The sequence below is a fragment of the Tinamus guttatus genome, unplaced genomic scaffold, assembly GCF_059628265.1.
Source record: "Tinamus guttatus ecotype Peru unplaced genomic scaffold, ASM5962826v1 Tinamus_guttatus_pri_ptg000067l, whole genome shotgun sequence".
NCBI classification, from domain to species: domain Eukaryota; kingdom Metazoa; phylum Chordata; class Aves; order Tinamiformes; family Tinamidae; genus Tinamus; species Tinamus guttatus.
In genome coordinates, this window is record NW_028288601.1 from 2,084,333 (window position 1) to 2,155,963 (window position 71,631).

The following is a 71,631-nucleotide window of genomic DNA, read 5'->3' on the forward strand; positions in this document are numbered from 1 at the left end:
AAAAAAAAAAAGTGATCTGCAATGAAAAATTATTTAGGCCATACTCTTGATGAGCACTTTTTATATCTTCTGACTAAGAAGCAGAGACTGTTTTTCATCCTGACACGGCTACGTGCCTGCTTTCCACCATGCTGGATCCCTCCTTTGCTTCCCTTTTATCTGCACTGTGCTCACAGGAGCTGTGTGGATCACTGACCTCCTGTGTTAGGCAGGCAGGAGCGGAAGCTGAAACAAAATTTAAAGCTATGCGATCAACTGAAGTGTAACTCAATCCTGTTGTGCAAGCGGGGACATGAGGCTCTAGTGTTACTGACAAGGATCAGAGCTTGCAGCCTTGCAAAACGTCATCTGATAGATGCACTGAGCAAACGTCTCACCGTCTCTCGTCTGTCTGATTTGCTAATGTGAAATATATATCACTAAAATGCCAGATAAGGAGAAGAAAAATATAGACTGCTGGAGCCAGGTAGCCTCAACTGGGTGACTTCACAGAGCTGAAGCAAAATTGCAGGCATCCAATTAAAGCGATATTCACTGAACATGCTCAGAGCTACCAAATCCCCAGCTGAAGGCAGGCAATTTTTTTTTTTCTGCTTCTGGGTTTCTACTGGTTCTCCTGTCAGGCTGTGATATCTGGCATCTTCCCAGCAGGCTATACCCTGGGCACAGTGTTAAGCTTCACAACTGCCGAGCATGCAATTAGAATATGTAACATTTCACCCTGTAATACTCTTCTTTCATCTCCACTTTATTTCTCCTTCTCTTTGCCTCCTTTGTGTCATCTTGATTTCTACCCTGTGACACTGTTCATTTGTAGAGACCTTCTCTCTTTTCTTGAGAGAGTTTTCTGATGTTAAAGTATCTTGCCGCTCCAGAGCTCTCCCTTTGGATAGCTCTTTTCTGTCTGTGGGAGTTGTTTCTTATGTGCCACTGGCATAGCAGTGCAGAGCGAGATGTCATCTTTCTGAGAAGTCAGAGTGACAGCAAACACACATTGAAGCTAAATTTTAATTTTCTGAGCACGCTGCTCCTGACACAGGCACTGCAAAACCAGTTCAACTTGCAGCATGCAAGCAGACCCAAGAGGGGTATTGTCCGGTTCATGGGAGCTCAAAGCCTTGCAGGTTCAAGTCTTTGAGCACTGCAGAAGATGATGCCATCTCTTATACCATTAAATGGCACTCACATTCAGGACTTATTCCAAGTTGCAGCTGCATGTGGCCTTCTCAAGAGCAGCAAAGGCACCATATTCAGGCAGACGTCAGAGAAGCCACACTGGCAGCCAAAATTACATTGACATTTCATGGGAAACACCATTGGCAAATAGATAGGATAGGATAGGATAGGATAGGATAGGATAGGATAGGATAGGATAGGATAGGATAGGATAGGAACGCTGTCAACCTTTACAAGTGTTCATTTGCCTTGGGTCCCAAAGTGGTCACTGTAAAATGCCCGATTTTAGTAGCATTTGCATTATTGGTTCTCATAAGCCATTTGAATCCATCAAACACTACTCACAAAATAGAATTAAAAGCAGCGTCAAAGTACATTTTTACTAACACCAGTCATCAGATTTTTATCTAAACTGCTGTATAGGCAAACTACATCATAACCCCTGTGTTGGCTCCAGACACAACGCGCCATAACCCGGGTGAGCTCTGCAAGGTGAGCAAAGGCAGAGCGGGCACTAGAGAGCTCCTGGTTAGGCAGAGGTTTTCTTGGCAGTCAGAGAGGAAAATTTTGTTTTCTAATTGAATCTTCTACCATGTGAACTGGGTGAAATTTAATGTATGTTATTTCAAACCCAAGTTAGCCCGATGAAATGTGAAACATGAATTAAGCTGAGAAATCAGAAAATCCTAAGTTTGTTGCAGAGATAACAATGTGCTCTGCTCTTCTAGTCACCTCCAGTGATTTTTGATGAGAACTTTTAGCAAAATTGCTTCTTTGTACAAGTGAACTATTTTTACTGTCTTTCAGTTTGTGGAAGATGTATTCCAAACACCTTCAGTTGCATGCCATGACTTTCTTATACAGCTGTTTTAGTACATTGGCTCCCCCTCCTGTTCATTTGATAAAATGAATACACTGATCAAATATTGCTAGTTAGGAAGTTTCTCAATGTATTTGCTTTTTGGAAGCGTATTTCCAAGCCTCACAAGAAAATATAATAATGTTATATTCCTAGGTATCCCTATTAAGAGCACAGTTGTAACAGATAGTTTAATGCATAAGAATAGATGAGCCCAAAACAGTGGTGCGTATAGAATAATTAAATACAATGTCATTGTGTAAGGGATTGTTAAAAAAAAAAAAGGTCATTTCCCAGGGATTTCGAAAAAAGATTTTAAACAATGAAACAGAAGGCAATGAAAAAGGATTAAAGGATTTAAGTAAAATGCTTAACTGGGAACCCTAGCAGCCAGACCATGACAGAGTTACCAGATTTGTAAATTAATAAGTATGGTTAAGTAGCAAAGTGTAGGAAACTGCATACAGTGCTGTCAGTAGAGAAGAATTATGATTGGTAACAGTAACAGGCAAAATGAAGAAGACCATTGGATAGATAAGCTAAACCATAAGAATTTGTATGTGAGGATCGAAATTAATATTAGTGCCTATGACAAAAAAAAGAGTATAAAATGCTGTAGCTTTCATTCAAAAAATCACACTATGAAAATGTCTAAATTTAATTTCAGTGTCAGGTAAACTGACAGAACATTTGGAAATAAAAAGACGATGCCTTGAGAGAGACTGCATGAGATGGGCAAGCCCAAATACCATTTGTCTCTGTTCTCTAAGCAACAAACCAGTAGGGAAGGAAAAACGATTTAAAAACAAAACAAAACAAAACATGTATTGGGATTGCCAGTAAGTCATTTTCCAGGTCCATGTCATGGAAACATAATGAAAATCTTCAAATCACAGGTAAAGAGCTCTCACAGATTAAAAGCAGTTAAGAGGCACAATACAAAGGCCAAAATAAATGATAACTTCTCAAATACTAAGTATCTTTGGGATACTGCTGCCATTACATTTAGCATTTTTAAAGTGTACATTAGTGATATGGTAAAAAAAGGATGTGTATAGAAGGAATGTATTTTGCAGGTAAGACAAAACTTCTCTGTAAATTAATACTTGGCAAAAGCATCAACAACTTTTTAGAGTGTGTGAAAATTTCATTCATTAAGAAATGTAATAGAAGAAAATATTCAGCATTGACCAATGGTAACTTTATAAGGTTGTATTACATACTGGGACATATAGTACCACTTGACAGGAGGAAATGGGGGTAACCTACTGAGGAGACACAGACAGTCTGCAAAATGAGGGTGAAAGGCAGCAGCAGAAGTGTCAGCAGTGGCAAGGCCGCAGCAGGACGTTCCTGGGAAACAGAGGAGCAATCCATGAGGACAGGCACAAGCAAGCAAGGGGCTCTGGAAAGTGATGAGAGAACTGCGGCTGTAGCCAGAAATGGGGGAAGAGAAGAAAGCAGCCAGGAGATGGGGGTGGGTGCAGATATTGGGAAGAACAAACAAGAAAAGGTGGCAATAAGGAGCTGTCCTCATTTCAAAATGGTGCCAGCTTTCCCAAGTTCCCCCCAGGCCATTTCATGATCCTTCATCTTCTCTTCTCTACATTGACCTGGGGACATGCATACTTCATCCTTTCTCTTCTCATCCTTCCTCTCATCCCATCCTTCCTCTTCCTGCTGAGAGCCTTCCCCTTCAACAACCCGCAGCTCTCACGGATGTTTTTTTTCAGCACAGGGATCTGACCCATTCTTATGCGCCCACACATCCTCCTGCAGCCTCCCTTCTCCTTCATCTTCAGTCTTCAGCCTGTGCTTACTGACACGTCCCCTCTTCACTGCCTTCCCACTCGTGCTGGTTACACTCAGCTTGGTCGCACTCCCATAACAGCATGTGGATAAGAGAACCACAGTCCTGAGGCTACCAGTGATGGGTAGGTGGCACCAACATTTAAAATCCAGTGTGTGGGATGGATACATGTTTCCTATTCGTCTGGAAGCATTACATCAGGGAATGAGCAAAATTGTTGCTCAGCTCCCATGTGGCAGTTCACAGTGGAAAAATCCTGAGATGTAGTGCAGGTATAAATACCATGTAAAACTTTACCCGCTTTAGTTCACTCTATTAAAAACTTAGCAGTGAAAAAAGATCAATAAAAGCTCACAGTGGACAGATAAAAGATGTCAGACAGATCTTAAAAAGAAGCTGTCATCACAAATCACTACCAAATGGAATCCACTACTGAACAAGAAATTCATAATAGTGAATTCCTGCAGGGAACTGAAAGGGCGAGACACTATTCAGTGTCCCTGTTCAACAGTTTCTGAGTGCTTATGACCCCAGAATTTGCACGCTGGTAAGATGGGGACAGCACAGTCATATGCATAGTAATATATTTTAACACATGGGGAATGAGAAGATGTGTCTGCAAAGTGGGTGATTCTGAAGCAAACATTGGCCCACAGTAGGAAGCTGCAGTCAACAGTGTTGGTGAGATGTTAAATCAGTAATGACTTTTGATCCCTCCTGCCAGGTTTATTTTTATCGAAGACTGTCTAAAATAACACACATAAATAACCTTGAAGGAGCAGGGCCTTTCCCTGCTCCAAGGTACACGTTTTGAACACTGCGCTATAGGTAGCTCCACTTTCTTCCTGGCCCTCTTTCTGCATAATGACAGTTCCAAAGAGGTAGAGCATGTCTTGCCCGGCACATATGTTCTGCTTGCTGGTTAAAAGGGTCCCTTGGTAATCTGTGGCTATGAGGCTATGAGCATGCTGAGCCAAACATGCAGCCCAGCTCTCCCGAGGATGCTCCAACCGGATCCCAATTATTCAAAAGGTGACTGTCATCTGAAAAATAACCTGGCAAGTACTTAAACACAAACTCTGAATTATGAGCACATGCAGAAAATTACCTGGAATCATGACTTGGCCACCACAGGGCTGGGAAGGGACAAGATTTCATACCCTTCCTTAGTTAACATTTTCTACTGCTAATTCCAGCCAGTTCCCTACTTGAAACAACCTGGTTTCCAGCACAGTGCCAGTGTGTCCAGCCCATGGAGACCAGGCCCCAAAGATTCTAGTCAAAAGCAAATGACTAGACTTCATACAAAAGTAAAAGTATGCAGAGATGACATTTTCAAGGCCATTGCTCACATTAGAAGAACCTTTTCCCCAAAATGTAGAAAAGGATGCACCTCTAAAGATCAACTTTCTCCAACCTCAATGGTACATACAAGCTGCATTGTTTTTGTAGATAACTCTCTGAGAAACAGACAATATAAATCAATCAAGTATGTTACGCTTTCTCTTGAAGCAAATCTTTTTCTCACACTTGTTTTTAAAGCTGTTGACTCTGCAGAATCGAAGACGAAATTCAACTAAACACCTTCCTGCAAAATACTCTTTTCTAGAGCCTGTTTCTCCCCCACCTCAAACAGACAAAAACAACAACCTGAAGGTCACAAGTCTTGTGTGGTATCTTAAAGGTGCCCCTGCTGACAAAGCAGCAAATGTCACAATTCTCTCCATTCTCTCCATCTTAGGCACCTCAGTCATCACAAAAGGCTACAGAGCTAACAGGTAAAGGCACAGCTTCTATCATCACTGTAGCAGAACAAGTTCTGTGTAGCCACAAGGGTTGTATAATAAACACTACTTTGAAAATTGGAACAATTAACTACCATAGCCTGAGGGTACCTTTTACAAGATTTTAGTAAAGAATATGAGGGTGGTTAATTTCATGTCTGCCCTTCCAGCTGCAAAATGAAACAGCTGCCTGCACATTTAATTTAGAAAAGGCACACAGAACATATAGGACAACCTTAAGTCAACCTGCTAATAATCTTTATTTTTTTCATTCATTAATTCCAAGCGAGTACTTTGCATTTCAAATGTTAAACATGCTTTTCTATTCTGATTAAGATGTCCAACTCAAACTCATTCAATTCTTCAGCTTCCAAGTTACTTTAAGCTGTTCCCTCTGCCCAACCTGGGAAGCACAGCAGAAATAGTATTAAGGACATTGGTGGAAGAACTCACCTTTTCTAGTCCTAGATCAAATTACCTTATAGCATCACAGTGCTGTTAAAATATTTTTCTACGACTGTACCAGCATTTACTTCCTTCACACCAAGCTTTCACTTCTCTTGATGACTGAGGACGTAAAGCCACAAGCCAAACATGCAGCTTTACTCTACATTCCCCTTGTTTTTCATTTAATTTCAGACACACACATCAAATAAGATTTTTAATTCTTTAATTTAGTGTTGGTCATTTTTGGTTTGTGCCTTGCTGACAATACACATTAAATACATTCAGATTAACAATTCATTTAGTTTGAAGAGATGGAGTTAAAACTTTAAAAATACCATTTTACACTATGCGAAACAGAACCTTTGTCATTAATGACATTAGCTATGGACAGGCAGAGAGGAAGACTGTTTCCTTTTAGTTTACGCGTGCATTTACTCCTACACAGCTTCAGGAGAATTTGCTTGTACCAACACATGTTGGGTTAACTGTTCAGCTAAAGGAACAAGATTTAGTAATACTGAGTTTGGTCTTCAGCACTTATCTTTCCAGCAGAATATAGGTTCTTTTCCATCTACTAAGCTATGAGCAGCTATTTTCTGAAGAGTTATTGAACAAAGTTTCAAAAACTTTAGCTATTTCTGAAATAGCCTCATCCTCTTAGTGGTGCACACAGCTGCCAAAGCCTCAATAAATAGGTAACATTCTTCCCCTAGAAAAAAAGGGTGGTTTGGTACCACTGCCACTTCACAAACAATACTTATGAAATCAGATGAACTGGCACCGTTATCCCAAGCTTTAGCTGGATGAATATATACAACCATACATTGCACTCAGCAGAATTAGAAAAAATATGATCTTGTTTGTTATCTTGCAGGCAATGTAAGGAATTATGTGTGTGGAAGCTGACAAAACGCACCCTACTTTTTAAATCTGTAATAGCTGGGCTGTCAAAACTATTACGCAGTTGACAATGATTCGCTTGATACATTTTACAATGAAAAGGCAGAAAATGTGTATTTTTTCCTCCATTTAATTCCATGATTAAGAATGACTTAACATTTTATTCATCAATGTTTACCCAATTACATACAGTTTCCATAAGTTATGGCTGCCAAACAAGTGTGTACTTCAACCACCCACCAAAAGCAACATAATCTGGTGAGTGGGACAGGTTTTAAGGTCAGTCACAGTACATGTAAAAATATAAAGTTTAAAAACCATTAGACATTTCCATTGCAATCTCCTTTGTGAAATAAATAAGGCAGCAGAACTTTTACTTAGCAGTGGCATCTTTGAGATATGCTATTAAGTCTACTCTCTCAGTCTTCTTCTTAATACCCGCAAAAATCATCTTTGTTCCTGGGATGTACTTCTTCGGGTTTTCCAAGTACTCCATCAGAGTATCCTCACCCCAGGTGATACCTGGGCAGAAAAGAAAAAAAACAGTGACCTTCAGGAAGAGCAAACAAAACCCTTCATCCCACTTTTACTTTCTTGTCCTCTATGTCCTCTATTTTACTTTTTGAAGTAAACTCTGGAAATAAAGACTTCTAGAACTACCACTTAAAACTCATGCTTTGTCCCAAGTAATGCAAAAGAGCGCTTTTAAGTTTACCTTTATTCTTATTTGCATCTGTGTAAGAAAAGCCCTCGGCTTGTCCAGTTTTACGTCCGAAAAGGCCATGCAGGTTGGGTCCAGTCTTGTGCTTGCCTCCCTTTTCAACCGTATGGCATTGGGAGCACTTCTGCACAAAGATCTTCTTGCCCTTCTCGATATCTCCCATTTTCAGCACTAAACCAAGAACAACCACAAAGGTTAGTGCCACAGCGGCAAGGTCAACCATTCAACAGCGCCTTTGATGGGCACCTAGCGGTTTGCAGAGAGGTTTTGCACCAGCCCATCAATCTGGACACTCCCCGGAGAGTTTCTACCACCGGTTTCGTTTCCCGGCAGGGCCCCGTCTTTCTCCCCGTCCCCACCCCAGCATCTCGGGACACGAGGCCCCGCGCTGACCTCCCTGCCGCGGCCCAGCCGCCCCTTAGGCCGTCCTGGCCTCTCCCTCCCCGAGCGGCCACGGGGAACCCATGCGGGAGCCCAGGCCGGAGCCCCAGCCCAGGCCGGAGCCCCGGCCCTGCCCGGCGCCCCGGCCCTGCCCGGCGCCCCCGGCCCTGCCGCCCCCGCCGGGCCCTGGCGCGAGGCCAGCGCTCGGTGCCCGAACGCGGGCAGCCCCGCCCGCACCTGCGCACCCGTCCCCGCTGTCCCCCCTCGCCCGCCGGTCACCGCGTCCCAGACGCTCCGCCGCCCTCCCGCCGGGTGAACCCAAGGACACGCCGCGCGCCGCCCTATGTAGGCCCGTGTCGCCGCAACCAAACCGCGCCGGCACCGCCCCGCCCCCCGCAGCGCGAAACCAATCAGCGGCCGCGCTCGAGACCTCTGGTTGGCTCACGGGTCCGCCCGCCAAAATGACGTCACGACACCGGCTGCTAAGAAGGTAGGTTGCGGTCCCCCTCTCCCCCACCTCCTCGCGGAACGACGTCAGACGTGACGCCATGCGTCAGGGGCACGTGCTCGGGGAGGGCGGCGTGCGCGTGCGCACATGGGAATGCGAAGCAAAGGTCGCGCGGAGCCCCGCGGAGGCGGTGCCCGGTCCGTGACGTCACGGGGCCGCCCAGCCCCGGGTGCCTTCACCTCGCGGCACCTCCTGGGGGAAGGGCGCCAGGAGGGCGGCGGGTTTCTGCTCTTGGGGGTCTCTGCCCCCGCTTTAAGGCTGTTGGATCTTGAAGAGGTGTTTAAGAAACTGGAGAATAAAGTGATGGAAACACTGCAGGCAGGTTTTGAAGATTTCCAGAGAAGGAGATTCCTCAACTTCTCTGGGCAGCCTGTTCATTATAATATATACATTATAATATGGAGCCTGCACAATATGTAGCTAAATTCATATACTTTATGGTGAGCTAGGTGATATGTTTGCAGTCGAAGCCACATAGATAGGCATCTAAACTTCTGCTAAACTCAAATCACGTCAGGCTCCCACAACTATGTGGCTGACAGAGAGAGGCACCCGCAGGGTATTCTCACCAGTGGAGAGATGGGATTCCTCCCTGAAGAAACCTCCCTCTGTGTTTGCTACCTGTTGTACTACGATTTTGAGACATTTGTAACCCAGTAGTCACCTAGTAGCTTTAGAAGTATCTTGAGAACCAGGTTTTAACATCCCAGGGGTACTGACTGCTCATTTTGCAATATGCCTCTCGGGATGCAGCAAGTGTTATATCAGAACAGATGAGCGGCCTAGGGCTGTTTCCCACTTTGGACATGCTAGATGCTTCACAGACTCAAAAAAATGTCCATGATCAGCTTATATTTTAAAGCATGGTGCTTCACAGCACCATGAACATTTATCCAAACTACTGGGATTGCAACATTTTTCTTAGGCTGCTGAGATTTGTCTCTACTGCTTTTTAAATGTTACTAAGTTGTCTGCCTTAATCATACCCCAAACAGAATATTAAACAGGTAGATTAAAATGTACTTTCTGAGTTTTTTTTTTTTTTTTTTTTTTTTTTTTTTTTTACTACAGATTGAGCAGAAATCTACACTTATTTTAAAATGAGGATATGCTGGGATACGGTGGGATGTGAGGGTGAGCACCCTCTCCAAAGGGGATACACAATCTCTGACTCCTGTCCTATAGCGCTCTGCTTGGAGCCTGTCTCCCAGCTGGACTTCGGAAGATCTCACATGTAAAATGATCAGTAATTTGTGTTTCTGCCGTGATTCTTTGCTAAAATCTCTTCCAGGAAAGAAAAATACAATAGATAATGACTAGTTAGAGGCATGCTTCTCTTTAAGTCATGTATTCAGTATGATCCTGGCAGCCCGCTGAACTGTGGAAAATTGCTTGGAAGGAGAGGGGAAAATGTGTGATCTCTTAGCTGGACATCTCAGGAGACCTGCCGTGAAGAAAATCTCACAGAAAACTGCAGTGTTATTTTGCTTTCCTCTCAGGTCTTCTCTGGAAACAGCTGAACTGAAGTAACCGTCTAAGAAAGTAAGCTGGTTATTAGCTGAAACTAGCTAATTCAAATAACCAGCTTCATTCAAGTAGCCAGCAAAGAAAGAATAAATGGCCATGTGATGTTTCTGCCTCTAATCTCTATTTAACTTCTAGTTCCTTTAGATCTTAATTAAACCAATATTAGTTCTGTTGATGATTTTTAGGCAGTACTGATATTAATCACTTTGCACACTGAAAATAGCAATTTAAACTTATTCTTTGTATCCTTTGGGCAAAGCCATTGTTAATCCGCTGAAATTTCCTTAGTGGCTTTCTTGTCTTTGAATGGCTTTGCAAACATGGTTTCAGATATTTAGGAGTGCTGTATTTGGTGATTTGTTTTCTGTTCACGCTACTCAGGAATCCAAGCTCAGGAAGCACAACACAGCAGCAGAGCTCTTCTGTGCTTATCTCTTAGTTTTCTTAACTATTTTTGTAACCACCGAGTTAATTCCCACTTCTCATCCTTAGCTACTGTATTGGCACTTGCAGCCCTCTGAAGCTAACTGCTAATAACAAATGGCATGTTTTCTATGGCTTATCTGCTTCATTCTAAAGCTCTTTCAATGCCTTGCAGGGAATACTAAAACCCACCCAGCCTACACCAGGTTTCAGTCTGTAGTGCTCATTCTTGAACCCATTTGGCTCTTACTGAACTAATTCCTTGCCCAGTGTTTGTTCCACTGATGTGTTTCTCAAGAACATCATATTTCCACAGCCTTTAGGCCAACCAAGATAAGATGCTCTTGTCTCCTCTTTTCACACAGGCCGCACATATCCCGGGCTGCTCTTCTTTTTACCTGCTCCAGTTGGAATTTGTCTTTATTCTCCAGGAAAGGACATACAAGTTATATTGAAGTACTTTTTATTTATTAATCTATTGTTCAAGACCAAAGCAATGTGTCAGTTGTAGAAATAAAAAGAATTGAAACCATAGAATTTGTGTCTCCTTCCCTCAGCAATGTTATCTCTGAGATCTTTTGTGTCTCCTTTAATAGAATCATGAAAATGTTTGTGTGCTGCTGACTTGGAGAAAGAATCCTGCAGCTCCAGCAGTGTGGTCGGATGCAGGGGAACCTCGTAGCTGGGGATACACTCAGGCAGTGCTGTCTTGCTTGTGCAGTCCTCTGATCTCCATAGAGGGTGGTTCGCTTCTTGAGGCTGAAGCTCATGCATGAAAGTGTCACTTTCCTCACTCTTCACATCCTGTGGTAGCCTGGGGACATGTAGGCAGTCATTAGGGTCATTCCATACTCTATGTGGTCCCAAATGATGAAGCTTCAAATCTTTACAGGAAAGGGAACATCCTGATTCAAGGTCAGGCCTTCCTGCAAGTTGCCTCCTGTATAATTCTTCTGTTTGCTGTGTGTCAATGACTTTCTGAAATTTGCTTGCAGGTGGCCTTGCATCCAGATAGCTGTCTTTCTGGTAACATACCCGAGGCAGATCAGCCTGCTCTTGGTTCACATCCCATTGCTGGTCTGTGTTTTCTGTCACTTTCCACTGCGGACTGGCTGTTGCTTTTAATTTCCTCAGCGCTGTGGCTGAGCAGCTGGGTAAAATGGCGTGGGCACTGTGTAAAGGCGGAGGCGTCTGCACATGGCGGGCGTGCGGTTCCTGCAGGACTGATCCATGGGGCCGTCGACCTTGAAGTAAACGTGCGGTGCGTCCTTGGAGAGGTCTCACTTGTGAAGGATGAGGCAGAAATGTTTCTTTCTAATGGGGGATGGAACAGAATTAACACTCTCATCTGAGACTCCTGCTTTTGCAAGGGTTGGTGTAAGCATTGTCCGCAACTAGAGACATGGTTCAGTTCTCTGGTTCTCAGTCTCTCTTGCTTCTCTACCTTTAGAGCTGCACATTGTGGAACAGGAAGGAAGAAGCACACCTGGGAACTTGGGCAAGTGTGATGACAGGCACGGGAGCCAGGTCACTCCTGGGCCCTGCTCCTCTCTGACAGAACGCAAAACTGATACGGGCAAAGGCGAGCAGCCCAGGTCACTGTCCAATACGTATTTGTATATCCAGTTTATGTATGGACTTTAGATTCAGTCTTTATGCTTTGAAAAAGAAAAAATACACAGCCCATCCCTAGGTGCAAGATACAAATGCACAGAAGTGTCCTGTGCCACCTTCTCCTTTCTTCTGCAGACAACTGCCTTTCAATTTGTGATCCCTCACACAATGTGACAATACACAAGATGACTTGCACTACTGCATATTCAAATTTATTTACAGTTGCAAGTGGAACTAAGGGGGCTCACTGGCCTGTGGCCTTTTAGCTCCGTTAGTCACAGTTTGATTCACTGCTTGAATACGGTTATCCTGTATTAATCATTTCTGGTGTTAATGCTTTGGATAGCAGCACAGAGTCAAAGCAACATTGTGTAGGAAGTACCCAAACAAAGTAGAGCTATACCCAAAGCACTGCCAGTCAGGAAGTTACTCTGCTGAACTCTCTGGGTATTTGATATTAAATGTATGTGTCTCTTAAATGGGATAATACTGCATATTAATTATGTGTCTCTTAAATGGGATAAAACAGCATAGCCCCGGGGTAGGCCTTTTCCAGCCACACTTTAGAAACTAGAGGGCAATAAAGCTGCTCTGTTTTGAATTAAAATAAGCTGGTGGTTTGGATTTTCCTTTGCAGGAGGAAACAAGGTGAACTGTTGAAAGCGTTCTTTAGTGCTCATTAGCATAAAGTAAAATATTTGCTCCTTCATCACACTGGAGAGAATGTCAGGCAGCTTTTCCATTTTAAATACAGGGATTCAGTTTTCAAAAAATTGCAAATATCCTTTTAAAAGGATTTAATTACCTATTTTTTTTAAAAAAAACGTCCAATTAAAAAAAAAAAAAAGATGGGACAGTTTTGCTACTTTTCACCTAGGAGTTTTCCGGTGATGTATATCTACAAGAATTGTTACCTAGCTGCCCCACTCCTTGTTTATTTTGCAATCATACCTGAGGGTATCAGAGACAAAGAAGTCTGAACCTGTGTGCTGTTAAGCCAGCAAAGCTGCGGAAGGCTGAGTGGGAATCCACTACTGTTTTACCTGCAGAATTGTTTATTCAGTTACAGTCAATTAAACTCGTATATATACTGTGCATGACCAGGCACAGGTGTCGCTGAAAAGGCTTGAAATGTAAGTAATGATCCAGGCACAAAAAGTAGCTCAACTGGATTTGCTGTGCTTATATAGCATGTAAGACTTTACTTGCACGTGTGGTGTTTAAGAAAAATAGTATCATCTTTTCAGTTTTCTACAGACCACACTGAGCATCAGAATAGCTGAAGAAAATAAGCCCGGAGTTTGCCAATCTATTTTTATGTTCCTTGGAGTACCTGGGCATTAAAATAGAATACAGTGATTTTAAGGAACTGCATGTTACTGATGCACCTTTGAGGGAAAACGGCAAACCCCTCATGTAAATGGAGGAGGATGGATTGTAGATACACAGCTTGGTAAGGTGGTAATGGCTTGCAGTGGTACTAGAGCTTTTATCAAATGAGGCAATGTGTGCTAAAGACAGTAAGGGGATGACTGGAGTGAGGCTGGTTACACCAGCTCAACATTTGCCAAGTATTTCAATCTCTGCAGCTGACAAAATGGAGTTTATTACTCATACTTTACAAGGCAAATTGTCCTTCTAATTGCTGTCATTTGTTGGTGGCAACTTTAAAAGATAAGATTAAAAATAAGCAGATAATGACAATAACCTCCTGCCAGACCCGGAACAAGTCACTAAAGCATTACAAAGAATTCTGTCAATTAGCTGTGTCAGGACTGATCTACTATGTTGAACTTCTGTCTGTTCTGACTGAGCTGTGCTTCTGTATTACCAAAGAGAAAGTTTAATTCTGCTGGCTGCGTCTGGGAACACTCTTTCCAGTAGTAGTTATGGCGGAAGTATCAAATTCTCAGTAACTGCAGTACTTACAAGTTCCACGTTTTCTAGTTCATGCATTAATCTGTCAAGTGCCTTCATGTCATAGTCATCCAGGTTAAAGGGATTCATAGGACCTCTGCCTTAATGGAGACATATTTTATTGTCACACATTCTTCCTATGAGAATGGTCAACCACACAAACAGAGGAAAATCTCAGATAACTTACAGCTTTTGCGGTCCTTATTTCTAAAGGGCTAAAAATGAATTTTCTAGAGAGAACTATGTGCTGATATTATGTGGTCTTTCACTGTTACCCCAGGTAAATTATTTTGACAAAAAGTGCCTACCTGTGAAGTCCCGACTATACGTTGTGATCCACTGAGCCCTTTCACTGTTTCGTAACATATTGGTTGTTCTCGGAGAGAGGTTATGTCCTAGGTCTTCAAAAGTGGGATTAGGAGCCACTATCTTTGGTGGCTTGGGATAGTATCTTTGATCCTTTTGTTCGGCAAACTTAGGAACCTGAAGGATAAAAAGAAATAGGTAAAGTGTAAACAAACTGTGTTTTGGTTAAAAATATTGCTTTAAAGCTTTGAAATAAACCCTCTAGAAATTATCTGTTTAGAAAATATTAATAAAATTGTGGTGGAAAAATATCTTCAATACTTGATGTCACCCACTGGAAGGTTGAACACAATACAAATAACTTGGAATAAATTTCCCAGTAACCACACCTAGGCAGAACATTGCATAATATATATTCTTCCTTTTGCAGCCATAATAACAACTGCCACTTTGTTTTTTCCATCATGCATCTGTCGGACTCTGTGTCTAAAAGAGGCAGTATCTGTGTCTTTGTTTATCTCTGTCTTTCCCTACAATCTTCCTGACTTCCATCTGACATCAAAGTTTGGCTGGATCCCTTTGGAAAGTGAATTACTTTTTAACCAAGCCACAGAGGAGTAGAAATGTAGCCATTCATCAACAAATCTACTTTTCTGCTTTATGGACCAGGCCAGCCCTTCCATCACTGCAGCTATGCAAGGCAAGGACAGAGAAGGAGATCCTCTACAAAGTGTGTGTGCATTTCCTTCAGGACATGGAAAGAGAGAGACCAGCCTGGCCGTAGGATGGCAGGACTTGTGGGGAGTTAAAGATCGGCACAGATCTGCTACTGCCCAAGCCCATTTCTGTGAAACACAACAGAGCCTTATCTGGGCTTCTGAAGGGAGGAACCCCCTCATCCTGGATACAGTCAGTGGCCGTTTTTGCTGCTTTGTGTGTTTCTTATCTCCACAGCTACTTAGCTAGGTCCTAGGAGATGTAGTTAGTCCTTAAATTAAAAGGCTTTCACCACAGGACAACTTGTGAGCCTCTGGTCTTGTTTATAAAAATGTTGAGGTGGATATTTTGCTCTCTCTAAAGTCCTTTGCTCTTTGGTTTGTGTGATGCCAAACTCATGAACTGCAATTGTTTGGAACAATATAGTACTTTGATGTGTAAAACTGCCCCCTGTGAAAGAGATACAGTCAGGTTTGATTAAGATAACAACGAAAGGAGTGGCATTTGCTCTGCCATACAAACTACATACATGAAAGTATGTGTGCTGTCCCGGCCAGTGCACAGCCTCCTTCTGGGAGTCAGAGGGAATACTGACCACTTCGTGCCTATATGGATTACCTGCAGCAGAAATATTTAACATATTCCATTGCAACACTATTGATTAGACTGACAGGAGGATCTGCATTTTAAGCTGTAGACTTATGCTCACTGTACGGGCAGTTGTTGGTGGAAGAGGTTACTTCTGTGAGCTGCTGGTTGTATTTTTGCTACCTTGGGAGACTGACCTCACGGACCTGCAGGCAGAAATCTTCAGCACAATTTTGGCACAAAATCAGCAGGGTTAGCCCAGGTCACCCATTTAATTATCTGAAGTTAAGTGCACTGCCTTTCTGGAAGCTCTCAGGTAAGTACCTCCACAAGCAGATCTGCAGGGTCAGTTGTCTTGGGCAGAGAGGCAGTGACAAGCAGCTGAGGGCTGAATCTCCGAACACAGTTGGTTCTGCAGAGGGTCACCTGCCCATGACCCACTGCAGGAGATCTGGATTAATCCAGACACGAGCTAGGAGGATTCTTGTTGCATTTTGTGTGCATGTTTTTTTACACACAACAACAAGACAGTAAGATTAATAAGGTTTAATTGTTTGAGAAGGTGGCTCTATAGCTGTAAAATCACCCTGTGAGGAGTAATTGGATGCCTATAGGTGTCTTACAAAAATGAGACTGCAGAGAATGCTTGAAAGAGCTTCATTTATAACCCAGGCTCTGTCATGCTTTTTTTTTTTTCAGTTTTTCTGCCCTATATACCTCACGGTGATGCTGCCATCACTATATAATGGGTATCCTGAACTTTGTAGGGATAAGATGTAGAAAAGCACAATTTTTTTGAATATACCCTTCCAGTGGGAAAGTCACTCAGCTGTGATCTGGGTTATCTGGATTTAACAAGAGATTTCTCACCTCAGTTACAGTGACTGGGAGTACCTTGGAGGAAGTCAAACCGTATGGAGGGAACAGCAAATGAAGTTTGGGTATTTTCTAATTGTCAGCAGTAGGTGCCCCTTAAGCTAATAATTCTCAACTTGATAGGCTTTGCTGGGAATAGAACTTGGCCTCCAGTGATCCTCGTGTTTTGCAAAAATAGGCTTTACAAGCTCACCTCCATGTGTGATTTCTGTTGCTTGTATTGAACAATAATCAATGAGAAGTAACTACAAACTACTTCTAGCATAGTCTGTGGATTTTTGTTTCTGATGGACTGAAAACTGCTTATTTACATAGCTAAAACCATTACTTGTATAGCACTGTGGCGATAACTGGGAACAGCAGCTAATTAATGCAAACTGACATCCTGATTGACATTGACATCAGCTTTTACTTTACTGAAAGCTTCTTATCCACAGCAGCATATGCTTTTTTTTTTTTTTCTTTTCTGTTTTATGTAGTTATTGTCAAGTCCCTGCCTGGCGAGCACTGCCAAGACAAACTGAGGTGCTGGCAGACACCTTCTTGCACCAGGAGCTCTCGTGCTGTGAAGGGTGCTCCTGCTTTCTACTGTCTCAAATATCTAAGAAGCCTGCGAAGGCAACATCAGTTGCCTTGGTGCTCATCAGTTCCTGCAGGTGACCTGCAGAGCCTTCTAAAATAAATACCTTGCAAAAACACACCGCTAACTGCCTCTCGGGAAAACCAGGCCAAGACCAAGAACCTCATGCTCTTTTCTTGCCATTCTCAGAGCCAAATGCCATTAAATGGGAATGATGACTCTGAGGTATGCCAAAACTCAGTGTAATTGAATACTGCTCTATTCTATTCTGCAAAAAAAGTCACCTTGCTAGAATTAAAAACAAATACTTCAGTGATGGCTTATATGGTAATCTGAATATAATGAATGTCTAGGGCTTCATCTCAGCTTCATGAGTGCTAAAAAGGGTTGTTTTGTCACTCTGGAGCTTGTTCTACCACCTGCGTAGTTATTAAATATTTTTAGTCATTCAGCACTCATTACTTGGGTATCTCTGTTGTCCTCAGCAGATTTTTGTCAGGCATGTCTTTGAACTGCAAGTTTTTGGTTCCTCAAATGCATTCTTTTCCTTTCCTTTCCTTGTCACTCCCTGGGACTGCGAAGAGTTATTCGTCTCATCAGAGATATCAGACTGAATGCTGCACCTTGACTTTTTAAGGAAATAACAGCCGGTGTAATAGCTCCCTTGGCTCATGAGCCTGCAGGGTGCTCACATGAGATAGAGGTTAAGTCAACATTCCCAGGGTCCAGGTATCCCCCTGCACTGAGGGTGCAGTTTGCAGCTGGAGAACTCCAGTTTAAGTCAATGTGCTTAATTTGACCACTCATAATCCTTAAATTGTTTCATTTTAAAGGAGACACTTCAGTAATGTTTCCAGGTAAGTATCAACAATAAATGCCAAACCGATCAAATACTCTCTTACCTTTGGTCTTCCCCAAAACAACCACATCAAAAGCTTTGGCAGGGATGTTGGGATGAAGAGGCCGATGCTGGCTTGCCTCAACCCCAGTGTATGGATCCTCAGGTGATCGGAAGTTTGGAAACATGGCGTACCTCGAGATGTGCGTCTGGTAGGGGTGAGAGGTGGGAAACGGCAGGCACAGTGGTCTGGGTTTGTTTGGATTGTCAGGAAGGGCAGAAAAGAACAAAATATCATTATTTTACATTTCACAGACATTCAGCATTTAAGATAACACTCCACAAGAACTATGAGAAGAGGAGCAGAGAAACCTTAATTCCTCAGTCCTCTTGTTTGCACCCCACAAGGAATTCACAATGATCTCTGCCTACTTGTCATTTGCCGCATAAAAGAGAAACATCGTGTTTGTTCTGCAACTTTCAGAACTGGGTACCTGCATCACTGACACCACATAGGTTACTACATCACTTGGACAGACCCTGTGGTGAAATGCTCTCCTGGTTGAATTTAGAAATTTCTTTCTGAGGTTTTAAGACAAATCCAAGTCAGACTCGAGAAAGGATGCCTCAGTATCAAACCCCAGATGCAAAAAAAAAGATGTTGGCTTCTATCACTACAATCTTCCCGGTAGCTACAATTATATATGAAGACAGCTTGCAGAACAACACTTTTCTCAGGAGTCTCTCAAAAAGCATACTGGATAGCGTCATATTCAGGTATTTCCTCTGGCTTTAAAGAAATGCAGGATGGGAGGCTCTGTGGAGAGAGGCTCTGTGGAGCAACAAATTACTGAAGAACTTGTGGGAAGGGCTTTCAGGGAAAAGTATTTCCTGTAGACACCAAAACTGAGTGAAATGAAGGGAAAAGTAAAGCAAGATTGTCATGAGGAACCATATGAAGAAGAGAAAAAGGGGAAAAATAACTGGTGGAAAAAACCCATCAAAATGGAAAAAAGTCTAATTACTATAGGCAAGTACAACCTTGAGAAAAGCAGATTTTTGCTTTAGAAAGGGGCAAAAAAAGGATGACAGATGCAATTAGATTAATTTCAAAGAAACATTGACACTACCTGCAGAGCGGTAAGAAAGGCTGAGGCAGAAAGCAGAGGAAGGAGAGCAGGTCGCACACGGCCTGTGTACAAATCCCTGTGCTGTGCAGAAGACTGTAGGCGTGACTAGGTGTGAGTCACGCTGGGCGTAATTTGCTGTGGCAGTAACTACGTCCTCCATGACAGAAACATACTTTGACCCTTTAGATATAATTATTTTAAACAAATCTGGGGCTTAGTTGAATAAAACTCCAAAGCAGTGCGCATTAATATTCATATGGGAATTTAATGTCATTGGATCAGAGCATTGGTTGCTATTCCCGTAAAAAGAGAATAATTAACTGTCCTGCTAGATCAGCATCCAACTTTAATCGCTCTGGTGGCTGCCAAGCTTTTATTACCATGAAATAGTCAAATTTGAATTGTGTTTGCTTACAGATAGTCAAATGAGTAGCCGGAAGAAAGGGCAAATGAGAGTCAAAGGACAAATGAGGACTTGCAGCTTTATTGGCTATGTTGTGAGAAAAGAGCTGTGGCTTTTGTCCATAATCAGTCATACCAACTGATGCTTACTTTTATGTGGCTTAAGGAAAGGGAAATGTGGATTTCTGATTCTTGCACAGCTCCAGTTAATAACAACTTGTGAAATCAAAATTTGCCCCTGAAAAGACATTTACTTCTAGGAGGAAGGAGAGTAAAACCAAGATGGAGCCTTGTGAAATACTGAGAACTGGGGTTTCATGGAGAGTGTCCACATTGCTGTGGCTCTTCTTTCCGCCTTTTTTTTTTTAAAAAAAAAAAATGAAGACATTCAATAATAATTAAAATGCTGAAATGACAAAACCCTTCCAAAATGAAAATGATATGGTGGCTTATTCCAGTGACAGAGAATAGCACCCACCCCATTTTGATCCTTCTAAATTTTCCATGACTGTGTGTAGTAACTTACTGAGAACGAATACCTTCCTCCAACTGCTGTAGAAAACAAAACCAAAAGAGCCTCCAACTCCTACGTGCAGCATGAGGTAACAAGAAGTCTCACCAACCTGCACTTCTGATAGGCTTCTCTCCCATAAATCTGCTGTATCCCCCATCTGGTCTCCCAAATTTTTCATGTCACATCATGTAATAAAAACTATACTCACGTGTGCCAGGAAAATCACTTAGCCTATGGGATGGCTGCGCTAGGCCGGCACTGCTGACGTGCTAACACAGGCAGCACAGGCCTTGTTCGAGACAGCTCAGTACCTTTGCTGCTGCTTATTGCATGGGAACTTACTGTCAGTGTCGAGGCTCTAGGAAAAAAGACTTGCCTTTTTTGTTTCATAAAGATAAGGTACAATAGAAGTGAATTGTACTTACTTAGCCAAACTCTCTGGCGGCTTATGAAGCCTATATTAGAGAAGAAAAATATAAAGTCATTTGAAATCCCATGTACGTTTGCACCTTCCACACTTAATATGAAGCAGTGCCATCAACATACATTAGAAACAAATCAATGTGTAAGCAGTACACTCCATATTCTTACTGATATGACTCGTTCAGTGAGAAATGCTCCATGTTGCTAAGTGCCAAGGCTGAAAAGGCTCCTGGAACAAGCGATGCACAGAAGGCCTTTTTGAAAGGAGCGAGGGAAAATATCCAGCCTCTTTATATTTCTATGTAATGTGCTCTCTAGTAATAAACACCTGCATGTACTACAAAAAGAAATCCTTTTATCAGTAATATAAAACAAAATATATCATCCTAGTCATAGTTGTACAGGAAGTATTAATTCATTCCATGTTTACTGTTTTTTAATATTCTACCTAGAGACTTATTTGATGCTTCAAATACATTTTAAGAAAGCAATCAAGGGAGAACATGAACTCTAAAGGGCAAAAATTTCATAAATGAGGCTAGCTAAAAATCTCTTGGCAATTACACCAAGACAGAAAAGTGTTTAAGAGTTAAAAAATAATAACTTGCTGTAGTGGTTCTTTGCAATGTGATGAAAAAAGAGAAAAAATGTTTGAAAGATAATTTTACTGGGTATTTGTATGATCTGATATATAAATTAAGTGGTTTATGAGGAGCTCCAAAATCTCATGTGTTTGGTGAAGAAGACTAATTTACTAGGTATTGCTTGAAAGTGTCTTAGCAGAGTATGGATAGGAAAGTTTGCCTGATAATAATCCTTTTTAAAAATTATTATCTTCTATTATTTTTTGGTCATATAAATGTTTCTGATTCTGCAAGTCATACATGTATATATGGAGGCTATATCTTGGCCTCCATAAGGCCTAGAGCCCTAGCATTTCTTAGTGAGGAGAGGGATACCCACGATTCATTCCCAAGAGAGAGATGGTGATAACTTCTCAGGGCTTCCATAGCTGAGTCTGAGAGAGCTGTGGGATGCATTTAGACTGCACGGGGACTCTATCATTTCAGCCTCAGCTGTCCCTGGGTGGACTGGATCGTCTGGGTTAGCCATGGCAAAGGAGTGACACCCAACCTCTGTTCAAGCCTTCTGTGACTCAGAGCTGCCGCTTGGCCACTCCATCATTGAACTAGATTCCATAAAAACAGATGTTGTACAACTACAGTGAGGAAACATGGCCCCTTCCTCAAAAAGCTTCTATGATTCTGTTTTATCCTGGACTCATTCATTTCTACACTGTCACAGGTGTTTTAATGAATTACATGTGTAAGATCAAATTTTAATGTACTTTTATGGAATATTTTTCATTATAATATCTAAATCGAAGACAGTAGTAAAGTAAGGACAAGCATGTGTTTCCATGACTCTCATGATCTGGAGGGTTTTTTTGAGGTTGTACTACTCTGCCGTAGTTCTGTGTCTCTCCTCATGGAGCAGTGCAAAGCATTGGATGCAAAGCCTCAGCAGCTGCAAAATGCTAATAAAAGACACACTGAAATCTGTGTGACCTCCTCAAGGGCTCCCGTTGCTCCCAAGCTGGGTGCCGTCAGGCCCATGGGAGGTGCCTCCACAGAGCTGGCAGATAGCACAGGTGTGGTGCACGTAGCTGGGCGGCTTCCAGCTTCTCTACATTAGGCCAGGGAACTTTTCAGAGGCTTGTTTTCTTTTTTTCCCTTTTAGTTCCCCATGTACTCAGTAAATTGTTAAGAGAGTAAGATTTAGCACTCTTGCCATTTTTAACAGGGAGAAAATTGCTATTGGAGAATAAAACATGTTTCTCATCTGTAAATTGGCTTTCTTTGCTGCTCTTGATGCCTGCAAAAGGAGGTAATCACTTATCTTGCCTAATCTTAAACCTGTTTGGTCAGGGAACCAGGGATGAAGGAGCAGGGGGGAAAGCCAGAGGAATGAGAATGCTATGTCGCATGGTAAGCTGTGGAAAGATTAAAACCCACACAGAGAAGAAGAAGAAAGAAAAAAAAAAGACCATTATTTATTCATTTGCTTTGTTACTGAAAGCCCTTGGTATGACTTGCCTTTGCATGGAGAGCTACAAACACTGTTGCCTGATTTAGTGTGTGTGGAACTAGTGACACCGAGTGATCATCTGGTTAGTGTGACCTACTCAAACTGGCAGCAAAGGCCTTTCAGGCTTGTTGGGGCCTTGTTTGATCCCTTTGGATCAAATGCACCTTGGAGGGCGCTTTACACCTTCCTTTGGGTGGAAAGAGGGGGTTATGTTTCTCTCTTAGGACTTTTGACTGGCAGAGAGGATTTGGTCTATTGCTAATGCACTTGTAGGTGTGTATGAGGCAAATATATGTGGTGTGCATACTTAAGACGAAGTTGACCCATGGAGATGTATGCAGTTATTGCAAATGCCTGGTAATTCCTTTCCCATAAAAGACTAATGGAGGCCTTAAAGGAGGCCTCACAGGCTACAAGATAACTAAAGTGAGTGTTAATAGCTTCTAAGTAGGCCTGTGAGCAGCACTCTGTGGGTATTTTACAGGAAGGGTTCAGTATGGCTGTCACCACCTGAAAGACCCTGACAGCACAGAGAATGATTGCTATGAAAGATCTTGAACTATCAGTGTGGCAGATTTGTTTATATATGTTTGCTTTCCTTCAACTTAAAAGTCTTTAAAAGATAATAAGAAAATATAAGCTAATAGGAAAGAAATTGCTCTTAACGAGTATAAAGCAGACCATAAAATGTTTTAGAGAGCCATCATGTTTCAGGTTAAGATGGGAATGCAAAACTGGTAAAATAAATCAATGTGCAATTGGCCTGACACTCAGAGTCTAAAGTCATATCCTTTTCAGTATGTACTGGAGCAGAATCTGATCTACTCTTATGTAAAGCATCTTTCTTTCTTATAGAGCTATTGCAAGGACTGATAGTCACAGCAGCCTCTGGTACTTCCTCTTAACAAAGGCAATTCCCAGAAAGGCACCATGGTCTCTGTATATGGATAACTCATTCAGGTGAGCGACTGGCATGAGGAACATGCTCTCTAGGAAAATAATGGGTCTCAAAGCAGCTTTAACCATGATCTGTTGGAGGTTGCCCTTGCCTAGGAATTACTGGGAACACAGCAGGCCTCCCACCCTGTGCAGCAGGTGGTTTTCCTTTTATTTCAGAGTCTCACTGTGCTTCTGATTTTATCTTGTGTTTACCAATATGAGTGTCACATAACACTTATATACTTATTTGACACTTATTTGGCTTCAGAGGACCTAATTGTTCCCTGCTTTTCTGGAGCATATGAGATAGCACAAATTGGGATCAGGTACATCACATGGGAAGAGGTAAATGGGAACTACTTGTGGTCACACACCAGCCCCACAATCCTATAGATATTACCCAGCAAAATCACAGCAGAATTATTCTCAGGTTTATAAAATAATCTCTCTAACTACATTTTGATTTATAAGTGAGATAATTCTAATCTGAGAGGTGTAAATTGTTCATTTTCCGCTTTTTAAGTTTTTCGTTACCCAAGATGTAGAATTTTGGTAGTTTATAATAGAGATTAAATGTTTTGCTGGTGCCATCAAGTGGCAAAAGGTTGGATTGCAGCATTCTAGCAACATCCAAATTCACTTTGTATTTTCTCTCTAAGAGTAGCACTGAGGAAAATAATCTTTGTCAAAACTCCTCTTAAAATATTTCTGTATATATACACCAGAAACACAGACTGATATACACCTGGCATTATGGCCGCTTCAGTTGCTTCTAATTTAATCCGGATCCTAACTAGCAAAAGGCCAATATTTTTGAGTATTCTGTGTGTATACTATATATATATATATAGAAAATAGATCAATACAGACCCTGTAAAACAGATTCATAGACCCTTGCTGAAAAATACTAAAGTGAAGGAGCACAGTGTCGAATTCTGAACCTCCTTCCCAAGTGGATTTGTAGCTAACCTCTTTTCACAGACCATGTCCCATCACTTTTCATAGCATATGTGCGTTTCATATTGTACGTGCATAATATGATTAGCATGGAATGAATATCCAGTTTACTGTTTTATTCACTAAACGCACAGTCTGGTTAATGCAATTGAAACTTACAGCTCATCGTTCATGCGCACATCGCTTTTTTTCTGCTGGGTCACATAATAGTATTGTTCAATGGGAAGGCCTCTGTGCAAAGAGAAAAGCATAAATATAGAAAGCAGACACTAAATACGCTTTTAATAAGCCCAAGCAATTGTAATAAGAGAGATATCGCTATGTTTCTGTCTTGATTTCTCAGATAACCCATCATACCAAAATTCATGGATACTGCTAACGTGGAAACGTGTTCTGACGTTCACAATCTAAGTCGCGCAGGGCTGGATTTTGGGGGTGGTGACCTCGCACACCAGTAGTTGCTGTGGGAATGGCCAGGTCAGCTCTATGTGACCCTGGTGACCCGAGTCCTGCTGCCGAGTTCTCCTCTCACTGCCCTGGGCATCCTCACACCTCCTGGGGAGCGCTGAGCTCTGCTTCAGTTTCCTCTGAAAACCAGCTCTGCCAGCTCATAGTATCTCATGTCAAAAAAAAAAAAAAAAACCCCTTTGGATATGCCCTATTTTATACACTGAGAAAATTTACCAGCAGATATAAAAGCCACATACTGGTTATATAGAGGTGTGCTGAAAAAAAAAAATCTCCGTTTCCTTCCCATAAAATTTCATAGACATCTGGTGAGGTGGTTTAGAGAAGCGAAGCACAAACATACACATCCCTGCTGCTGCTAGTTTGTGTGAAAGTCACAGGGTCTGGAAAGCCAGTATTTGCCCTGTGCATAAAGCCTCAAGTCCTAGAGAGGTATAGAAAATACTAGTATTAACATAATCTGATAATACCGTATTTGGTAGAAGGCTATATTTAAATTAACCCCAACTGTAGGTTTTTTTTTTTTTTGACAATTTTTATGAAGTACTCATGAACAAGCAATATTTGCTCTGTAAAAATAAATTTTTCACTGTGGATATTTCCTGGGGTTTTATTTGCAAGTTGCATTATAAGCATACTTATTTGGGCTTCTGATATCTCTCCTGCTGAAATTTGTGCCCATGCTATCAGAGGTGCAGCCACAAAAGTCTTTCATTTGCATCTTGCTCACGTCAGCTTTCTCCTCCATAATCATTCACACTACAGCAAGTTTCTAATTAATTTCTAGGCTCTATCTCTGGCTGGCTTCACTGAGACCTGTAAAGGCAGCATCCTTGGGGGCTCCGTAGCTCAGTTGCATTTCTGGAAGATAACTTGAATAACTCAGAAACTCACTGTGGAAGACACACTGCTTATTTTGCACCAGAGGTGACCTCATCAGGACTGTGAGCACTTGGTATGCTCTGGACAAGGCTCCTGCAGCATCACTTTGCTGTGAGGACATGCAATGAAATGTTGACGCCAACACGGAATTATAAACTGGCTTGCAAGCCTCATCCCCCTTCTGATTGCCAAACTGGTTTTCTGGGAGAGGGGATTTAGTTTTCTTGTCTCATTTACCCGCCTACATACTGTGCCTGGCCTGTCCCAGACCTCTTCCTGCTCTCAGCGGGAGGGCAGGAGCCTTCCCAGAGTGTGACGCCCACACTTAGCCATGGGCCGTGCTGTGGAAAAGGGGAGGCTTCATTCCTGACCTCTTTTTCTCATCAGACTGCAATGCATGTGGGTGGATCAGGGTCTCTACGCTAGTGTGCCTAGGTAACAAATAAGGAAAGGAATTGCATATTCAAAAAAGAAAAACACAAGAGCAAAGCAAAGTCTTGTTTAGGGCTCATTACGCATTCTTGCACGGATCTTATCACTGTGGCACCACAGCACCTTGTCGCACCCCTGGGAGAGATGTTGCATCTGTCTCATTTTACAGAGTGGCTGATTCATGATCACAAAGAGCAGAACAAGGACAGGAAAGTAGTTTCCAGTCTTTGAATCATGTTTTAACTCTTGGTATGACCATGACTATCTTCCATATTCCCTTCCTGTCCTCCAGGGAAGCCTGCAGAGGTGATGGCTATCCTTGAACTCCTCCAGATTAGCCTTAAGCAGCACATGCTCTGCCTTCAAAACCCTCCTGTAAGTGAATGATGGTGGCTTGAAACCTTTCTCAGTGTCTCAACAACGTAAGTTTGACGTTGACAAAAAAAAAAAAAAAAAAAAGCTATCATGATGACTAAGATGTTTGGGAACTGGTCTCAGTATAAGTGTACTCAAGCCCGAAGTATTTCGAACCCCTAGAGGAAGAAGCAAAGACATACTGCAAGTCCGTCTCGCAGTGCTGCAGGGCTTCAGCTGCAAGGGTGCAGACCCGTGTGTTGCCTTAAAGCACCCCTCCCTGATCTCTTAGAGATATTTTTTACAGGTCTAGACAGTACTTTGTTAGGGCTAGGTTGCTCACCAAGGGGTTATTTTGGTATTGTTAGGTCTCGGGTTTGCAGAGATCACCATGTGAGAATTTATGACAGGAGCAGACTTTAAGATCACATAGATCAATGAGCCAAACTTTTGGTTGGATTTTTCAAGCTGGTTGCCAAGTAAGGCTGAAGAGCTGCCTGAAGCAAGAGCCAGGTGACTGTTTTAGATCTTCCAGCAGGGACTCTCCCTTAGAGTTAAAGCCAGAATTTGGGTTTTGCCCAATAGAGTGATGAGCTGAAGCCCTTAAGGCTCGCCTATTGGAGTGCTTGTCTGCATTTTTCCCTGAGAGCTGCAAGAGTCATCCTGATTAGCGGGCCAAGCAGGGACTGCTAAGGTTGAGGTTAGGGTCAGGAACAAGACAATGAAGAGCTAGGCTCCAGTTTAGGACCACAGATACTGTGGGGGAAGTAGAGCTGTGGTATCAGGGCCCAAAGTCTAGCACAGGGTGTTTACAAGGAATAAGGCACCGGGCTTGGGTTTGGCCTGTTAGGGAAGAGTGGGGATCATGGCTCTGTGGGCAAGGTGCTAGACGTTTTGATTGTGCACCAGCACTAAGGTAGCAGGCACTCCATGTCTCAAGTACAACCCAAGCTCCAAGAGCCCAGTGGACCCATAACCCTTAGGAACTGTTGTCATGCCAAGTGAAATTTCTCTGTGTGAGTGTCTGGATTGTTGTCCTGTCATGGGATCAAGGACAGGGCAAGGCTGGGGGGAGCAGCCATGCTCTGAACTCAGTTGGCTTTAGCCAATGTGGTAGGTGCAGAGCTAGGCTTGCTGAGAAATTCGCTGATGAGGCAGGTCTGACTGGCTCACGTGTCATTGAGTGGTAGTATTCAGTCAAGACTTTATCTTCTGACACTCATAGAGCATCCAGGAATCTGGAATGGTCAGTTCTAGAGAAGGAATTTGTGTGGTAAGGAGCAAGAATTAGGAGTCAGGACTCACAGAGCTCTTTGTCCCAGCTTTCGTCTAATGAAGTCTGATCTCCTCTTTAAAAGCAGCTTTCTGAAAAAACTGAGCACCTACTTTTCATGTTTATGCTTATGGGATTTCTGTATGCTGAGCACTAGTGTAAATCATGCCATTAGTGACATTTTTAAGGTCAGGAAGGATGTCTGGGATGACAGCCAACAGAGTAAATTATTACCACATTTTGGACAAAAAAGAGCTGAAATATGGAAATCTGGAATTTCAAGAGATTCAGCAAAGCACTGCAGAGGTTTATGGGTACCAGTGTATTCCCACATTAGTATTTAGAGCATTGTGCAAAAGGGCAGTAGCTTAAAGTGCCCCATTTCTAGAACGCAGGTATTTGCATGGCTCAGTCTGCATTGCACTCTAACCTGTTTGCTGCTTATTGCTATTCCTGTTAAAACACCTTTCACTTAAACATTTTGACTGTGTGAAGTATTTGCCGGTCCTACCTTGGCCAGGGGTCTACAGCACTACCGTAATGTTGATGGCCTTTAACGAATGCCCCGGGAGGCTCGTCCTTCGCCTTGTGTCCCCCTGGCAGTACAAACAGGGCGCTTGCTCCATGTGCCCTCTCTGGTCTGCACCACTGAAAGGAGTCCCTGAACTTCTCATATCTGAAAGAAAGAAGCCCCCAAAATGTCCTTTGGTAGCAGTAAGAGTGATAGTTGCTTGAAATCTCTTCAACAATGAAAACTTGACCTTCTTGGCTATGAGTTACCCAGCCTTCTTTTGAGAGTAAAGCCATCGTGATGAATGGGTACTAAAAGAAGCGTTAGAGTGAATGGCCTTCATTTAATAAAGATGGAATGAAGTCCGCTATGTTTTCATCAGTGAGAAGGAGGAAGAGGCAGGCAGGTATGTGCAGCGTGTTTACGTCACTCAGGTGTTACATTAGTGGAATGTGGATGGGGAACATAAGCAATGGCGCAGTTGGAAGGTTTAGCCTCTAACTCCCACTGATTTCGGGATTTGTTATTTGTTCCTTTGAAAACCTCCCCTGTCCATCTCTAGAGAAGGGGAAAAACATTGTTCTTCACTAGCTATATTTCACGCTGAATGCAGGATATATCAGGCACTTTACATGCATACAGTGGTATATATTCAGTACATTTCCATATATCTGTATTATTTGAAATCAAGCCTTTCAGAGTGTTTAGATGCATGCTCACCTCATACATATTTGACTCAGAGCAGTGAAAGTGAATACCAAACTCACTGATAATTTAACACTTCATTTTCTTTTGGGTGGCACAGAGAAAATCCGCTCAGCCAACCTTTTTCTTATTAAAAGAACTAAGATCCAAACAGGTGTTTTAACCATGTCTTAATAGTCTAGAATTTTCTGAAAACCCTATCAAGGAACATCTTTAAAGGTAGCTCACACTTTGAGGAATGAGTGGTGGGGTATCTGGATTAAGCTATCCTAGAGGAAGTGCCACTCTGCAGGTCCTAACTGGATTCAGGTTTATGGTGTTTTTCTGATGCAAGATTCCCCTAGCTGTGGCTTTATCTTATTTTGCTATGAAGGCAGAATAACATCCCTGAATCCACATCTCTTGAACTGTGACAAGAAATAAACTAATTCACTGAATCTCAACTTACTTCACTATGAAGCAGTGACAATCCTGGTCTTGCTAACTAGTATTTATAAGTCTTTTGGGAAAAGATAAATGCAAGAAACATCTCAGAGTACGTTTAAATCAAAAACCTCCAACTGTAGCAGGTATCCAAATAGACTCTAGGGAAATCGCCGAGAGAAATTCAGTCCACAAGGCAGGCACAGCGCTGCACCCCGTGTTGCTCTTTGTGAGTTCTTGACAGTGGAGTTGCCATCCGAGCAGTTAGTTTGTTACTTGTTTTCTTACTGTTTTTCACTTTGCTGCTGCCCAACGCTGTTCCATTTTGCCATGGCACAAAAGTTATTGTAAGATGAACCGAAATAAACACCTGGTGCACTATGGACTATTGGAGAGCCTTGCTGTTTTTAAGTTGCTGAGGAACCCAAGCATCTACCTCTTGAGAAAGTTCTGATTAAAGCCTTGCATCCTCTTTCTGAAATTAGGAAGACTGATGCCCAGTCGCCTGCATGACAGTGGTATTTGTATTCATTAAGCTGAGTCCCGCTGGAAACATTAATAAATCATTCCTGTTGACTCCTGTCTACAGACTACTTAGTTGCAGAACGACCACTTTACCTTGGACAGAAAAGACAAACATGGTGCAGAAAAGCAGCAGCGTCTGATCAGCCATTCAGGCCAAACAGGGCTTTGCTAAGCTTAAGATGTTCCCAGTCCCTGTTTCACAAAGAAGCATTTATAGCTAATATCGATCCACTGATATTAAAGATCTCAAGGACACAGGAAAAAAAAAAAAGAAAACGTCTCTGCACAGAGAATACCAAAGCAAGGCTGGAGATGGCAGAGTGTTCAAGACTATGTAGTGAACAATCTTTCACTGTCTTGGGGTTATAGTCAGTAACTGGATAAAGACTTTCCATTTCTAATTTCCATGTTTCTAGATTTACTTTGAATTCTGACAGCCAACTTGTAGCCTTGGACGATTTTGTTCCAATAAAGAGCAGAAAAATATGTTAAAATCCTGGGATCATGTGAATTTTCAAGTCTTCTAGTTGACCCTTTATTTAAATAAAAAGTTACATTTTTGCTTTCAGCTTTGTCTCATTGTGGAGGGCTCAAAGCAAGTGAATGCATCATCACAGAACGTGAGCGTGTGAAGGGATCCTGTAACTGATCTGATCAGCACATGTAGCCAATGCAGCTAAGGAATACCCAAGAGATTCCGTAAGGTCTGTAGAGGCTCAGGTTTGAGGGGAATAGGTAGGAGCTGACCCTGCATGAGTTCACATAGGATGCATTTACACTGGTGCTTTAATTGTATCAGGAGTGCACTTTTGACATGGATCTCCCCATGGTCTCTACTTGTAGTGCTTTGGTCTTGGAACAGATGAACTGGATTTCTTCTGGATTAAACAATCTGGAAGAGGTGCACCAGGAATGCAGCAGGAGTGCCCTGGAGCGATGGAGGGACATTCAGTCCTGACAGCCACGCTAGAGGTAATCTGAAGTTTAAAACATCTGAAATGTGTTTTATCTGGACCTCAGATTCTCAGGGATCCTGTTTCACTCTGCGGAATCTTCTCCTGTAACCCACCTTACTTGTTAATGTAGCCATAATCACTATGTAACATCCCGATTTGGGATTCAGGGAATATTAGTCAGTACTCAGCACTGGGTGCCTGTACCAGTGTATCTCAGAATGGCATCTTCTACATCCAGTTTTCATAGGTATAAACCTTAGAGAATTAGTCTGATTGGCTATGCAGGATTCACCTTGAGGGGCAGAAGTATGTTCTAATTATGAACAAACTAAGATAAATTAGAAACTTGCTATGAGCATGTGAAACACAGGATGTAACATTACCTTTGCAAAAGGGTTTGCCAGTTTTGGTACATTTTGCTTCAGGGCACGACGGTTTGTGACTTATTCAATGAATTAGTAGACAGAATATATGTGTATATATATATATATATATAACTCCTTTTTTTGAAGCAGCTGAACTTTTTTTTTTTTTTAATAAATATATAAATAACTACATATGGCATCTTGAGGCAGGCAATTTGCCATAGAAATTTCAGCAATACCAGGCAACCTTTACTCTGTGAGGATTATTTCCAGCTTTCTCTGCTCTACCTGCTCTGTTTTCCTCCAACTCACAGGTTCAGTGTTGCGTGACTGAATTTGCCTACCAAGTGCTTGTTATATGAGTACTGAATCCGATCATCTGATTACTGAGTGAAATGCTTAGAGTACCTGGCCTGCAGATAGGTATAAACACACAAACATGCCTCTGTTTTTTCAGGGTACGGCTTATCAGTGGAAATGCTGATAACAAATAATCTGGTCCAAGATGATAAAGTAATAAATTTCATGGATGCAGTATTTTAAATATCTGAGACGACTTGTCTGAGCTGTCAGACAACTGAGACAGTGTTCCATTTATTTAATCTACTTGTAAACACATGGCTAGGCCAAAAAAAAGAAACATTTAAAAAAGCACATATGATATTCTAAAACATATGGCTACCTTATTTTCAGCTATAAATAGGTGAGTTCACTAAAGCATTTGTTTACTTTATCAGAAAATGTATCTCACTGTTTTATATTTCATATTTTCCTTTCCATGGAGAAAGGACATTTTATGACCTAACCACATGTGTTCTTATCTCTCTTTCATTATTGGACCTAATACTTGTCAACTGAAGGATGCTTTGCTGGTGTGTTGAGACCCATTTGAAGAATGACTTTTCAAATCCAGAATGAAACATGTATGGAAATTTTGAAATGATAGAGGTTATTATTTATGCAGCCTGGTGAAATTTGGTGAAATCTTTTATTTAAAATGTAATAACTTAAGCATGAACACTCTGTAAACAGATCAATTATGGGAAGCTCTCTTCATAGCAGTCCATGCAATGGTAAAAAGAAACTCATTTGTTTTTGCAATTACAGTCTAGTGTAGGATTTTATAATATTTTCCTTTTTTTTTGTATGAAATCCAGTACCAGTGATTTTAAAGGAATAGGATGCTTTGTGTTTCTCTTATGGAGAGAATAGAACTCACTATTAAATTCATAATAATTCAAGAACTATTAATTTTTCTAGTCTCTCCTGTATATGAGAAATCATTAAAATTCACATATTTACTTTTGTACTAAGCCTGGTAATTTGACTTTGACTAAACACATCCCCAGAACTCCACAGGGCCTAGTTTCCATGAATGTGGAATAGTTAAACAGAAGGCTCTAAGCAAAATTTAAACTAATGGTTTAGTTTCCTAACAACAGAGATAAAATGTGATGTGTCAAAGTGGAGGACCTGAGACCAACTCTTGAGTCATTTTTATGTATGTAAAAAATAGAAATTTAGACCCCAAAATTATTTGTCAAAAGTCTTGAGCAAGAAGGAGGTTCAGCTTTCCAAAACTATAAAGAATAGAGGAATTCAGTGATATTCTGCCCTATAGCTACCAGTATAATTGCTTCAGTAAAATGTATTAAAATATATGGATTATGAAACTTTCTGACTACTCATTGGTGACTACTAAAGCAAAATGCAGGCTTACTGACACTTAAAATTTTTATTTGAAGAAGTTTGTCTCAGTAATTCTAGGTCAACCAGTAACCTAGGGAAAAAAAAGTTTCCAAACAGTAGTAGATCAAAGAATAACATGGTTAAAGTCGTTGGTTGTTTTTTGGAATGTGCTCATTTTTTTTCAAAAGTAAGAAATACACTCTACATGTTCTTTCTGTTCTTTTTGAAAATTTTTCAGGAGATTCTGAGCACTAAATTCAGAATATATCATATATCACTAGTGAGCTTTTCAACTATAATTAATATATTGCCCATGGAACTGACAAACAACTACTGCATGAAGTTAAGGAAGAAAGAAAATCTTACAGAATTTATGCCAGGCTAGAAAAATATAAATGTTAGAAAATACCCCTAGCAATAGCAAATGAATACCAAGCACTTTTAATAACCTTATTTTTCTCTACAAGTTCAAGTCTTACCTGTCTTGTGAGACAGTTGGACGTGAAGGAATTTGAAGGGGAGTTAGTACCTCGTTAGACTCAAAGGTCCTGGACAGAACATCAGTTCCCTCCATTTCTTTATAGTAATGGTCCAAGTCATGTAGCCTTGTCAGGTTTCATATCTGAGCTTTTAGGGGAAAATAAAGGGGTGAAATGTCAAAGAATCAGAGGTTCTGCTAGTGCATTATGAGGAGGAAATATGTATGTATATTTTCTGCCTGACTCTGATCAAGTATAGAAACAATGTTTGCTTTTACTACTTCTACTAGTGATTTGTATCAGATAGCAGAATAAAATGAAAAAAAAAAAGACAAATGGTATAGAGGCAGTGATACTTTTGCTTTGTGTTATTCATATACAGGGGCTAGAAAAAAAAAAGCTTTCAAGGGACGGCAGGAGAAAGTTTGGAGCTGCTCTCAGAAAGCATTTTTGATGATTTGGATTCAACTTTAAGTTCCAGTTTCACTCTGGGAGGGACAGTCTCTCAATACTTCCCTTTCTTTTTTCCTCTTACTTGCCATGATTTCTTTTTCCTTCCCGCTTTGTGCTGAGGGGATATGCTTTCTTCTCCTTTCACTTGAGGAAAGCTGTATTTTAGCACTCGTGGCATGGGCACGTGCTCTCAACAGCTCTTTGTGAGGAAAGGTGAAAGCCGGGAGCTCAAAACCCTCTGCTTTCTTGAGGCCCATAAAGCTCTTTATATCTTTACAGGTTGCCTCTGTTCTGAGCTGCTCAGATGTGTGACAGAAAAGCACCGGGACTTGTTCTTTCTACCTGGCGAAGCTCTAGTTCACAGTAGTGGGAGTCTTTGCTGAAAAAGCAGCAACACCTTCACAGATGAAGTCCACAAAGAAACACTGCTCTTCAACAGGAACCAGTGGAGCATTCCTTTGTATCTCTGTCTTGCTTTAACTGTCAGAATCCTGGGTTTTCCTGAGGAAACCCTTGTGTCCATATGTGCTCTAGCAAATATATAGCCCAGTACAGAGTATAACGCGCATAGAAGTTTATAGGCATAAAAGGATGTTCTGACCTTCCTTTTTCTCTCCTAAGCAGTGACAAGAATCCACCTGAGTGAAAAGAAATGGCCTGTCATATGGAAAAGGCTGAGAGGCCTTTGCTTTACTGGTTTTACATCTCCACTTTCACCTTTTATCCACGTCTGTATTGCTCTGCCCTCAAAGGGCTGCTAACTTTTAAATGTGGAACTTCCCATGGCAAGATGAGTTTGAGGAAGGAGTACAAACATTCATCTCACTGGTGTAGGCTTGACTTTGGCAAAAGTTTCACAAAAGAGATATTTTGATCAAATCCCCTCTTTTTCAGACATAAGTCAGCAAAACACAGTGAAATCTTGCTTTTCCTTGGAAAGGTATGAAACTAATTTAAAATATTTATACATACTATTCTTCTAGGATGTCAGAGGGGTTGTCCAGATGTATTTTAAGAGAAACAGCTGATGTACTAAGACCATGTTAAAAGTTAAAATGCATTTTGTCATGTTGGCAGTTTCTAGAGTGTTGGGTGGTCTACTATGATATCTACATCAGCACTATGGAGATGATTCAGATTCAAATAGTACTTGCTTGCAGAGAGAAAAATATTCAGAGCTGTTGATCAGAAATCTGCAAGGGGAAAGAAACAGAAGCGAGACTTTCCTTTCAGGCAGGTTGCTGTGGTTCTGTAATTTGCCTTTCTGAGTCCACTTTACTCAGACCTTAGCTGAAATTCCTCTTTATCCAGTTGTATCACCCTTTCTGTGAAATGTAAGGCTGGGGCCTGCAGCCCCTGCTGCTGGGGCCTGTGCCTGGTGGCTTTCTTGCCCATGTCCATTGTGCGGGCAGGTCCCGTCGTACTCACTCTCCTTTGCGGCCCCACGAGAGAGGCTGCTCCTGAGGCAGGGGTCCACATCACCCATTTTATGTCATCACACCCTGGCCTTTCAACCACAGACCCCTAGCAGCTGGGTCAGAACCTCAGTGCTTGCAGCTCTGAATCCACTTAGGCTCATCTGCCGTCTGACCCATCGCACCATCACCAGTCCATATCCCCCAATCCAGGAAGGTCCGAACTACACAATGTCCCTGCAGCTGCTCTGCTCCAAACCCTCCTCCAGATCTTAAAGGCTACATCCAGCTCCAGGCACACAATCTCTTGCCCAACACTTCCAGGTGACTGCATGGGAACCATAGGTAATTGGCTGGCCCTTGACTACTACCTTTAGCAGCAGATCCAAACCAAGGGTCAAGCATCCTCATGAGATTGTCCTCTTCCAGCAAAATCCGGCACGTGCTGAAGGAACCTCCACTCTCCTTCTAGTTCTGTTTCCTGGGAAACTGGCCCAGTGAGGGTGTAGCTCAGCAAGACCACTGCTGAGGCCTGAGAGGGCTGATAATGGAGGGCTGAGGAAAGCTCTAAGGAGCAGATGATGAAGCGATAAGGCAGGTTGCAGTAACAAACCCTCAAGTCCTTCCTCTTCCTGGAGAAATCACTCACAAAGCCCAACCCCAAAGGAAATCACATATTTCCAAGATGATGTCTCTCCAAAGAAGGAATTGCCTTTTTTCCCGTTTCAGTTCCAGGGCTTTCCAAAATCCCCAGCTAAGAGAATGAATTATCCCACTCTAAGCCTTTTGGCTAAGAGGAGCTTTCAGTAAGAGAAATTACATCACCTCTATTTGATGTCCTGGGGAATCGTATCTAAGTAAAAAATAGTTTCTGAATGTAATAGACTTTCCAATATCGTGTTTTCTCAACCCCAGAGTATTCCAGAGTGGAGAGAAATGTTTGGGGAGTAGCTTCTTCCAAGATTAGTAGAAAACTGGGAACTGAATGGAACAAAAATAAGAACTAAGTCTACCTTCTGGGTCAGTGTAGTCCGGTGGGAATATACTTTGGTCTGTCTTCTTGTAGTTGGCAACAACTACAAAAGATAAGTGTCTTCTGGGATGATACATAGAATACGGTAGCTAGTGATGTCAACAGAAGGTTCCCTAGTGCATGAAGACAACACACTTGGGAACTGGGGTTGGAGAGAGAAGTCGATGACGGCCTGTTTTAACTCTCTTACGATAAAGTAATAATTACAGCCATGAGCTAAGCCAAAACCCAGGTTTTACAGGAAAAAAATTGCCATATTTGAATGTGTCTGGAAAGAACTCAGTGAAGTAGTTTGGGTGTCAGTTCAATTCTTCACAAATTAGATGAGTATAAAATATCTCAAATAAGACAGGCAGCACAGCAGCAGGACCTCTGAGAAATGCTGCGGCTGTTCTCAGATATCAATGTCTTTTGCTTATGTTTTGTGGGGGATTTTTGCTCCACTCGTTGCAATAGCTGGAGTCATCACCAGAGTTTGGATACTGGTTAGTTGGCTTACTGGAAGTTTCTGTCTGTCTGTGTTTGACAGACATAGTGATGAATTTTGATCTGTTTTCTTTCTTCTGATGATCTTTTCTCTTAATTTGTTTTTATTTGAGTTGCATTGGAGTAAATTGGTGTGTTTGAAAGAGTATTTTTGTTCTGTAGTTTCTTTCACAAGGCAGAGTGAAATATTCTCCTAACTCCTTCAGTAGCATTTTACAGCAAACCAAAGCACACTTTCTTTAAAAGAGAGTGTTATTCTCCCACAGAAACATGCTTTTAAATGAATATCCTTTCTGCCCTCTTGTGGCCACACGGCAATTTTGCAGTTTTGTGGATTATTTGAGTTTCAAAAGACTTGCATTGTATTTATGTAATCACAAATGTCTTCCTTTGTTTTAGGGGAAAAATGCATATGCCCAAGCCACTTTCTCTGTATACATTACTGTTGTGTCTGTCTTTCATTTGGACAGAGCATTTGACCATTTAGATTGTCAAATTAATTACATGCCTATTTCTTAGCTTTACCATATAACCCAGAATAAGATGTGACTTACATATTAGAAGAAACAAATAAGCATTTCTTTTTTAGCCATTAATGTAATTTTAGTTCTATCCTCATACAGGAAATTGCATAATTGCAAACAGTAGCTTTACTTCTTTAGTGATTTTTTAATTTATTAATAGAAATTTCTCTCAAAGCTTCCATGTCATGTCAATCAATCAATGTAAGGGAATAATGCTATCAAATAGAGGATTATGGAGGGATGTACAGTTTTAGTTAAGGTGAAAGTGATTTGCCACTGCTTATCATCTTAAGATCGAGTATATAGAGACAGCATATGTGTATATTGCATACTCAGTAGCAGTTCTAATACTTTTTAGCTGGTTGGGATCTGAACAAGAAATTTTGTAGCAGATATGTGTGCATACATATAATGTCATGGCTATTTCAGAGAACATTATACAAAACAAGAATATCATAGATTCACTTTCAAATTAATACTAACAACACAAGAATAGTTTGCTGTTATATATTGGAGAACAGAAGTAGATAGTCATTAATTTCTGCTGTGTTCACAATCAGCCCAGACCACCACGTCCTCAGCTTTTTGAGTTCTGGGGTAAGCAGGTAGATCTGCACTGAGGACTGCTGCACAGGCACAGCTCGTGCTGCTGTGTTGTGCGAGTGCCAACACGTGCACCATCTGTGCTTAGCAGGAGAGGTGCAGAAGGCCCAGAAAAAATTTATCGCTAGTTGTAAAGTTCAGGTAGGGGTGGGCCTTGCAATTCTCCAGGCCACCCCTGGAGATTCATAAATTCTTGCGCAGTATAAATCTGTGCAAGTATTTATTTGTTAGGAAATGTCTTGAAACATGGAGCTTTGAGAAGCACGTGGTAGTGACTGAACCAGCGCAGGAAGTACATTCTGGCAGCTGTTTGCTGTTTTCCACTCGCCAGCTTTTTTCACACAAAAGTGACATTTCTAGCCCAAGAGCAGTTAAGAATCACATGTGTTCACACTTCCCCGTTTGAAGAGCTCATAAGCCATATGTGATCCCAGTATAACAACATTATAGACACTCTGGTGTACCTTCACAGGTATTTAATTTCTTCATAGGCATGAAATTTCTAAATTAAACTGGTACGTGCTCTTTCCTAGCTGCCAATGAAAATCGATGACTGAATTAGGATGCACCATTTCATCTGAAATGCCTCTTCAGAGAGGGTAGATTTGCAGCTCTCAGAATCGATGATGGACTATAAAGGGAAAGTAGATATTTGGTTAAAAATGTAGCTGAACTCAGAAGATGAGTTCGACACCTCCAACATATGTTGTTATTTGTTCTTTGAGTCTCTCCATCAGCAAAGTTTAGAGAAAGTTTATCTCAGCTCTCTTAAAAATACAATTCTTCCTATTAGTCATATAATACAATTAATTCTAAACATTTTTATTGCCTGAGGTGCAGATGTATTATGAATACCCAGAGAATTGAGCAACTCTCAGAAGCTGATTTTCAAAGTTCATCTCTCCCTCACAAATTCAAGTAAAGGGGCCAGCCTAGCCCTTCTGTGAATTAAAACACATGGAACTCATCAGGCCTTACTGGCTCTGTTCAGCATCTCCACAAATTTTAAATCTATTTATTTTCAGCTGGAATATGTAGTCTGAAGTTCCTCTGAGATGTAAGATACTCTTTGTATACTTTGAATCAAAGTAGTGTGAAGCTGAGTGCTGCAACTTGCTCTCATTGAGGCAGAGAGGCTTTGGGAACTAAGAGTCAAAATCCAAGAAGGCTTTTGAGAAATGTCCCTTTGCTGTCATTCTTAAAAATGCCACTTGTCTGGTCCTGTCACCTCTCAACCTATTCTCCATTTATGTGTGCACATCTTTAGTCTTCCATTCCCTTCAATTAATTCAGCCTTATATTATATATGATTTGATTCCGTCTCGCTCAGAGGCTGCCTCTGGGTCTTTCTGCTAGATGGCTGCAGATGTGTTCTTGCTCTAGACACAATCTCAGAAGCAAAAGGACCTAGTAATTCCCTTTCCCTGTTCCAGTTCTGCTTTCCCTTTCATTCGATTCAAAAAACTCTTGCAGTATGAAAGCATGAGATTTAATGTATATATTCTATTTGCCTGAGTGACTGTCTGATTTTCCTCTTGCATTTTATTCTCAAAACCAGAATATGGCTAATAGTTACCTCTGCTTCTGAACTATTGCTCATCTATTACTTGTTACCCATATATGCACAAATTCTAATGGGAATGCCCATTAAACCAACTATCTCTTGGTCAAACTATTGCTGACCACTTGAAACAGAATTTGCATGCCTATTTCTCAAGGCAAGAGGACAACTGAAATTCAGAATTTCAAGTCAAATTCCCCTTCCACTACTAAAAATACTGCAATCAGTATTTTTCTATCACACTGTGTGGGATTTTAAATGTGGATGTTGCAAAAGGCGGATATACAACACCTAGACAAGGCAAGAACGCTTAGGAGACCTAGAACCTTGCCTAACAGCGGATCTCAAAAGAAAGGGTTTAAGCCCAGAACCTGTCAAAAAGTAGGGCTGATTTCATCAGAACAGGAAGTAATATTGATAAATTGAATTTCCAGCTCAAGTGAAAGCTCCTTCCAGCAGATCTCAGACTCTCAGACTGCCTCTAAACATTAGAATGGCCTTTCTTGCTCAGACAAGTTCCTTTGAGACAAGTGTCCCCATTCTGGCAGAGGCCAGTAGCAGGTATTGGAAGAATGTAACAACAGGTTTCGTGTCCTGGATGATATTTCTCCAGGCTGCCTTCCCAACTTCCAGCACATTGTGGCTTATGGACTCTCTGAAGCAGACATTGCATCTGCACTGTTGTGTTTAATAGCTCTTTCTTTCAGGAACTTGTGCTGCTGTTTTCCGAGCTGAGTTTTATGTATGATCTCCACAGCATCCCATGGCAATGAGCTCCATCATTAGTGTTTTGTATGAAAAGGACTTCCTTTAGTTTGGGATAAAACTTCTCACTCACAATATCCTTAGTTCTTGTGTTGTCAAAAATAATGTATAATCACTTTCTATCCACCTTCTCTGTATCAGTCCTTATTTTATACATCTTTGCTCTTCCCCCTGTTGGTCAGTTCTTTGCCCACCTGAGAAGCTCTGGTCTGCATAGCTGTTTTGGCAGTTTTGGTCTTCAGTTTCCAACTCTTGCTACTGAATGCTCTTCAGGAGGGCGGCAGGATTTCAAACATGTTGTTCAGTGTTCGAAAAGTCCTATTTTTCTCACATTTTCTAAGCACTTGGACCAAAGCCAACTCAGTTGCCATCTTTTGAAGAAAATAGAGAGGGCGGCGGCAACAGCAGTTTAAACAAATCTAAGACTGAAAAATTACCTGTGCTCACCTGTGCTGGTCTTCTGCTTTCCTTATATTGGCACTGGAGCTCATGGGGCCATGCCAGCTGATGCAGTAAAATCCAAATCACTGAGATTTTATTAGGTTCAGGTTTTACTTTCCATCCATACAGTTACATGGTGGCTAGTGCTGGACCTGGAGGAGTGACAGGTTGTTTTGGTTGGTGGGTGGAGGAAAGCAGGACTATGACCAAGAGGCCATAGTCAGAGCAGCAGACGCTTGTTGTGCACCTGCATGCCAAGTTCTCAATGTGAGCACAGAAATGTTCTGAGTTCCACTGTCCAGCTCAGTCTGGCTCCCTACATCTTTGGAAATGAGAGAGGCTGATTTCCTGCCTCTGCAAAGGAAAACTGACAGAGCAATAGGATTTTTCAAATGCCCAAGTCTTTGGCTCTCTCTGAGGGTAAAACAACACCGTCTCTTTATATTCTTTTAATTCTCTGGAAATGATACATTGAAATCAAGCACATGATGAACCCTCACACTTTTAAATTAATCAGTAGATTGTCAGCTGTCCTCTTTAGGAGCTTAAATCAGAATTTAAAATAAGCTTGGTGTTGTTTTTGTGTAGAGGCTTTAATGATGGACATAAATATCATGTGTATGGCAGGGAAGGCTGGGAGCTCCTGAACCCTACTAGAATTCATGCCAGTGAGCCTTGATTGTCTGTCACTTGATTTACTTTCCTTTCCTTGCTTTCTCCCTACTCATGAATAATATCTGTAAAGGGATGATAAATAATCTGATGAGTAATAGCTATAGCAATGTATGTTGCCTGTTGTGCCCCTTCTCTTCCTGTTGCACTAACCAGTGATTGTTTTCTTGGCTCACATGCTCTCAAAGCAAACAGAAATTCTGCACAGCAGAGCACAATTCCTCCTTTATGTACTTCTTACCTAGCTCTTCCTCTGCTGAGGGAAAATAAATCAGCAGTCCTGTCCTGGATCCACATTCTGGAGCTTGCAGTGAGATTGCAACCTAATTGTACGTGCTGCTGGGCCAGTGTTGAGGCTTCTGCTTTCCTCCCATAGCAGCCATCATTAATGGCAATTGCTGTGTACTCTCTCCCTGTTGCAAGGCGATATGTGCCTTAAAAACCATTTCATATTGCTGCTCAGGGATTCCCACAAATCTTGTTTGCTGTCCATTCACATGATGTACAGTGAGGTGTGCAGGATGAGGACACAGCTCAAAGTGCATAGAAGTTCCTTCTGCTATTCCTTTGACCATAAATCACTAAAATATCCCACAGTTTTCCTGATTACAGAAAGAATAACATCCTGTTCTGGTAGTGGGCAATAGTAAAACTTTCACTGCATAGGCCAAAGCCTGGACTCTTCCTCAGGTAGAAAATTTGCTGGCCAGAATCCTTCAGCATGTACTTGACATGCTGTCATTCCCAAGTGTCACACTGCAAAGAGTGAAAGGATCCTGTGTTTCTCATGGTAAAGTCATTCTTGGTCTGTCTGCCACTTTCAGGCTCTGGTGGTGTTCACATGGCCTAATTTTCCCACTTTGACAAATAAGTTTCTATGAATGCAAAGATAGTGCCATGTCGGGGCAAAACTGGTGTATTACTAGCACATTTTAGGTACCAGCACAGAGACTCAAAGAGAAGCCCAGAGATCGATTTAGGGCTTTTACTTTTAAAAGGTACAGGCTCTTGAAAAACTTAATTTGTTTAGGATCTGCCTATCTCTTTGACATTTTAAGTCTGAGTGAATAGAGAGACTCAATATTTTCCAGGTGGTAGAGTCACACTACTCTGCATAGAGTTAGATTCACCAGTCACAAGTTGAATAGTGCTGTTTCTGGTACCCTCATTAATTCTGTAGAGGAGCAGAGGAATGGCAATTAATGGCAATGCAGGCTCTGTCACACCTATGATTTTATCTGTTAAAGGACTGATTTGATTGTGGATTTCTTCAGGTTCCTCTAAGGATACACGGCGCATTAAGAATATCTGGATATTGGTTATCCAGCATTAAAGACAAAGACAGGAAAGCTAATAAATTAAACACTTAGAAGCCCAGATCCTAAGGAACAGGAGAGTACATAACAAAGACAAAGTGCAGAACTCCTAAACCGGTGATTGATGGGCCAGTGAAAGCCTAGAGGAGGATCAGCCAGAACATTGATGATCATGACTCCCGTGAGAAAGAGAAAACTTACGGGATATTTGATGAAGCCTGCGGGACTCTGTAAACTTACTATTGGATGTTTTAAGGGATTTGGGGAAAGTGCTAAACTTATTTTGGGATGTTTAGAGGAGGAGCCAAAGTCAGTCAAAGGTACGGAGCAGGGTGCACGTGGGAGGAATAAGCGTGGAAAAAAGGAGAGGGATAAAAGGGCTGAACTGCATGCAGACAAGCAGCCGTCAGTGTGTCTGTCTGGCCATGCCTGTGCCTGATCACCACAGCCTGTCCTGTCTTCATACTAGATCTATTCCTGGCTGTTTTCCTGTGTGAGTGAACTCTCCATTCTTTGTGTATGTGTGAGTGTGTGTGCCACTGCATGATCCAGGAGCAAATTTCAAACCAGATTAGCCAAGCTGGTATAGTGAGCAGCCCGAGTGCCAGCAACCGGAGACAGAGATCTCTGGGCAAAGGGTTCTGTAGGTCTGAGGACTATGAGCTGGAAGGACTGGGAATCTGAGAACCAGCTACTGGATCGTCTGAGACCAGCAAGTAAGATGAGGATTAGGGCGTTGTATGGTCGGTGCTTATGTGAGTCCTGTGTGAGTGTATGTGGCGCCTGTGAAGGCATTGCCCTGTTCGCTGTAGTCAGCTGTGACTCTACAGTGTGTGTGTGCATCCCTATATACTTTGGTGTGTGTGTGTATCCCTATATACTCTATAGTGTGTGTGTGTGTGCGTGCTGGGGACGCACAGCCTCCCTGCTGGCTGCACCAAGCACGAAGCGGCCACAGCGGCTGCTGCAGCCGTCCCCGGGTCCTGCAGCCCTCCAGACTGGACTTCCCTTAGGCAATTACAAATCCAGCTTCTATTCAAAACTTACTGACAATTGAACTTTGGAAAAAACGTAAGCACAAAAGATTCTACTTAAAAGAGAACAGTTTTCATAAGAAATACGGAATAAAATGCTGGTTCATTTGCAGCCCTTACTAGTCAGGTGTAGCTATAATGTCATTCACATTAACAGAAGAATCAGGATGCCCACAGGACATTATTTCAGATGTAAAAAATCAGCATAGTTGCATTATAAAATGACTTTGGTTGGATGTTATTCCTCTGAGGGGGTCCAAGAAACTAGTTTTTATTCGTGAAAAATTCCTAACTAGTCTTCCTGCAGATTTATATCCAAGAAGACTCATAAACATCAGGAAAAATGCTTTCTCAACATTTTACTTGTTTTTTTTTTTAATGATCTTTTTCACACACAAACGTACTGATACTTCCAGGCCTGCTTCGTTTTGTTATTCAGAGAGTTGGATTCTCTTTATTCATTCCATGGCTCTTTAGGTACACTATGCTTCTTTAATTTTGCTTAAAAGAAGCATTAAATTGAATTCTTCAGTTATACAGCTATTTTCTATTTTCTTCTGAAAATAGTTTTTACAACCAGCGAGACATCAGCTTACAAGAAGTAATTAGAATTTATACACTACTGTCACTGAAGTAAACTAGTACAACAACCACTATAATTTTCATTGCTTTGCACATTAAGGATTCATACAGAATAAATACAATGTTATTCATGATATGAAGATAAGTTTGCATTTAAACTCTCATATATGTTTCCTTCCCATGACCTTTAGGTTTGAGTATAGACTGCATTTTTTCCAAGTGTTTCCATTTCAGTCTTCATCATTTGATTCCAATTTTAACATATTTGTTAAAATTCATATCCCTAAAAATAACAGAAAAATCACAAAACAAAAAGTGTTATTATCAAATGAGATAGTGACAGGGAAGTGAAAGAAATCGAACTAAATGCAAAAGAAATATTGTTTTCCAATGTATGTTATCTTTCCTTATTCAAACTTCTACTTTATGCATATGTCAGATGTAAAGTTGGTGCAGGTTGGTGCTTCAGTCAGCATCTAAAGCTGACTGAAGTGACTCATCTTAACCTAGAATGAAAATTCAAAATCACAAATGTTATCTGTGTTACAGTCTGAAACAAGTAGATTTGTCTGAGAAAAAGAAAGTTTTTCTGATCATTTCAAAATTCTGTAATTTAATTTTAAATTCTGCCATTTTAAAATGTAATTAGCATAGATTTAGAAAATGAAAAATCATTTACAGCAATTTTTGTTGGTCGCTTTAAAACACTAATTTTTTATATTTTATATATGATTCTGAAGATTTTCCTCCAAAGCTTTAAACTTATCAAAATGAAACCCGATCTCAAAAACAATCAAACCCAATCTTGTCGTATGAACTTTTCCATCTTTGACCATTTGGCATCTTTCATTAGAAAACATTTCATAAAGAGATTCTCAATTAGCTCTTGTGATGATGCTTTTTAATACGATTAGCTCCAAAGCTTTCTTTTGATAAATTTGATTCATGCTCGGGGAATATCCCGGGAGGAAGGTTTGTTGTATTTGATCATTGCTAAACTGCAATTCAATTTGCAATTTAATACATGAACACTTACGTAATATTACCTGGCTCAGATTCCTGTACATCTTGAGACAGATTGACAGACAATGACTTCCCAAATCTCTGTGGCAAATTTAGAAGTGATTGAATGGAACCTTTAACAAATGGAGATCTCCCAAGCCTGCGAGATAAATCTGGGGCATGTCTAAGCAGACTCTCTCCAAGAGCTCTCCCAAATCTCAGAGGAAAATTAGCAATTGGCTTAATGCTTCTTTCTTCTGGATCATTTCTTCCAAACCTAAGAGGTAAATTAGCAACTGAATTTGGCATCTTGTTTACTGCAGGCGCATTCATTTTAATAATATTTTTTGATCCCCAGTCTTTCATTTCTTCAAAGTTGAGACTTCTCTGATTTTCTTCCAGGATATTATCTTTAATCTAAAAGAAAATTAAAAATTGATAACATAATTTTTAATAGAGTATTATTCCAGCTACACATGACTCACATAAGGGTATTCATCAGGAACACTTCTCTGTTATCTGATGTTTTTAGTACTCATGTATGCTAAGTTCTTCTCTATTGTGGATTACTTCACATAGAGACTGTCCTGCAGACTTTTTCTGTTCACAGACCTCGAGAGCACCTGCCTATGCATCAGCTTCTGCAGCTGTCCAAATGATGCTGTTTGGAACTATTTCCTGGGCCATGAGACAAGTGTGGATATGAGTCACTGTCAGCTCCACATTGTATACTGTTACCAACTGAATCTCTCTAGAGGGGAAAGGCTGATGTATAATGGCTTGATATAGATCTGAGTTCTTATTCCTGTGGTGTGGTTGAGCAGGGGTGGGGAGGACAAGCCATCTGGAGGAGTAGCCCATTTTTTCCTAAGCATTGGATGGATGCTCTGGGCTAACAGGCAGGGAAATGAGTGGGATTCAATTGGATCAAGGCCACTTCAAGCCTATTCCGGCCTTTCAGCACAGAGGTTGTCCTGAGTTTTGAGTCGTTTCACTCCTTCGCTAGCACATAGGATGCCTTGTGAGCTCCTGGGATGTCAGAGCCCAGCAGCACAAAATCTGCTCTCTTGTGGCTGTGCTGGACTACAGAGCAGGACTGAGCCTAGTATATTACCTGTCTCATGATGTAAAGTGCAGCTTTTGCCTGAAAAATAGCTATATCTAAACGATACTTTCCAGTGTAGTAGTGCTCCCCGGGCATACTGAAAAGCACACATTCTTTGTTATGTGAGAAATTAAGGGTTTTTTTCAACCTTAAAAGAAAACATGTAAAAATGTGATTTTTGATTTCAGTTAAAGACACAGGAACTAAGAATTAGTCCTAATTTCAGTTCATTTCCCCAGCTGGATGATATCCCAAAAGGTTTCCCATCTATTGGGAGAGAAAAGAAACGAACCATTCTAGTTCATGCTCTGTAAGTGAAATGTTAAATAACTCAGCCTTTTCATCTGCACATTTCTTCCAAAGTATGCAAAAGAGTAAGATCTGAGGACCAGGGAATTTCACTGGCATAATTACAGTTATATCTTGGTTTGAAGAATCTTTATTACTTCGACAATGATGCCTGAGAAAAAAAGAGAGGTTGGTTCTCTTTTCCCAGGGGATATTTGCAGGGCAGACAGGAAAAGAAAATGTTATAGATGAACTGTGCAGATTTTATTTGTTATCTATTGAGACATAATACATGTGGAACCCTGCAAAGATATTTTTATAGTCAATTTCCAGGATAGAATTTTAAGACCATTAACTACATTAGATTTATAATGTTCTCTGTTTATCATTATTCTTTGAGTATTAGAAGCATGCCTTTATTAATTTTGGATTAATAATGTATCTTTTATATTATATGTATAAAATGCCTGACAGGAATGTTAATTGCGGCCCCACTGTGAAAATAAGAAACATATCAGAAAAAGTCTCAGCCTGATCACAAAGCTGTATTGCAAGAAAATTGAAACCTGAATTGATTTACGTAGCGTCAGAGCAAATAAATTTCTGGAGAACTGTCCAACAAGTCTTTTTCACACCGTTAGTGTGGTAGCACCCAATCCTGTGCAATGAGGTTAGGGGAACCTTTGCCAAAAGCTTCACAGCAAACAGCATCAGACTCACAGTTCTTCCAGATAAAGTCATAATAATACAAATCTTACCTCAAAATATTTGTCATCATAGTCTTCTCTGCTCTGCAGACTGGACCTCCTCGGTTCAGCGAGGCACATGCTGTTTGATGTTATAAAGACTACTGTTGCTAAAGCAAATAAAGTAAACTTCTTGATTAAAAAGCCTTTCATTTTTCTCTCAAATTAAGCTTACTTGGAGAGCTCACAATCTGTAGAGAAAAGGAAACTACCGTCATTTTATATGATCAGAAAACAAAAAGAGATTTTGTTCCCTGTGACATCAGTCTCCAAAGCTTTAATTCTTAATGTTAATTAGGGGAGTAATTTGAATATATTTGAACAATGTTGGGAATTTCTTTTGTGAACACTTTTAACCAACATAGCTTCTTGTTAGGGACACACTGAATTTGCAAATATTTTCTTCTGATGAAACATCTCCTAATTAGCTAGATTTGAGAGCCATCACAGAGCACTTAAAACAATCACAATGTTCCATCATTGTATGGAACAAAAACACCTTGTTTCTTGTTTTTTATATAAACACCCACAGAAGGACTATGAAAGGAAACTTTCTTCCTGTAAGTATTCCTTTTGGACCTTATGATGTTTGCTTTTAGATATATACAAGCAGGGACATTTGCCCCATTGAAATCAAGTGCTGTCTAATGAAGTTGTTGATCAAGTCCTGAGAGACATTGAATCAGTGAGACCTATTGAGGTACATATTAATTTGTACTCAGATGAATTAGGAAAATGCTTTTAAAAACATGGCTATAGTAAAGTTTTTATAAGTTTCAAAAGGTCATACTGGATAAATATTCTTAAGGCCCTGTTCCCAAAGTTTTAAAAAAGGCATCTGCCACCTTACTGCATGCAAGGGACAAGCTGTGTGTGTTCTGCTCTGAAAGATGACTCAGGCTGCGCATTGAATGTCCCATTAAGGAGCATATTCACTCAGATGCTAGTTAGACTGGTGAGCTGGGATGTCATTAAAAAAAGCATATTGTTTTGTTCTTCCATTTATTATTCTTAAATTCTTAGAAAGGTTGCCTAAATCTCTACTTCAAGTCAGCTGCATAAGTGCAAATCTGATTCTTCGTGGCAAATACCCATGCTGGAAATGTGGACTTCAGACAGGTAATGTTGCAGTTCAGCATTGGAGATGTAAAATGTCCACTCCATCACAGCACTAACCGGGGTGTCCCAAGAGGACATGTTTTATGCTTTAGGCAGAACAGATAATATGGACCGCTTATCTGAAAGAAAAAGAAAAAAGAAAAAAGAAAATGAAAGAAAAAACAATTAATTAATTATCTTACTAGGGGGAATAATGACTTCTTTCTCTCCCACAATTTATTCCTTATCTGGCAGCACCAGGAGCAGCACTCCGTTGTTCTCCCTTGGACTACCATGTCCCTATTCCCTGTAGATAAATAGTCGCTTTCTCCCTCAGCATCTCCAGTTACTGGGGGATCATCTAGGGTAGGAGGACAGTATATTGGGGTGTCTTCTTGAAGATGATATGGCTAAGTAAGTCTTGTGAAATGCTCATCTTTTAGCCCGGTTTCAGTGCCAGCCCACCTGCCGTCCTTCTCCATTTTCACTGCAGATGGACGGTGTACTCGCTTTGGAGGGGCAACTGGTTTTCCCCACAAGCCCTCTGAACTCTTAGGGATGAGTTGGATGAAACCTCCCCTCTGTCCTGGAGATAAGGACAGCAGGACATTCAGACAAGAAGGCATGAGGATGAACCTGCCTGACAGTGTGTGAGGAGGGAGGTTTCACCCCCTCCCAGAGGAAAGGGGAATGCTACTGGCACCGAGCTGGAAGCAGAAAGGGAAAAGTTTCAGGTAAACTTTCCTGGGTAGAGAAGGTGTGAAAGGCTCTCTCCATTTGTTGTACGCAACAAGAGACTATTACATTATTAAAGCAGATGGGAATGCTATTAGTAACCTAATTAGGAGCCCCTGTGTGAAAAGAATGAGTTTTAATCAGTCGCCGACTTTTGCGTGCAGCTTCGCCTTGTTCTTGTAGGCGTTATTTGCGTATTTCCTCTTCATTTATTTGCTCAGTGTAATCCTAATGGCTCTAGCTGACAGCTGAAAAGGCTGGTTTCAAAAATCTGAGACTTCTTCAAAAAACATCAGGAATAAAGAAATGATGGGAAACTAAGCACAACTCTGCACAGTCTGAATAAGCAGTTGTCTCTTTTCACTGAAGTCTTTGAATGGGGGGTTCCTGGCTCTCTGCAACATCATGTCATGGGCTTCCATCTGTGGGAACAGATGGATTTTACAAATGTATTTTCTTTATGATTACCATAAAAAAGATAACGAATGCAATTCATGTGCTAATATCTTTCTAACATGTGGTCATTTACCATTGGGCTTTCCTGTTACATTGCTGCTGGACTGTGAACCTCCCTTTATCAGTGGTCTTTCAATTAACTCTATGAAGGTATTTGCTCTCTCTATTAAATGGAATTGGCAAGTTCCAAAAATCTCTCCTGCATTATATGGCACAAGTACAGATTTTGTTTTCCCAAGATAGGACAGAAAATGTATTGCTTTAAGCTGTGTCAGACTTTCCTGATATTAAGTTTATCTCCTATCTATTGTCTCCTACCTAAGCTGATCTTTTAATGCTATCATGAAGTGAGGTTTTCAGGTATGCTGTATGCCAGGCTGTCAGAGAGTTGCAGAGGCCCTGTGCTTTTTGTTGTCTGTTTAGCCTGCCTGGTGGTACTTGCAGTAGGAAATCTTTGGAAACTCTAAGTCAGGAGATTGCCACAATTTCATTATCTTTCCTAATATAGGGCTTGCCACAGCTGGAGCTCGGGTATCAGGATGGATACCCCTTGACACGATGACTGCAAAATCAGCTACATCAGCTTAGACCTCCTTCAATAGCAGCATAAGCTGCTGTCTTGGAACTGAGGTGGATGAAGAGTCTAGTGAAGTGCTTTATTTGGGGAGGAAAGATGCATTAAACTGGACATTAGGAGAATGGTGGCAACAAAAAGTGCTGGGGCAGAAGGCTGTGAGGCTTAGGTTGCTCCCCTCCTCAATCAATCCCCAAAATGCCTTAATAATGTATATGGGAGGATCTAAGCACTGCTGAAAACAGCTTTTGAGTTCCTAGCCTCTTGTCCCAGACTTCTTTTGTCCGCCTGTCTCGTATCAGTCGTCAGCCAAGCTATTCAGAGGACTTGACCATAACTGAACTCCTGCTCAGAAAATTCCTGAAGAAAAACATAGGAATGAGTCCTCTCATTTGGATGTGAATAGGCCTCCCAGGCAGGGACAATTTTAAGAGTCTGCCTACAGGTGCCTGATATAAATTAGCACAAGGTAATGATTTTCCCTCCCTCCCTCCCTTCCTTCCTTCCTTCTTTCCTTCCTTCCTTCCTTCCTTCCTTCCTTCCTTCCTTCCTTCCTTCCTTCCTTCCTTCCTTCCTTCCTTCCTTCCTTCCTTCCTTCCTTCCTTCCTTCCTTCCTTCCTTCCTTCCTTCCTTCCTTCCTTCCTTCCTTCCTTCCTTCCTTCCTTCCTTCCTTCCTTCCTCCCTCCCTTCCTCTCCGTTTGGTGTAGGCAGGCTAGGGGAAGGCATTCCATCTGATCTGCAAAGAGCTACTGCAGTGGAGTGATGCATATCTACTTTTAAAAATGGACATTAAAATGTAATTAGTAGCAATGGCATGAGTAGCTCAATTTCGTAAGCAAGTCAATGCATAATAAGTTATTTGATTCTGATGAAAGAACAAGTTTTAATATTGCTCCTTCTGTTTCATATAATAATATACTGATAAATCCTTATCCATTATTAACAACATATTGTGTGAAAATTGCATGTTATATGACTCACGTCACCAATAAGCATTTCCAGAATGATAAATCATTCATAATGCATTCATTTTGCCATTATGTGTTATACAACCTATTTGATGGCTCATTTTGAAATAAGAAGATTTAAATGTATACATACATACATTTTTGTCATTGGCAAATAATCCCAGATATTTTCTACCCATTCTTATGTCACTCAAGGGCTTGTGCTGGGTTTGCTGTGATGTGCCTAGGCTCTGGGACACAAACCAGCATGTAGTTATTTGCATGGGGTGCATACAAGTCTAAAAACAGACAGTGGCACCACCACTGCAGTCAGTGTCCTGGTGGCGTGTACATCTACAGGTCTGATGTTCCTCTCCTACCAATAAAAATAGTTCAGTGATCAAAGATTCTGATGAAACTTGGTGTCCTGTGACTTCCTGGTTGAAAAATAGATGCTAATGCGGCCTCTCTGAGGTGCAGAGAGGAAAATTACTGTGGAATTCCTATGTGAATGGCATGAATATCATTTCTTGCTTTGCCTGTTATTATGAGATACAAATTCACTGACCCCTCTCTCGCACTGCCAAATTTCAGCTGAACTTGGTTTCTGGATTTGATAGTTATCAAGGGTGACTGACAGGTACACATGCACAGAGAAACAGATTTGCCTCATTTCATTCCAAAAGCAACGATTCCACTGAAATACCACAGGTATAAAGCCTCTAAATCTGTACCATTATTGTTGGACACGGCGATAATTTTTTTCCTTGTTAATAAGGCATAGAAGTTCTTTTGGGATTGGGCAGGTGAATGGAGGAATTTACTATGAAAGCCCCTTCTTGATGTACTGTAGCTTTCAAAGGAAAAACAACCCATGTGGAACTGTCCTTCTTAGTTTTCAGAATCAGACTTTTGATTTTAAAACAAGTTTTTCATCTACACGTGTCTCTGAGCTTTCCTGTTAGCTTGGTGCTTATAAACAAAGGAAAAATGTGCACAAACATCAAGTTACAAATAATCTTATTTGAAGGCTAACCCTTATGAATCAGTCGCCAGCGTCAGAAAATATTTTCCCCCTTGATTTGCTAAATCCAGAGTGTGAATGTGCTACTTCACATTTTAATTTTTTCTTGAGCTTTTGGAGCAGTGGAACAACATGAGAGACAGAAAACAATAAGAAGCTTGAGTTATTATGGCAACAGCCTGAAAACAACTTAATCCTCTTGGTGAATAAGGTGTGAACAATAATTCTAGATTAGACAGGCTCCTCAATTATATATTCATGTTAGTAATAAAATAAACATGTTTTCAATAACATTTTGGCTATAAATACATTCTTCTTTGTTACTAACAACTCTGTAGAGTGTAATACTGTACTTACAAGTCTACTATTATGTGTAGCTGCTCTAGCCCATTTTTGTCTATTAAAAATTAAACTCTTTTACCATACATTATTAAAAGTGCTTCGGTTGGCTGCAAATCAAGAAAGACTTCATAAAGTCTTACAAGGGATGAAAGCAAAATCTGATTAAATCAAGTGTCCACAGGCAGGAATGGAAAATGCATGAGAAAAAAAAATAAATTATGTCTTGAAGACTCTTTCAGGACTTTAGAAAATCATTATCAGCTTTTATTCAAGCTAACTGTTAACCAAGGGACTTTTCATAGATCCATTATTCCATGTATCCCTTCCACTTTTCTGTTTGGAAACTGTGTTACTTACAGGTATTGCTGACTTTGGTTCTGTGTTCTTCCCTTTTTTCCTGTGATTTTTTTTTCTAGACATACTGTGCTTGTTTAATAGCTCTCCTGTGTCTTTTATACAAACAGCAAGGAATGTGAGATTACTCTATTTATTAGCTGACTTGTGAGCTGCAGGGTCTGATTTTCACTTTAGGAGAAAAAAGTAGGCAGTATAAGACAGAAAAAAAAAAAAAAGCAAAAGTTACATTTCCTGAAGGGAGAAAGAGAATGAAAACATTTCGCTGACATCTGCTGCTCTAGCTTACTTGAAATAAAGTTTTTCTTCTTCTTCTTTTTTTTTTAATGTAGCTTTTTAAAGGGAAAAGGGGAAAGAAAAATCTCTTCTTACCACCCTTGCTGTTTTACAGCAGTGATGTCAGGCAGTACCCTGGAATGGCAAGCAGCATTTCGCCAGGAAGCACCGAACTTGGCCCATTGCAATGAGGGAGATGACTGTATCATCGTTTAACCTTGAACTGGCTGTTAGCCAGGAGGCCCGTGTTATCTCCTCACGTTGTGGAGGAATGACAGGGATTGTGAAGCAGCACAGCCACTGCGCTGGGGCCACGACCCACAATGGGGAGTATTTCGCTTTGCTTATAAGAAATTACCATTCACAACCCTGATTGCGAGGCCAAGAAGTCCCCATCTCACCTCTAGGTTGTCCACACAAGTTGTCCTGCAGCTCCTCTGTGATATCTCAGGCTAGCTGAATGGGAAAGGACCCCAAAGAAATACATAAAAAGTGCTGACAGCACAAATCTTCCACCTGAATCACAGGACACAACAGGCCATTTTAAAGTGAAAGTATTTGTGGAAATAAACAGGATTACTCACAGGCCTGGAGTTAGAGGGCATGTGATTGTTTTGGTGGTTTGAGTCTCACATAGACACAAAAAGACATGTGGATCCTCACTTTTGTTTTGAAAGAGGAGATTTAAAAATTGTTTTATAGAGTGCCTCAAATTTGTGAGTAAAGAAAATTATTGATCCTGTGTGAAGTTACCAGCATTATCCAACATTTCTGAGATGGGCTGGCAATGGCCTGAAAGAGACAAATTATAATTCTTGATGTATTGGCTTGGACATCTGATAACCATGTGCTGGAGAAAGTTTTAATACTATGCTGTCCATCAGAATCCTTATCACAAATGCCAAGTCAGTTCATTTGCTACTTGATTCCCTGAATCTTGCACAGATTTTCTTAGAGATGAAAACAGGGAGTCTGACATCCTACTAGCAAAACCAAGCTATAATGGCAATTTCCCCATGCTATGGGAAATGCTAGGAGCAAGGAGAGCTTTGTGGGCTCCTGTGAAGGAAGAGACGAAAAGAGGCAGAAGCAGAAAGAGCTTGAGGCAATAAATAACAAACCTGGAGAGTCTGTGCAGGGCGTTGATCCAATGCACAGATCCTTACTCTATAAAGTGTAAGAACTAAGTAAATTTTGAGTTATAGGGCTATAATTCCTTCACTGGATTGTGGTGACTGTATAAGGCCACTTGAGCTTTGCTTCTGTAGTTTACGATATCACCACAATCCCCCGGTGGATTTACAGCCCTGTAATTTTTTACAGTAGTGAGCTATTTATTTTTCTATTTACTACAGTACATCACAGAAGATACTGATAACAGTCACCTAGCTCTATCGCATAGTTGCCGATCCGCTCACATTTGCTCTTGTATTAAAAAATGAAAGCGATTCCTCCAGAGCAGGCTGCCAGAGGAGGGCAGAGGGAGGCAGTTACTTTGGCTGCCCCTCTTTGTCTCCTTAAAGACTGTTTAATTTAGTAACTAATTGTCCAGACGCAGGAGGGCATAACGACTACCAATTTCACATCACTGTGTGACAAACAGCTGTATGCTTCCCCTTTTCACATATTTTCTTTTCTCTTTCTTGCCCCCTGCTGTATATTAATTTCTCAATTAAGGTTCATCTCACCAGTCTCTTGTACAGGATGTCACCTTAATGGGAAGCTGAGGGGAGGTCAGCGTGGTGCATCGAAGGCAGACACCAGGCCTGAGCAAGAAATAGATCTTGGGTTTGATCCCACACTAAAGCAGTCCCATGGATTTTGGTTCAGAGCAGATGGACATGGCAGTTAATTTGATTAGTTGTGAGCATGGCAGGGAGGTAATCACAGCAAAAGGGGAAAGAGCACGGTAGGTAGCTAATTTCAGTGTCATGCTCTAGGCTGCTGTAGCATCATAGCTGTATTCTGCTCCACAGGTAATCATGCCAATTATTTAATGCAAATGAATAAATAAGTCGCATCTAACACAAAGCTCAGTCAGCCTGTCTGTACCCTAAGCTCTGAGAGCAGAGGCAACACAAACTTGGCAGCAATGAAGGGGAGCTGCTTAGGAGGGTGAAAAAGGCTGATGGGAGAGGTAGCCGGTGTCCAGAGGCTGTGGATTTCTGCGGATGCAACTGACCTTGATTTTAAAAAAGTCTCACATTGTCCCTACTTGGCTCCTTAAGTACAATCTTCAGGGCTTTAATTAGAGGACAAAATGTTTATCTGCTGCTGAGGGGAACTGAAGCCCTCTCTCCGCATGCAGACTAATGAGTGTATAATAGACTTGTCTGCATGACTGTGATTTTAGATGAACATAGATTTTAGGAATGGACTTAGTTATCTCCCCTTTTGATCCAGAAAATTACCATTGCAGAATGATAGGATTAGTCACAGGGTTTATTTTGGTTTTATTTTCATTAACAAGATGCTGGATTTGAAATATCATAATAAGTCTGCCTTATTCTTCAGTCTGGATTGTGAATAAATACACTAATAAGTCTATCTTGATGAATCTGTGATTTGTCAAGACACCCAAGATTGCACATTTCTTTAGGGAAAACATCTCAACAACTGTCCCCATCTCCTTCAAGCTAAATCAAATCAATTGATTTAGATTCTAACTTGGTATTTTCATTAGGCATTTTTAAGTACATTATTCCCAAAAGCATAACATGGGTGGACATTAACAGGCAAATTTTAGCTAGTGGCCTTCTAAGCACTCGGTGGTGCGTACTCCATTTTCACAAAAGGCACTTTTGCTGTGCTTTTGTGCTGCCACTCTAACCCAGGTCAGGTCATGGCAATGCCTACAACATTTTCTGCATTCTAGTTAAATATTCACCTTCGTTATTGGTAGAGTATCTAGGCCGTCATGTATCTAACTAGGCCATTATGCAGTTCGGTGATCATTCTTTCTTTGGGCACACACTGGTGTAGATAAACCGCAAATAAAACGAAGCAGCTCTAAAAGATATATTCAGCATTACCTCAATTTTACCACACGGGGGCATGAGATACTTATCTAACAGAATTTTTTAGGGACTGGTTGGGAAATGTGTGAAGATGGGAAACCTTACTGGATCTGAATTGTCCCTTACTCTTTAGCTCTGTTCTTGTGATCAAGAATACTTAGCAAACAATTATTGCAAATATACTAGCCTAATATACAACTATAAAGAAAAATATAGTGTGCACAGGACGCAGTTTCAAAACAGGTTTTAAATATTCCCATTACTCAACCTGACCTCTATGACACTGGCTGGAATTCTAATTGACTTCTTAAACAAATTCTGAAATCCTCCATATATCTGACTTAAAAAACTGAACATTTAAATTCAACGCACAGGAGTCTTCCTGCTTTGAGATTTAATGACCTGCTTTTGGAGTAAATCCATTTCATTAATTGCATAAATGACACTATTTTTGTCATTCACTTGCAAGATTAGTAATAAACTCTATACTTTTAGGCCTAGATCCAGCAAAGCATCTAAAATCATAGTTAATGATGTTAAGTACTCTAGTAGTTCTCCTTGAGCACATGCCTTAAGCTGAGTAGATATTGAAGTGCATTCCAACACAGAGAGAGGGGCACAATCAAGCCTTTAATTAGTTTTAAAATGGAATTCAAAATGCAATGCAATTCTTTGCACTTTACATTGAAAAAAAATGCATGCTGTGAGACTCTCTTGGGACAGAGATGACTAAACCTATTTATCCACTTTGGTTTCCAAAGGGAATGAAGGCTCATTGTTTTCTGCTGCTGTTCTCCTCTAAATCTATACATATATAGATAGTCAACTAATTTGCTTAAAGAAGAATATTTGTATGAATATTTCTGACTATTTTATGTACTTTTTTATTTATAATTCATGCATTTTATTGGTATTTAAGAGGCTGCAATATTTTTACTTCTGCTTCTGTAATTTTAAATCAAAGCAAACCCAAGCAGCAGCAACACCGTATAAACTGGTGTTCACGTTACCTGAAAGTTTGTTTCTTTTCAAAACAAGATGAAAAACAGGATTTTGTACTGCATATTTCCAACTGGAATATTTAATGCTCACACAGCTCAAAGGAACCATAAATTTTGACATTTATTTCAAGCCATTGTATGCTTTCCACTCTGCAGTTCATGTGCCTTTGACATGATCTCTATGCAAACTAGGTAACTGCACACAGGTGAATTCCTGGTCTAACACTGTGCACCTCTTTCTTTCAGAGAAAGGCAGCTGAGAAAGGCACCTCTGCATTCACCCAAACTCTGAATTCACCAAACCCCGAGTAGTTTGTTTGCCGGGTTTGCTTTATTCCCCTCATTGCTGTAAATACGTTTCAGCAGGGAGTTAAAATAATACCCAGATTTTTACAGGCAAGGACAAAATTACTTCTGAACATAATGTAGTCAGCATAGCACTGTTGGATTTATTCCTGAAGCAGCAGACTATAGCTGTTGGATGTTTTTACTAGTCTACAAAATCCTCTTACTGCAGTGCCCAGTTTTAGAATCATTTTGATTGCTCCAACAATTTTTTCTTGACATTTTGCATTCTTAAGCAGTCTGTGAAAGCTCGCCTGAAAAAAATCGTTTCCATCAAATGCTAACAAAAACCTAGAGTGTTGATCCACTTGTATAACAAAGAAACACACAGGTGTCCCTTGGCTGTGTTCTTGCTGACAATTAAAACATACATGCAAAGAATTACCATAAATAAACACAAGAAGGAACCTGTATTCCAGTCTTGCTCTAGAAAAATGCCCACCAAATTAAACACGCAATTTCTGTCCCTAAACCAAGCCTGTGAGTATGTTCAACTGCATTTCTTTCATTTTCCTTAATAATTCTGTTCCTTGCTAGCAACGAAGCACTTACGTATACTAATCTCTAAAGCTATCTGTTCATCTATAGACCCTCTGAAATGGATGAGGCAGTGAACACGGTGTCAGACACTGTTTTCCGGTAAGTTTTTCTGATCCACTAATGCATTAAATATATTTGAATTTACTGTTCACATAACTTTTTATGGAACGCTATTAAGCCAATTTGGTTGATAACTGCTGTAACCTTTTTAGTGAGTTACAGCTCAGTGAGGTCATTATTCCTGGATGTGGTTTGCTGTATCATGCGTTACATGCTGATACCAGGACATCCTTGTATGAAGAAGACAACACAGTTTGTTGTTTTGTGTGTGTGTGTTTGTTTAATTGCTTGTTCGTAAACAAAAAACTGATTAGAGAGAATGATTTAATAATGCTCTGCCTTAAAAGCGGTGGAATCTTGGGAGAGGATCAAACAGTCCCTCTGTGCTGGCTACCACCTTCCTGACTTCATATTGTTTTTAAATGAAACATCTGACACGTTCTCCAGCTGGGATGTTATTCTGTTCCTCTCAAGAAAGCAATTCAAAATTCACTGAGAAGCAAGCTGAATGGAAAAGGGATTTTTTTTTTTCTTTTTCATAGACATCTGGAGCTTTCTTTCAAAGCTGATGTGATCTTTCATCTGGACAAGAAAGGCTTTGATCCAGACGCTAAGATCCCCCTATCTCCCAGTTAATTGGTGTTAGTGAGGTAGGTCTGACAGTCCCTAACGCAGCCTCTGGAATGCCTTACCCTGTTAAGACCTGTCTATTGTGGCTCAGTCAGCTCAAAGACATCAGCTTTCTCTCATTTGACTTCTGCCCCACTGGGGATGGTTACAGGTTTTGCTTGCTTTCATTATTTTCTCTTGTAAAACCACTGAATGCCAGCCTTGAAAAACACTTTTGAACCAAGTAAAAGGCAATCAATTAGAGGCTTTCACAATAAGCTTTGGTTTTCAGGAAAACTCACAGGTAATGTGAGAGAGGGAAAAGCTAGTAACATTGAAAAACCTGCTCTTCATTTTTTAAAATCTTGCCAGGTTTGATGTGGTTATGTCTATTATCCTGAAATACATTTATTAAATGAAACAGTAAAAGCAGATGTCTTTTCTCCCAAGATACATAGCCCAGTTACATACTGTGTATATTTGTTTTTCAGTGAAAAAAATGCTTATTTTTAAATTCAAATCTTAGTTCAATTAATTTAAACCAAATCTGTGCCCTTCCTTCCCAATGGGACACAAGGGAATAAAGGAAATATTCCTCATTGTGTGGCAGTTGGCATTGTATGTAATAACTTGGCAAAGACAGCTTATTGCGTAGGACTTTTTCTCCATCTCCTGTGACAGTACAGACTGGTGCACAGTGAATGAATAGAGCCTTCATTCCGCTGCATCAGAATGAGAAAAGAGATAGGACAGAAATATGTACAATTCATTTCCTTTTCTACTTTTGGAGCACTGCAAAAGCCCCTGTCAATTCTCCATCAGGAACCATGCGCCCGAAGAGCACAAAGCCACAGAGCCCTTACAGTTTTCTGCGTGACTGTCCCATGTTTCTGCAGCTGAGAAACTTGCTGTAAAAATGAAGCTTTACAAGCCATTGCTTTTCCATGGAAACTATTTACCATTTTCTCTCAGTCTAAGAAAAACCATTATTCGGGTAAACTTAGAACAGCTATTCTCAGTATGCCTTTAGCTCTAAAACCTGCTGCTTTTATTTGACAGCAGAAGAAAATTTGTATGTCTAGAAGTCTATCCATTTTTTCCTGCAATGTTGCTTAATCTCATATAAAACATTACTCTTTTGTCTAAAACCTGTCCATTTCTGTGGCATTGCAATTGCAACAATGCTACAACTTCACCATACAATGCAATTATTTGCTTAGTTTGAAATTTTGGAAGCTTAGAGGGAAAAAATAAAAAAGAGAGAGAAAAGGGTGCTGAAGTAACTGGTTGTTTCAGATAGATACTGTCAGAAGATCTACCTGTCATACTCCTGAGGATCTGTAGGCACTGACAGTTTGCTTTCTTTAATGGATAGTAGACAGTATGATGGAGAAAAACTCTTCCTAATTAGGTATCATGATGAGTGGTTGTGATATTGCTTGGGTTACTGGTAGGCAGTTCCTCAAACCAAAAACTATCAAACAGTTTCTTTACTGGAAAAAGCCTTTCATTCCATATTATCTCAATATTATGGAACTACATTTTGGAAAGATTATAGAGTGTCTTTGTACTGCGTTTATTGTCTGTTAAGCTAGGGAGGAAGCTTACTCATAGCCCTGACATCCGCTCATGAGAGCATATTTGAATTTCAGTACCAAAAATACCAAAGATGAAAGCAGAGATCCCTGATCCACTAGATATAAAAGACACACAGAAAAAATCATTATTAACTGATATGCTGGAGAAACTATGTGACAACTATAACTCTGCACCTATTATTGATCTTGGCAGTTAGCGGTTTAATATTGATTAGAAACTGATATACCACTGACACTTACATATCCATTTCTCTCAGAATATATGGCTCATCCTTTTTCTCCAGGTTCATCTCCAGAGCAAAGATCTCAGAGTTCAGTGGGCTGTTCAATAACAGCTTCTATGTCCCACAGCTTTCCTATACCCGAGTTTCTTCCAGAGACTTGATGGAAAGGCAGTACCTTTGAACTGCAGTGAATGTATCTTCAGAGTATAATGCTCAGTCATAGATAGGAAGCTTAGATCTGGGGGAGTAGAGAGAAGGAAGAAAAATTAAATGAGGACAACTCCCTCATTTTTCAAGTTGAAAAAAGAATACCATCATACACAGCAACAAGACAATCCAGCATGTAAATGACTGAAGTGACTCACTGATGAGTGCTTTTCTCAACAGGGCCAGACAAAAGATTTTTAATAAAGGCAACCCTCTACTCAGTAAAGAGGAGATATTTATGGCCTTAACCCCTTCTTACAGGTGACGCTGCCCTGCTCAAGTCAGCTTTAAACTACCCATGACAAATACACCAGTGGCAGTGAGACTGCTGAACACTGTGTGAATTGCAGGGGTGCAGAAGATGGAGGGAGACCTGCAGATGTTATGTCCAGTGGGAAATGCTTGCATGAGAAGGTCAATTAGCCCATGCTAGAGTTAGGTAGTCCTGGTGCCTGAAGCGGCTCAGAGGGTTTGGCCCTGCTCTTGTCTGGCTCAGGAGGGGCTGCCTCTGTGGAACATCTTGGCTGGGATTTCAGCCTTCAAGCTGCCATTTGCACTTGCCAGTGGCTTCCTGGCTTTTTGCAAAAGCCCCAGGCTCCCTTTTTGGCCAATTAGGGTTGAAGAAATGAGGGGTTTAATGCAGTTCTGCAGCTGTGGGTAGCCACTCTGAAGAAGAAAATGTAAATAACTAAGGGCATTAAACAACCACTGTGTAATGACTGCCCCTGGCTGCTTGTAGGGTTGGGAGGACTTTTTTTTTTTTTTTTTTTTTAAGGGATGCAGTAATTTGTTCTGGGGACAACAGCCTTTAGTCATTGACTGATTTATTTAGGAAAGTGTAACAAATGCACTTTCCATTCCCTGGCATCCTGAAAACAAGTGCCAGGCAGTTTCAATATTGCTAGTGGAATATGGGATGAATGGGAGAGTTGGCCCTGTTGTTAAGTTACATGCATAAGCTCAAAATCTTCTATGTGAGCTTAGGGTTTTTCACATGTTTAAGTACCTAGGGTTGATTCAAAGTGACTTTGATGGAATAACCAGGCTTTATGCATTACAGATGAAAAGCATTTGAATAAATTCCAGTTTGGTATTTAGCTCTGGCATTTTCAAGATCTACTCTTAGCTTACTTCCTTTCAAGAAAATTGGGACTGGGCTTTACGTAGCCTTTCAAGTATTTCCAGAGAAATACCTTTGGAGAAAAGAAACTTGGCTAAAGAACTGACTTGCTTTCTTTACTTATTTGCAGTTTTAGCAACAAACCCAGGCAGTTTTTTATTTTTAACCCCTTCAGAACTGAGTGTATGAGAAATTCAGTGACAACCTGAGGAGTTTCATTTACCCAACTCTACCATTTTGACTGGCATAGCTGTAGTCTCATTAGAGTGCCCAGAGAGATTTCTACACACAGGGAAACAGTGTCTACTGTTTATCTGTATTGTGTACTGGGATAATCTGTGAAGCCATAGCAAAGTTGTAACTACAAACATGCTGATCAGAAGCATTAAGGACATTAACATAAACCTCTGTTAACGGCTTAAGGGAATCTCACTAAACAAACAAGGCCACACTGAGCAATAAATGTGAGACTCAGCCGGCATGACTTTCCTCATAACTACTCTAATTAATTGCTACAAAAGATTAATTTTATAATACAGCATGGGGCATCAAAGGGAATGGCTTAGTGATTTAAGTGTTATGTGTCTCCTTGGGAGATGCAAGTTCAGTTCTTCATGAGGCTGCTGTCAGCCATCCAAAATATAATAGCTAAAGAGAATTTCTTGTGTTTAACTGCTGGAGTTTCTGTGGAATAAAGTCCGTAGTGCTTCTTCCACTGAAATCCCCTTTTCCCCAGCTCATGCACAGGTAGTGACATGAGTTCCATACAACTCCCAAGTTGGATGTATAATTGCCTAAAAATGGTTGAATTGATTTCTGAATCAGTATATAGCAAAACTGTACCAGTGTTCCTGGAACCACTACAGGCTTCCAGTGCAGGCTTATAAAAATTCTGCTGAAATGAGTTAGAGGAGACGATCATAGGCTTCCCTTTTTGACTGCAGGCCTTTCCTTATGTCTGTGGTTTGAGTGTGCCTGGAGAGGTCCAGAAAAGGGTAATGGGCTAGGATTTCTAGGGGATTTCAACGCAGTAGTCACTTCCTTTTGGACTGCAGTAAGAGAGTTCAGCCATGCACAACACTGAAACCGAAGTAGTAGAATAGAGTAGTCATCTAAGAGCTCACAGAAACAGAATGCCAAGTCAGATAATTTTATTTGCCTATAGCCTAATTGTACGTCTGAGATGGTTGACTTGGTTTTCTTTCTAATCAGGGGAGAAAATCAAGTACTTTGCTGGTGCTATTGATCTGACTTCAGGACTTCCGCTTTAGGAAAAGGTGAAGAACGCCCAGACTGTCTCTGGGGCAGATCCACTTTTGGTTATATGAATCCCAACTGTAATCAATCTGTTGCCTTTAATGGTTGCCAATACTGCCTTTCTGTGCCATAACTATGTGCTATATTCATGACTAGTTTCACTGACAGTGAGTGTAAGACAACGCGACTTTGATTAGCCCCTGTGAAAGGAGGTGAAGTCAAGCCACATTATTTTGTATTTGCAAGGCCACGCACATAGGAACTGTGCTGAGAGCTCAGCTGATGTGCAATACCCTGACCATGTATCTGAGCCCAGAAGGACATCACTCAGGCTTGTTAATCACCTCAGTGAAGAACTGTCAGCAGAACAATGTCCATCTACTTGTAGATTTTGGCTGAAGTTGTTATTATTTGACGGCTGACCTGTTCTTTCCTCTCCAAAAACTTGTGAATGGAATCCAATAATTATTCTTGGTTTATTTTGACAAGTGTTTCCACTGCTTCCTTCTCACTTAATATTTATCGACATGAGCCAAGTTGGAGATGTATGTATTTTAAAGAAAAAGAGGGATAAATTAAGACTGTGTGCTCAGAATTAGGCACCTAACTAGGTGACCTGGTGTTCAAAAATGCCAATTGCCCAGAAAAGACCTCTAGCCCCGAGAGTCCTTTAAAAATGTCTTAGCTTTATACTGTTATTACAATGATTATTTATGGTATGTATTGCAGGAGTACCGTGGTCATGGACAAAGACCCATTGTGTGAGGCACCGCGCTATCACGGAGGAAAACATTATATGGGTTTAACTTCCAACTGCTTGTTCCTCGGTGGAAGCATATGCAGAATATGCAGAACTAGCACAGCATCCCCTCTCTGGGAAATTCTGCTAGCTCTTCAGGTGTCCTGCTCTTAAAAGGAGTCACTCAACGAGTCGCCTTTGCTGGCTAGAATAAGAGACAAGAAGCTCTGTCCTCTCTTGCCATCATACAGATCCTCTCTGTTGCTCCCTGTCCCCGGGCATGTCACAGAGTCTCTCTGTGTAGCCCCAGCCTCTATCCACCCCGCAGCGCGAATGGCTTTGGCTGCAGTGACAGGTCCCCTCACTCGTGACTGCTTCTGTCTTGCACGTCTGACCAAAAATGTGTGCCAAGGTGCAGCGTGAGGATGGAAGAGGGGGAGGGTAGCAGGAAAGAAATCCAATTTTGTTTGGAGACAATTTGAGACCTTAATGAGTGAGGAGGGGGTGGCAAAGGGGGCTGAACAGGTGGTGCATTATCCTGCCAGGATCTTCAGAAGGCAGCACGTGCCCGTTGTTAGTTTGCCGCAGAATGAAAAATGAGAAGTTCAGCAGTGCCTGGATACCTAAGAGCAGGTGAGCAGCCGGGGTAAGGTCACAGCAATACACACAGACTCACGCAAAAAATCTGCATAGCAAAAAAATAAATTTTCCTTTTTGCCCACAGGGGGACAGATCCCAGCTCTGCATCTGAGATTTACATGGATTCATATTCATTACATTAGCAGTAGCCACATTTAGCAGTGATTCCCAAAGGAGCCGGAAAATGATGGCCTAGAAGAAAGCTGCCACATTTCAAACTCTCCAGCTGTGCCTTGCCACCATCACTACATTCCACTGCCAAATGCAGTAATTTATGAATTTGTCTTTTTTATCTACAAAAAATGTTAATTTACAGGATGAGGAGGAGAACAGGAAAGACTAACATGGTGGGGAAAAGAATGTCTGCATTTTCTCTTAACTGCTTTATAACTATTTCTCTCATGCTATAAATGTTATTTGTGTTCATAGGATCATTATTATTCTGCATTAGATGCTTTAAAACAAAGCTGTGGTGCCAGCAGAAAGTATATCCCAGCTTATAACATAGTCATTTTAAAGGGACAGCTGAGCAAGACTACTACCCAGTTTGAATAAATAGAGAATGAATTATGAATGGTAATGATTTCTTTTGTTTACTTAAATACTTAGTATGTGCCATAAAAATAATATATATATATATATATATATTTTCAGAAAAGCTGGTTTGTGCTGCACTGGATGGAATTGTGCACATACATTTGGTCCAGGGGGTTAGACTAGGACCCATACATCTTTTTGGTAAAATTGGTAAAGGAAAGTTTTTATAAATTCTCTGACGCCAAAAGGAGAAAAGATTATCCCTAATTATATATTTTTCCTCCCTCCATGTTGTTCCTGGAAACATTTTGCATTGCTGCCTATGGGACCACTGAAATGGTTGACTTCTGCAGGCTGAAAAAAATGTGCCTAATAGTCACTAGAGGTTTGATTCTGTTTTGCACTATTTCTGCTTTTAGTCTAAGGAAAGCAAATTGCCTTGCATACATTTGGGGATTTTATGGAAATTCTTAAGACAGGAGGTTAAAGCACAGCTTCCCATCAAAGTTTCTTTAACTCACCAAGTGCAGCAGGAAAGGCAACTCTGCCAGGGTTTTCTTGGGTCCCATTTTAAGCAGTAAGTTTAACAAACAGAGGCAGAGTGATCCAACTATGCCTGAGATGCAGAATCAGCCCTTTCTAATTCAAAAAGAGTTTTGCTGCCGCATGGTTGAAAGGAATGAGTATCCGAGAAAAGGGAGAGCAGCCCTCGCGCAGCACCTCAGCAGGTGGAGCTCTGTGAACCTTTCCGTGTTCCTTTGTGAGACTGGGCATTTATAACGCTGGCTAATTCTGCTGTCTTCCCCCGATGCTCAATGATTCCTAATGTTATAGGCTACTTAATGAGGCAAAATTCTCCTTTAGTTTTTAAAATGTCTCTACCTTTTAATGGCAAGGGCTGTCTTTTCCAAATGATACCTGCCTGGGCGAAAGGATCTCTCTGTGTTAACAAAATGAAGACAAGGCAGTCACAGAAGGAAAAAGCATTTCAGGCCTTCAGGGAGGAAAAGGTACATTTTATACCTTGTTTGTGGAGGGAAAAAAGTATGGTTTCATGGAGCTTCATGGGACAAAAAAGCTTCATTGCACTTCTGCCCATCTGGTTCTGTCCAAGGTCAGGAGTCGGAGAGGTGATGGGATCCCTTATTTGTTCCTGATCCTGGGCATTAGCCTGGAGCAGGCAGATTGTCACCCTCATTGTGCACAACCGGGTAACATCTGTGGGGAAGAACCTCAAACACACTGTGCTTTGTGGGCAAACTGTGGACGAAATACCCACACAGAAGGTGTTTTGCCAAGGGGAAGGCTGAGACTGTGGGCTGCCTCACAGGGTTTTTCAGCACTCGGTTCTTTACAACTCTTCTAGGTTCCCAGCCACTAGCAAGTGTGCAAAATAGCAGTGATTTCACATCCTCACTCAGCAGGTCACTCCAGCTTCTCACTGAACCTTCTCTTCGAGTCGGTTTCCCTCTCTTTCGTTTCAAGGTTTCCTCTATTTATTTAGTGTAATTCTTTATCTTTAGTCCCATTCTGAACACCGAAAATAATGACCTCTTGGCCTTCCAGGCATGTTCACAGTTGATATTTAGGGACTGTGAAGCAAAGTCTCCTTTTACTTGCAAGCTTTTCATACTGCCCTTGTTCTGAGCCAGTGTGTGTAGGATTTACACCAATATAAATGAAATCTACACATGACCCATGACAGGAGCTCCTTAGCACTCTTTTCTCTAGGCAGTGTAAATTAATTTTTCTTGAGTCTCCTCTCAGGATAGCATAAATTATGAGGTGGAAGCCTGTAATTCACTGCTAGGTGAGCAGCAGTAACTCCCCCTCTACCACTTTCCTGACAAAATTATGGGAGAATAGCTGGTGATCTCAGCTCATATTTGCAAGACATGAATAAGAGTGAGATAGAGAAACCACGACTTAGGTGGCACAAAACACATACCCATACATATAGTATTGCTACATCCCTGCCTCGGAGAGGGAAAATGCATTATCAAGCAAAGAAGCACTGGCTGTGTCTTCTTGGTGTATTTTAACATGAAAAAGGAAGAACACTAGCTCCAATTGTTTTTTTGTCATATAAACTGTGCTGATGAATGCAGAAAATACCGTGTTCCTGTCTACTGAAATTACATTATCAGTTTCTTCTTTTCCCTCCCCTTTTTTTGATTCAGGAGCTCTCTGTACAAATATTAACCACAGCTATCGAGAGGCAGGGGCAAGTTTCAAGAGACCTGGCCGTGGGACACCATCCCTTTAAATCATGCTAATATTTCTTCTTGCACAGCGTCCTAAAGACTGTGCCTGAGCTAGCCCAGCCTGACCACGCTGCTTGAGGGAAGCCCAGGGAAGGCAGAACTCATGTTTCCTCTTGGTCTGCAGGTTACTCCTGCGGATGCTGAGCCTGCCCGGGGCTCCTTCTCCCCAGCGCTGCATCAGCCCTGCCTGCCGGGGCAGCTGGAACGGCTCGACCCTCAGCAGCCCAGCGTGGGAGACGGGGAGCCGCACAGCCTCCCACCCCGTTTTGCAGCAGCAGTGATACAGCAGAGGCTGAGGAATCAGATGGTGAAAGCAAACCGGCTGGCAGATGACAGAGCTGGCTGACACGCTGCCTGCTGCGCTGGAGTCAGCCCAGCCCAGCTGGCTGAAGCCGCTCCTGGCTCCTAGCACCAATGCAGTATTTCCTTGCGTTATGCGGGCAGAGACTGCAGCAGCCCAGATTTTCCAGTTGCTCTGTCATCTGCAGAGCTCCATTTCTGTTTACTAATAAATCACCACTCTTTTAAAATACATGTAGCCTTTTTCACAGACTTCCCAGTGTAAAAGTATTATTCTAAGACCCTTCATATATAGCTACAACCAGAGGTTTTCATGTTGAGGTTCAGCCCTTACTCTCTGCTGAACTGAGAGAGTGAGTTACTACCTTGTAAGTGACTCTCAGGTATTTATTATCCTGTGTATAAAGGTCACATTTTAATGTTCTGCATGATATATGCACATGGCTCAAGATCAGGCAGTCTTGAATGATAGATCTTAAATTATGATCCAGTAGAAGAGGAAAGAAATGAGAAATCGCAACTTTTGTTAAACAAGCCTGAAAAAATACTTCACATATGTGAGCTGCTGGTGGAAACGCGCCAATTCCAGAGGCTGGTTTGCTAAGCTGTAGTATTGTGGCTTATGGAGCCCAGGTCAGCCAGAGAACACAGGGCAAAATTTAAAAAGTCAGGGATATGCCTATGCTTTTGCTCTGCTAAAGTCTCTTGCTGTAGAAAGATGCAGAATTAATAGACAATAGGGCTTATAGCAGACCCTAAAAGGAATCTTCTTGGGTGCTTGCTTGCAGAAGATCCAAAAAGACCTTTTGGGGGTCTTGTCGCATTCCCTCATCTGCCAGGGACCTCTAGGAGACCTTCCCTACGCTTGTGCAATTGAGCTGTGTCGGAGTGTCTCGCTCCCTTTCATACTTGCCTAGCTTTGAGGCTCTGTGACATTGAGTGTGCCACAGAGGTACCTTCGGTACCTTTGTTGGTCTCTATGAAAAAAAAAAGGTGAAAACTGTCTGAAAGCTGCTTTCTTTCCCCTCCTCCTGTGCTTTTCTAAGCCAGAATTTAATGCAATTGAGGATTTGGCCATGGACCTTATATTTCAAAATGTTTAACAGAGACAGCTCTCAAAAGGCCCTAGAAAGTAAAGATTTTTATGTGGTTTTATGCCTGATGAGGAGGAGAGGTAAAAACTGAAATTCAGGGCTTCCTTCTTCCTCCTGGTAACCTCCCATTAATTTGCTGTTGATGTCAATTAGCTCAAAACCTTGCTCAGTAACTTTCAGCTTTGTATGTCAGCACCAACATATCCTGACTTTATTTAGAACTGCGTGGCCTAAAATGTTGTGGGTTACATATATCTGTTGTGGGTTTGACTATCTGGAAAAAATATGGAGCAGAATGCCATCTGTGAGCTGCTTTAATCCACGGCTCTCTGGATCCTGATGCCTGAGAAGGGGGTTATTTATTCCAGAGCTCTGATAAGGAATGTATATAAGTGTATGATGGATCTAAACATGGGGAAAAAAAAGAAATTGTTGGACTGGGAGACTGGGGTTAGGCAGGAAACAGACTGAGTGAGAATGATGTTAGTAGCTTTCAGCTCTTGTTGTAGATCTCTGCTACTGCATTTTTTCTGTGTAGTTAGCATTGATGGAGTTAGTCTGTATTCTACTGCCGTGAGGGAGAGTAGAGTTTCATGCAAGTCTGTCTATTGTTGGAAAAATATGTTCTTAAAAAGAATATAATTAAAATGGAATTAGAGTTGGACTGGAACAGTCACAGGCCTTTTATTCTTATTAATAGAAAAAAAATCCTATTTAGCCTGTCATGCATATGGAAATATGCCTTTCTTTTAAACTGGAGAAGGAAATTGCAGAGATGATATTGGTTATTTAGACAGGGAAGAGTTAGCTGCTTGTAGAAAATGGAGGCCTTCTGGTCCTTTCCTTGGGGATACATTTTACAGATGTAACCCTTGTTGTTTTCAGTGTCAAATATTATTATTTAGATTTGATTTATGGCTATGTCATTTCTGAGGCAACAAAAAATCAGAACTGAAAGATCTTACAAGTAATTTCTTACTTGTTCTTCAGTAAAAAATGTATATTTTCGGATACATGTGGAAATCAAATATACTCTTGGAAAGATTGTTTTCCAAGATTGGCTAAGTTACAGTTCTACAACTATGACTTCTGTATACGTGGGTTCCAAATCAGTGTCTTCAACTAAATACCTATTTCTTAGATCTTATCCCTATATAGCTGCCTTAGGTTGTATTCCTTGTTTCAGCTAAGGAATCTTTTGGATTGTTTGGCCTGCATCCAGGGTATACAAAATTCTACCATTTCTTCAAGATCAGACAGAGAAATTGAAATAAGAAACTGTTAAAAATAGCCTAAGAATGTCAAAATCAGACTACATGTGACTCAAACAAAACATAGATATTCCTTAGTCACAGCATTTTGATTTTTCCTTTTAATCTCTTAGGATCAAAATTTGTCCTGCCTCCACTTGAACAGCATCTTCCAAATCTTATTTAGCATTTCACAGGGGCTCTAGTCTGTGATGGGAGCTGCACCTCCCATTACAAACAGGAATCCGCTGACTCTTATGATGCCAGGGAATAGCTGGGGATTTTATGCTGGAGAGAGACGTCGTGGCTGGCTGTTTACAAGATCTTCGACCATTACTGTGCTGTGTTGGCACACAACACAGGAGAGAGCCTGTAGGAGGAAGAGGGAAAGGGATGGAAGATTTTGAAGGCCAAGAACTCACTCTGCCTCTAGGTAACCTTGTCTCATGTTTTCAACACAGCCCCAAGACATTCAAAGATTGTTGTTGCAGAAGAGGCCAAGGCAAGTGCATGGGGAGAGCGGCAGCATCAGGGCTCCTCTTCCTGGCAGAGAGACCACAGATCTACAAAAGCAGGAGGTGGCAGGGAGCAAGGGTGATGCTGGTGGGTGGTTCTGGTTGCAGGCGCTAGACTGTAACATCTCTTCATGCCACATATGCCTTTTTCTGCTTCCTTTCTCCAGGGAAGGTGTATAACCAAAAATGCAGCATTTGTACGCTGTGCATGCACAAGAAAGAGCTCACGCCTGAGAAAGTCTGTGCTGGCAATAGGGCACTGAGAGCTACCAAACAGCCTTCTGCCTTTGCTGCCAACCACAGCCCAGTTTCAGAACCTTCCTCGTTGTTTATTCATAGGCACCTATCATGTTTCCCAGTACAGCAAGAGATGCAAAGTGGAGACAGCCTTGAAAGCAAATAGTTTTCCACCCTTGCTAGTATACCCAGGCGATATGGATCATGTTGCCTAGATCATATTTGGAGAACTTGTCCATTGAAATCTGTTATGTAAGACAGAGAAATAGTTGAGTCAGCTGGTTATAAAGGAGTTCAGAATCACGAAAAATATTTCCTTTCCTCATTATTGTTCAAGGAAATAGAAAATAATAATTTTGCCTCTCCAAAATCCTTTAAAAGTGAATTATAACTCATTTATATAATCTGAACTTCTAGGAACCTTTCTTGTTCTGTGTGTCATAGGTACGGAGGACTATTGCATTAATTGAGAAATTAAATTCTGAGTCTTAGCTGCACTCTCATTTTATTAGTACGGTAGTGATAATCTCATGAGGATCCTAATGAGTACATAAGGAAAAAAAAATCAACTAAATGAGGGATCTGAAAATGTTCTAGCTGAGTGCTACTACATAGATCTAAAGCCTTATTTATTTTTTTTCCCTGCCTGTTCCATAATAGGATGTTTTGCAAATTCTTCTCTCAGCAGGTTTTGAACATGAACTTGCATTACTATTCTTACAAAATAATAAACAGCTTTGGGCTATAAAATCTCTCAAA

The 71,631-nt window shown here is 41.0% G+C and overlaps 3 protein-coding genes across 3 annotated transcripts; all 3 read right to left on the reverse strand.

Moving 5' to 3' along the window:
- Positions 1 to 7,132: 7,132 nt before the first annotated feature.
- On the reverse strand, positions 7,133 to 7,897 carry CYCS (cytochrome c, somatic). The gene is made up of 2 exons (XM_010220333.2): positions 7,692 to 7,897; positions 7,133 to 7,498 (listed from the first exon to the last, which is right to left on the reverse strand). The coding sequence occupies exons 1-2, from the start codon at positions 7,858 to 7,860 to the stop codon at positions 7,350 to 7,352; spliced, it is 318 nt and encodes a 105-aa protein (XP_010218635.1). The 5' UTR covers positions 7,861 to 7,897; the 3' UTR covers positions 7,133 to 7,349.
- Positions 7,898 to 11,037: 3,140 nt separating this feature from the next.
- Positions 11,038 to 35,341, reverse strand: SPMIP4 (sperm microtubule inner protein 4). The gene is made up of 9 exons (XM_088519727.1): positions 35,226 to 35,341; positions 33,488 to 33,625; positions 28,346 to 28,510; positions 24,585 to 24,656; positions 18,037 to 18,221; positions 15,620 to 15,708; positions 14,376 to 14,550; positions 14,080 to 14,168; positions 11,038 to 11,850 (listed from the first exon to the last, which is right to left on the reverse strand). The coding sequence occupies exons 1-9, from the start codon at positions 35,339 to 35,341 to the stop codon at positions 11,038 to 11,040; spliced, it is 1,842 nt and encodes a 613-aa protein (XP_088375853.1).
- A 9,279-nt stretch (positions 35,342 to 44,620) lies between these two features.
- Positions 44,621 to 47,666, reverse strand: NPVF (neuropeptide VF precursor). The gene is made up of 3 exons (XM_010220335.2): positions 47,526 to 47,666; positions 45,419 to 45,791; positions 44,621 to 44,655 (listed from the first exon to the last, which is right to left on the reverse strand). The coding sequence occupies exons 1-3, from the start codon at positions 47,664 to 47,666 to the stop codon at positions 44,648 to 44,650; spliced, it is 522 nt and encodes a 173-aa protein (XP_010218637.2). The 3' UTR covers positions 44,621 to 44,647.
- Between the last annotated feature and the right edge of the window lie 23,965 nt (positions 47,667 to 71,631).

Excerpts from the sequence above, each read along its gene's own strand:
- CYCS (XM_010220333.2), bottom strand. The coding sequence starts at position 7,860 with ATGGGAGATATCGAGAAGGGCAAGAAGATCTTTGTGCAGAAGTGCTCC. Across the intron at positions 7,499-7,691 it reads AGATGCAAATAAGAATAAAG|GTATCACCTGGGGTGAGGAT; the intron begins GTAAACTTAAAA and ends TTTTCTGCCCAG.
- SPMIP4 (XM_088519727.1), bottom strand. The coding sequence starts at position 35,341 with ATGGACATGGGCAAGAAAGCCACCAGGCACAGGCCCCAGCAGCAGGGG. Across the intron at positions 33,626-35,225 it reads AAAGAGGAATTTCAGCTAAG|AAACCTGACAAGGCTACATG; the intron begins GTCTGAGTAAAG and ends AGCTCAGATATG. Across the intron at positions 28,511-33,487 it reads CCAACTGTCTCACAAGACAG|ATATGAGAAGTTCAGGGACT; the intron begins GTAAGACTTGAA and ends TCTTTCTTTCAG.
- NPVF (XM_010220335.2), bottom strand. The coding sequence starts at position 47,666 with ATGAAAGGCTTTTTAATCAAGAAGTTTACTTTATTTGCTTTAGCAACA. Across the intron at positions 45,792-47,525 it reads ATGATGACAAATATTTTGAG|ATTAAAGATAATATCCTGGA; the intron begins GTAAGATTTGTA and ends ATTTTCTTTTAG.